At 43.8% G+C, this 70885-nt stretch overlaps 6 protein-coding genes across 8 annotated transcripts in view; 2 read left to right on the top strand and 4 right to left on the bottom strand.

Annotated features, from left to right (window-relative positions):
- Dcr-2 (Endoribonuclease Dcr-2) overlaps positions 1-3838 on the top strand; it is an 8763-nt gene extending 4925 nt beyond the window's left edge. The window contains exons 15-25 of the mRNA XM_089589011.1: positions 42-466; positions 557-690; positions 763-882; positions 942-1238; positions 1340-1555; positions 1622-1822; positions 1899-1980; positions 2061-2281; positions 2426-2597; positions 2681-2756; positions 2844-3838. Of these exons, the coding sequence (XP_089445137.1) occupies positions 42-466; positions 557-690; positions 763-882; positions 942-1238; positions 1340-1555; positions 1622-1822; positions 1899-1980; positions 2061-2281; positions 2426-2597; positions 2681-2756; positions 2844-3003 (2104 nt within the window). The 3' untranslated portion in view covers positions 3004-3838. The remainder of the gene's footprint in view (positions 1-41; positions 467-556; positions 691-762; positions 883-941; positions 1239-1339; positions 1556-1621; positions 1823-1898; positions 1981-2060; positions 2282-2425; positions 2598-2680; positions 2757-2843) is intronic.
- Mfap1 (Microfibril-associated protein 1) lies at positions 3335-5782 on the bottom strand. Of its 3 annotated transcripts, XM_014352501.2 has the most exons (4): positions 5598-5782; positions 5325-5462; positions 3947-5240; positions 3336-3738 (listed from the first exon to the last, which is right to left on the bottom strand). In XM_014352501.2, the coding sequence occupies exons 2-3, from the start codon at positions 5416-5418 to the stop codon at positions 3955-3957; spliced, it is 1380 nt and encodes a 459-aa protein (XP_014207987.2). In that variant the 5' UTR covers positions 5419-5462; positions 5598-5782; the 3' UTR covers positions 3336-3738; positions 3947-3954. The 3 variants fall into 3 exon arrangements, with proteins under 3 accessions (XP_014207996.2, XP_089445138.1, XP_014207987.2); XM_014352510.2 differs by having other exon boundaries at positions 3335-5240; positions 5584-5782; XM_089589012.1 differs by having other exon boundaries at positions 3335-5240.
- A 660-nt stretch (positions 5783-6442) lies between these two features.
- On the bottom strand, positions 6443-8973 carry LOC106638600 (uncharacterized). The gene is made up of 3 exons (XM_089588776.1): positions 8851-8973; positions 7982-8271; positions 6443-7085 (listed from the first exon to the last, which is right to left on the bottom strand). The coding sequence occupies exons 2-3, from the start codon at positions 8233-8235 to the stop codon at positions 6824-6826; spliced, it is 516 nt and encodes a 171-aa protein (XP_089444902.1). The 5' UTR covers positions 8236-8271; positions 8851-8973; the 3' UTR covers positions 6443-6823.
- A 15504-nt stretch (positions 8974-24477) lies between these two features.
- Positions 24478-30837, top strand: LOC106636396 (uncharacterized). The gene is made up of 5 exons (XM_089588847.1): positions 24478-24552; positions 27193-27387; positions 27478-28005; positions 29985-30395; positions 30487-30837. The coding sequence occupies exons 1-5, from the start codon at positions 24478-24480 to the stop codon at positions 30835-30837; spliced, it is 1560 nt and encodes a 519-aa protein (XP_089444973.1).
- Positions 30838-35141: 4304 nt separating this feature from the next.
- LOC106636387 (inactive tyrosine-protein kinase 7) lies at positions 35142-53409 on the bottom strand. Its single transcript, XM_014348778.2, has 11 exons — positions 53331-53409; positions 49197-49559; positions 40483-40606; positions 39981-40414; positions 39597-39893; positions 38193-38560; positions 37905-38106; positions 37544-37816; positions 37007-37198; positions 36316-36932; positions 35142-36235 (listed from the first exon to the last, which is right to left on the bottom strand). The coding sequence occupies exons 1-11, from the start codon at positions 53407-53409 to the stop codon at positions 35759-35761; spliced, it is 3426 nt and encodes a 1141-aa protein (XP_014204264.2). The 3' UTR covers positions 35142-35758.
- A 3500-nt stretch (positions 53410-56909) lies between these two features.
- On the bottom strand, positions 56910-69036 carry otd2 (homeotic protein ocelliless). Its single transcript, XM_089588591.1, has 6 exons — positions 68763-69036; positions 66261-66412; positions 62812-63020; positions 60746-60884; positions 58447-58689; positions 56910-57851 (listed from the first exon to the last, which is right to left on the bottom strand). The coding sequence occupies exons 1-6, from the start codon at positions 69034-69036 to the stop codon at positions 57750-57752; spliced, it is 1119 nt and encodes a 372-aa protein (XP_089444717.1). The 3' UTR covers positions 56910-57749.
- Positions 69037-70885: the final 1849 nt, after the last annotated feature.

Below are 70885 nucleotides of genomic sequence, written 5' to 3'. Positions count from 1 at the left end.
TCAACCTCGTAAAATAGTTACTTACAGAAAATTTCACGCAGGGCGATAAAACCAAATTCAACCCGTAAAAAACGAGCATATGAAACTGAAGATTTTGAAGAGCACATGGTGCCTGAGTTATGTAAAAGATACGAATTTCCATCAGTTTATTGGCTCAAAGCCACAACTCTGCCATCTATTTTACACAGAATCAGTCAATGGCTCATCGCAGAAGAACTGCGGAATGAAATAGCAGCATACATGTACCCGCTTATAGAAAATCCAAGTCCCAACCATAAATGGGAACCATTACAAGTGGACGAAACTTCTAATATATTTGAAAAAAAAGAGAAGCGTTATGATGTTGATGATGATGATGATGGTGATGATGAAGATGATGAGGACGATAATGATGATAAGAATGTAAATGGTAGTGATCGAAATGGTCAAGTGCCAAAGTTAACAAACGTCGAATTGGGATATGCAAGTAATTAATTTTCAATCCCGCATGTTTTTAATTTATAATCACACAATATACATACAAATTTGTTTTTTTTTTTTTTTTTTCAATTAACAGTTATAAATCAAGAAATGGGCTCGACTGGAAAGGAATTACTAGATATTGAAAGATATCCAGAAAATGCCAATATTTTATCTATTGAAGAAGAAAAAAAAATTTTCACGTCTTTGATACAAGACCTTTCTGAAGTAGTAAGTGATTACATACAAAAATTATCCCTAACATACATGTTACATGTTTTTAACGACCTCGAAATAATTTAGCAAATTCAAGAAAAAGCAAAAAAAGAAGCTAACAGAAAACATTTCAATATGCCTGTACCGCCATTGAAAATGCTCAGATCTGTTAATAAACATGGTCCTAGTCCCGTTGACATAATGAAAGTAAGTGTATATTTAATTATGCGGTAAAAAATTTACTTTTCTATTGAAATTTGTTTTAGAGTCTAACGGCCAAAATGAGTAATGATTTTTTTGACTTGGAACGTTCAGAAACTTTGGGTGACTCATTTTTGAAATATGCAGTGTCGCTTTATTTGTTTCAAAACTATCCTAATTTTGGTGAAGGGTCAATGACTTACCTCAAAGGAAAGTTGGTGGGAAACTTAAATCTATATTATTGCGGTGAAAATAAAAAATTGCCAGGGCGCATGAAAATCGAAGACTTTGTACCATCTACCTCACCAATTCCAGCATTTGTTATACCCAATGAAATAAAAAAACGCGTATACGAGGAAGAGGTACATATTTAAAAATTTCTTAGAGCACCTGTTATACAGGAATATCTTTTTTGTGTTTTAACTTATACGTATTGTTAATACAAGCATTGTCTTTGTTAAAGATTGCTAGCAGTGTATTATATGAAATGTCAATTCCCGAAACACAGCAAATTACGGGGTGTATATCAGCTGATACAATTAGAACTATGCATGAAAAAATTGATAAGTGGAAAAAAGCTACTTCTATTTCTGGCATGGAACATTATTTCGGATTTCAAGTAGTGTCTGATAAAACAGTTTCTGACTGTGTTGAGGCTTTAATCGGCACATATTTACTTGTAAGTTTTTCTTATTTAAAATTGAAAAAAAAAAAAAATTATCAGTTTGTCAATAATTGATTACAGAATTTGGGTATACCGGGAGCATTAAAAATTTTAATGTGGTTTAACATCTTACCACAAAACCTTGATGTGGAAAAATATTTGCACCCTACTGTTCCAGATCCCCGTTTGGGTCTTGGAAATGTTAACGAACATCTGCCGTTAGCTGATAAAATAGAAAAAAATCTAGGGTACAAATTTAATAATCGAGCCTTTTTACTTCAGGTAAAGAAAAGCTTTACTATTTTCATGTAAGTTATAAAAATTTTGTGCTCAGATTTTTTTTTTTTTTTTTTTCAAGGCCATGACTCACCCATCTTACATGCAGAACAGAATCACTAGTTCGTATGAAAGGTTGGAATTCCTTGGAGATGCTGTTCTTGGTAAAAATTAAAAAAAATTTTTATACATCCACTGTGGGAGACCCTTGATTGTTTATTATTTTCATTTTTTTTTTTTTTAGATTTTCTTCTGACTGTGCATATTTTCGAAACATGCGGTAATTTATCGCCTGGTGAATTGACGGATTTGAGATCAGCTCTCGTAAATAATATTACGTTTGCCTGCTTGGCAGTTAAATATGAACTCCATGCGTCAATGTTGATGCATGCACCCAAGATGTTCGACCTAATGGATCGTTTTATTCGTTTTCAAGAAGCAAGAAACTACGCTGTTGATGATGAGGTAAATAATGCCCTGTTTAGAAAATTTATTTTTTTAGCGGCAATTTTTTGAACACTTACAAAGCGTGTTGTGTCATAACGGGCGTCTATAAAATTAATCTGGTTTTAATTCCATTATACTTTGATACCTACTTCATACTTGCAGTTGTTGTGGGTACTTTTAGAAGAAGAAGACTGTAATATATCAGAACATGTGGATGTACCAAAAGTCCTGGGGGATATTTTTGAATCTGTGATTGGAGCAATTTTGTTAGACTGCAATATGAATTTAACAGTAGTTTGGCAAGTGATATATCGTTTGATGAAAACAGAAATTGGTAAGATCATGGTGTATACTGTAGATTGCTGCTCAGTATTGACTAAGTAAAGATAATACCTAACAAGGAAACAATTTTTTTAGATTTATTTAGCCAGAACGTTCCGAAGCAACCAATCCGAGTTATATATGAAACAACAGGGGCAAATCCAGTCTTTTCGTGAGTTGATTTAGAATGTTTATTTAATACTTTTTAATTATTTCAATTTTTATGATTTTAAACAATATTGTTTATGTACAACTTTAGGAAAGGTCAAATAATCAAAGGAACGGATGCGATCATGATGACGTTAACTATTATTTCTAATGGAGAAAAGAAACGTTTCCATGGTTTTGGTAGCACAAAAAAGTTGGCTCAATGTGCTGCCGCTAAGCAAGCGCTTAAATATTTGCGATATAGAAAATAATTTTCTATTTAAGCTGGTGCATATTAATGTTATAGAAATAGAAAGGTTTGAAGACTGATCTATTTAATACATGATTGAATAATTTTCTAAGAAAACTTTGTTAACTAATACATTTCGTGCCTATAATGATGTTGATTGAATAACTATCTTCGACGCTTCTCAATAATAAGTCTTTTAAGAAGTGGAAGATATAACATCTTCTGCTTCCACTGCACCCACTCGGAAAAAAAAAAGGAATTGTATTCATAAGCTACCCATAGAATGATTATTAAAATTAGCCTGTGATTGTAACCCAAAAATAAGATATTTATATATTGATATTCTTGGACAACTTATGTTTCACTTTTTTTAACAAATTTGTACATGGTTAATCTATGACTTAAGGCGCGAGTCTAGGCTAACTTTTCAAGGAGTTTATAATATGAATATCTGTCTTCCAAAGATTGACAAAAAGGTTTACTCTGCTTACAAGCAACCAAAAAATAAATTTATTTACGTACATGTAGATGCTTGCAAGCAGCGTGAATATTTTTGTTCACATTACAACTTTTTAAGGCTAAGAATTTATTTTTAAAATATTCAATCAAGAAGCAAAATAATTATTAAATATTTTAACCCACTGACAACGTATCAGTCGGTATACAAAATATACGTCTCGTAACTGAATATTGTTCGGTTAGGGGAGATAGAGATTACTTATACATGTATTGTGAGACATGTTGTCTGTTGATTTTGCTAAAATGAAAAATAGAGAATTATTTCTTAAATAAGTAATTTTGTTGAAATCATGCAAATAAATTTATTCGTCACGTTTCTAATAAAAAAGTTATTTTTTTCTTTTAAACAATCCACACAAATAATAAAAATTCAGAAACCCGTATGAGAAACTGTTTAAATTTATATTTACACTGTGATAAAAAAACGCTTATTATACAAAACTTACTCATAACATTAATTTTCCGCTTTACGTTTTTTCAATGACGGCCGATCAAACACGTGCTTAACACCAGCTGCTGCGTTATTGTGGAACTTCAAATTTTGAGCGGTTTCGGAAATCCAAGGTGAGTCAAAGATTGTGGTATCTTGATCAACCAGATGAGTGTACTTGGTCCTGCCACTACGGCCAAAGTTCTTGACCTGCATCACCTTGGGCAGGATGGTCTTGTCGAAGTGATCCTCAAGCGTAGCGCCAGAGAAGTCTCGCTTGAAAATTGTATCATCCTTATCCAGATAAAAGGCACCGCGATGGTAGTACTTTTGTAGAAATTTATATTTGCCCTTGGCTGCCTTGTTCGTAACGACTTTGGGATTCATGCGAGCCTCTTGTCTGCGCTCTTCTTCAGTCATGTTGCGCAACCTCTCTATCTCCAAGCGTTCCTTCTCCACTGCCTCACGCTCCTCTCGATCACGCTTGTTCCGCTTGAGCTCGCGCAGCTTCCAAGCCTCGTACTCGAGCTCGTCGTTCTCGTCCTCGGTGTTGACGTCGTTAAGATGGCCCTCGTTTTCATATTTGCTCGTGCGTACTTGGTCTTCTTGTCGTATGGATTCCTCGACCATCTTCAGGGTGCACTTCTTTCTTTCCTCGGCAAGCTTTTTAGCTTCTATTTCTGCCAGCTTCTGTTTTTGAGCTTCTTTTTCTTTCTCCATAACGGTGATCCTGTCGCGTTTCCTCACGAACACGGGTTTTAATCTGGGACCCGTTTCTTCTTCAGAATCAGTGTATTCTTCATACTCTGAACTGGATTCGCTACTATCCCCGGACTTTTCATCTTCGTCATCTTCCACGACGAGCTCCTCTTCACCATCTTTGCGCGACAGAACCCTCTGCTTGAGTGCCTCTCTTCTTCTCTCTATTTCCTCATCGGAGAGCTCCTCTTCGTCAGACGACTCAGAGCTGTCGAGTCTGATGCGTTCTTTGGCCGTTTCCTCGGCTTCATCTACTATGAGCACTTCTGGTTCTTGTATACGTCTCCGTCTTTCTATCCGGAGCTCATCATCGTTATCTCGTTCTTGTTCCAATCTTGTGAGACGTCGCAAGCGAGGATCATCTTCGTCCCTATGTTCTTGTTCTTCGATCTCTGGAGGCTCGAGAACTCCTTCGGTCTCGTCGTGGGGACGTCGCTTGTCAAGGAAGTCATCTTCATCTGATTCTTCGTCCGAACTAGCCGTGGGTGCATAATCTGGTCTTTTACCCGATACGTAACGATGCACCTTTACCTTTTTCATAGAAACCTCACCTACAACGTGACAATCAAATTTACAATCGATAATTCAGCATAAAATGTACCTATGAGCATTGTTTATTTCGACGGCTTTTGTACCTTTGTCATTTTTGACTGGAACAGCACCAGCTGTACTCTGGATTCCTGTTGGAGCTGGAGCCAGAGAGCTGTTGGTTACGAAATAGTCCATCATCTTGACGGCTGTGTTTGTGTAACTTTGACTCCTTGGTTAGAACACTATGGTAAAAAATATCGTTACAATTATTTATGTAAGTTGTTGAAACTTTTTTGGCACGTAACTTTTTTTTATACACCATCAAAGAGGTCTTACGAAAAAATAGTAAACATTATGTACTACCTATATCTACTTACGATTAAAAGTTTCTTTTAACTGCTTTGTTTTGGATTATTACAGAATACAAAAATTACGTGTCATACATATGATACAGTAGAATATAAACTACCCAGTCTACCATAATAAACAATAAACATCAGCGACTAACAAGTGTATTAATTTGTTTACCAAGTTGACTATGACTGCATGCGTGTACGCTGTGTACAGTATGACAGTACAATACTAACTCATTATAGTAGGTTTCACGTATATGTATGTGCATTCACTACGTTATCGACAATATTGACACACCAACAGAAGGTACATCGGTCCAACGTCCAACGTCGAATCAACGGCGGATGGTAGTGTAGGTTTCGATGGCTTCTTGTTTTTTTGTCTACCGCTGTGGTGGCGCTGTTGATGCTTTTCAAGAGCTCTAGAGTATAGGGGCAAAATTGAAAAAAAAAAAAAAAAAAAAATCCTGACTTGCGAGCTTGCGCGTGAGGTTTACCACTTGAAGTGAGGTTGAAGCAATAGAGAGGTGTAATTAACTTGATTTTTACCAATTTGACGTTTAGTGAAAATTACAAGAGGATTAATTATCCCTCTGTAAAAACGAAGCCATTGTTCAGTGTTTTCGTATAACAGAGCCACATTGTGTGTGACATTTTGCATTGAATCGCTTCTAATGTGTCTTTTATAGCAAAAAAAAAAAAAAGAAAAAAAATCACATCCAATGAACAATTTATGAATAGTCAAAGTTTGACGAGATATGTAATATTAAAAAACTCTCACGTCATTTCTCTTCAAAATATAATAAGTTTATTGGAACAAACACGTTTTATAAATATGTATGTACTACTTAAACATTTTTCACATCGGATTTTTTTATTAAGTACAAAATAACTTAAGTAATGATTAGAACTGATTAGCACTGCAAAAATGGAAGTACATTTGAATTGTAAACCTCCATTGTCGAATAAATTAAAGAAAAAAAAAGACACACACGAATGTGAGAAAAAAAAAAAAAAAAAACACGCGTGAGTCAGTAGCACTATTTACACTTGTACTTACACGTGGAACAACCAGCTCGTATTATTTTGCATAGGTACTTTTTGGTACAATAATTAATTTTTTACAGTTTAAGATAAATCCACGACACACGCGTACGTTAAACGTATACCCGCATGGAAAAAAGGCAGTAGGTGTAATATGCGTACAAAAAATAAAAATAAAAACACACATCGGGCACTCATTAACACCCTTAGGCTTTGGTTTTCGGACACGGCTGGCGCACGTAAGTTCGAAATCCCTTGTGGGCCTGAACCAAACTGCCGACAATCCGGACTTTGGTATCGTGAAGGACGTCCAGCATCGCTTCCCTCGAGCCCTTGTCCAGAGCCTCGGTGTACCTCTCGAGAAGTGCGAGGTCGATTTCAGTCACGTCGTCCAAATCCTCGGCCGCGCTCAACACCAAATTCACGTCGCACGCCAACGACTCCACACTCGGGTCCTTTTGCATTATCCTAGAAAAAAAAAAAAAATGTCTTCACTCACAAAAATAACCAGCGACTGCAACGTCGCGTATTCATATTTTTTGCGCTTTATTGGGATCAAACGCATATATACATGTACCTATACGGAGGGATATATAACAAGTGATAGCTGCGCGAAAGCAAATCCTTCAGATTCCAGCTTCGGCTAGCGCACAGTGCACATTATAATTTATCAATGCAAATTGAAATTCTACGATAGTTATCCCCACATCCTATTATTTAGAGTATATAATATACGTACGTATGTGGATATATCTAATTTGAAGCAAAGTGAACGGCCCGTGGGCAAGCAGATTAAAAATGCCATACCTAGTGCTGAATTGCTAATGATAGCCATACATATATGTATACATATACATCGCGTCCACCGTGTGAGTCACTATCCACGTACGTGCATTTATATGCGTATGTACATACACTTTGCTCTCTTTCCCCATAATAAAGTGTGTGTACTATACTTATCAACAGAATCCTGTTCCGATATGACGCTGCTTGTTATTATATACTCTGTAAGTATTACGCATTACCGGTAACTTGGGAAAACAGAACCCACATCACATCGGCGCCTTCTTTTGTGTGTAGAATGAACAGAGAAAATTGGAGGAAAAAAAAAGGCGTACGTGTATATATACCCGGGAGATTTTTCTCGCGCGCATAATGCAGTGCCGATTTTTCTCAATACATGCACGCGTTTCTCCGTTAAGAAAAAAAAAAAAATTATATCCGCCCTTCCCTTTCATAACAAAGTCATTCTCACGCGGCACAACGTTTGGGGCAACGCTCGCACCACGCCATATACGCGCGTGTATATACGTGTATATAAATGCCTTCAACGCCACGAGGAACGAAGAGAAAAAAAGACTTGCCGATTTCTCTCGTCGTTGTCGATGTACTCGCAAATCTGCTCGTAAAGCTGCAGGCAGGCGAGATCCGTGCGCCTCCGGCCTTGCTCCAGGTACCTTTTGAATATCGATCTCCCCTTGGTGCTGTCTAGGGCGTGCTGCACGTGATCGGTGATACGATCGAGTTCGGATATACTGATGCCGCTCGTGCATTTGCCGACGCACCCGATGAACTTGTTGGACGAAGACGGTCCAGGGCCTCCTGCGAATCGCTTCATTATTCTTCACTGCGTGTCGATCGCTACACCATGCACCTACGGGTATGATATTACTGTAACGATCCAAAGCATGTGGAGAAAAAAAAAAAAAAAAAATAGACGAGGGAAAAAAAGTTGTTCGGAGATCGCACGCTCTTTTGAAATTCCCGCGCTCGCGCGTAGCAGCTGCAAGCAGACACACGTGTGTATAGGTATACAAGTGACGCGCGCGCGGAGCTTGAGAGAGAGAGAGAGAGAGTAGACCCGGCCTTTGGTATTACACATTGTGGTAAATACACGGTGTACACGTAACAGCGATTACACGCGAGACCAGATACTTATTGAATAAGAATGAAGAACAAAAAAAATATACGAGATAGCAGGCATGTATACAATTGTTCGTGAGAGAGTGTGTGTGCGTGTGATGTGTTTCACTACTGCAGGCGGATGGAAACGAACGCGTTGGCCAACGCTATTTTTAGAGGGGCGACCTCCCCTTGCGATACCGAGAGCCCCACACGCCGCGTTACAATCTTCGCAACTTGTTTCCCTGTATACTTATACTTTTGACGCATGAGTTTAACACAACAATAATGTTACAAATATAATTGTACGTAGACGAAGGTTATACCTTACCTGCTGTATTGGGAGAAACTAAAAGGGACGACCTCCGGCAGAAGAAGAAGAAGAAAAAAAACAAACAATCACAAAGGGAACACTTATCGATTTGTAAGTACTACGGTGCGCTTGTCGCGGACATCCTCGGCCTCTCGGCGCGCACGCCTAACTCTCCCCGACTCCCCAAGTGAGCGAGCATTGTAACGCGAAAGAGAGAAAGAGAGCATCACACACACGTATACTTATCAGTATAGCCGCCGGCGATGATGATGCGGCGCTGTTTTCGCCTCCCCCTGGAAAAGTCTTTTTTCTTTTTTTTCAAAGCATTACAAAAACAAGTCCACGATGTTTACATGTGACTAAGACGTGATAAATAGGTACATCATTGTTCGTGTCGTGCATGTAAGTATACGTGCAAACGATCGTTGATGGGCGTATTATGCTTACCAGTTGGAATAATTATGCTCACACTACGCGCGTTATTATTAATATTTGCAGACTTGCTTCGAATTTCAAGTGCAATTATGAATTCAAAAAATTTTTTTTTCTCCGGGTATAAGGAGTCTTTGGACGGCGTGAGTCTCGACTGGATTTTTTTGAAAATTTAGCCTTACCCGGGGATTCAGCGTCGAGGAAAAAAAAATGTTCGAGCCTTGAAGTCCGATGATATTGTACGTAAGTTATTTTTACCGATCAATACCGATGCGCTCGTCTTGAGGGAAGATCGTTGCCTCGAGATAGAGAAAGAATAATCATCGTACGGTTTCACCGGCCGCGTGATTGTAAGTTCAAGTTTTTTTTTTTTTTTTTCTTCCATACTGCTATTATCTCTTGGGTAAAAAAAACTAGGAAAAAAAAAAAAAACTTGGATGGATTATACCGGGTGAGTTTGGTTTTTAATTGGAACGGTCATCGTGCCTCATCTATTTTGTCCACGTATAATGAAGAAAAAAAAACTTTCGAAATCCATGCACAAAAAAGTTGACCCACCACGTAAAAGTAGTGAAATAATACCCACGAAATATCGATTCGAGGCGCGGGGGTAATCGTTCAGCTCGTCATCTGTACTTATACCGTATAGCGAGGATATAGCCATGGGCACCTCGTAACGGGCGTCAAGCGCAAAGTACAATGACTAGGAGGATAAAAGCATCGATGACTTGTTGTATCCTTTCACGATCTCCATGTCAACTTCTGAGAATCAGCACTCGGTTGTTAATCTCTCGTTCTTGGGTATAGGCAACGCACTCGTGATCACAGGCTATTGGCCACTCGACAGGCGTTACTTACCCAGCCGCTGTTGCTAATACACATGCTATATAGTGACAGGCTCGCTTTTTAGACCAATTATCGGCTCTCAATGTACTTATAGGAGGTGCATATTCATATAACTATCTATTAAAGTGTCATCGACAAACCGATATCACAGAGTATGATTATTCACTCAACTGTTGATATAATTGTACTTACGCGCATAAAACGTTTTGCGTGGCAATGTATCGCGAATCATCGGATTGTGTTGTTTTTAAAATTGCATCGATAAACAAAAATTTTACTTACGAACTGCTTTTTGGGAGTATTTTCCGTGGACACGAAAACCATTTGTTTATCGACAAGTCTTATTGATTTATAATTGATTTCTGAAATACGTGCAAGTGAAACAACGTCACACGAGAAACACCCTTAGTGAAATTCATCGCAGTGTTAATAATTCCGTATACCTGCATATTCGCCCCACGAAATATCGATTGGGAATGAAAAAAAAAAAAAATAATAATAGATAAAAAAAATTGAAGACTGGAACTTTTTGCGACTGAGATGAGGTTGAAAGCATAAGTAAAATTAAAGAAAATTTTACAAATTTGCTCACAATTTGTCAGCTTAGACGAGAGGTCACGTGCACGCATATATCGTATCTCGAAACAAGAAGACAACCGGAACAACAACCCTATCAGCTATACCGCTGTTGTGGTGCAGCATCCGCGCAACCGATACGCAGACGAACGAGGCACACGAGCGCGTCATTTCTCTTTGAGTAAAAAAATGATAATCATCCGTGCACATGTATTGGAAAAAACAACATTATATAAATTATACCCATACCGAGATATAGTTTCAGGTGCAAAGTATCACGGAATTGAAATAATAAATGCTGATGAAAAAAACACCTTGTTGCATGATTATTGTAATTTGTCACCACGTATACATTCTCAATACGTAAAATCTCCCCTCTCGCCTGGCTAAGAGAAAAAAAAAAAAAAAAAAAAAAAACCACCGCTTTCGCGGTCGCCGCGAATCAACCAAAAGCAGCATTTAAGCTCTCGTTAGCCGGCGTTGACTGATTGACTGCGACCGCGGTTGGCCGATAGCCGCGCGCGCGCGCAAAAAGTACACAACCCACATCGTCGAGTTCCCTATATATATATATATATATGCATGCAAAGGCTCGTATTTTTTTTTCTTTTTTGTTCGATTATCGGCTTTGGAAGCGCCGCCGGCACGAGTGCCTATACACACGCGTGTACCGCGGCGTTTTGTTGCAGATAGATAGGTACAGGGGAATCGGGAGAAAGTGGCGACCACCATCACATGCACGGACGGGCATTAACGTGCCAATGTCGAGAGAGCATAGGTACACCGGTATACATATACGTATGAATAAAATAGGTGTAAGAGTATAATATATATATATATACGCGCTACGGTATGTGTATGTATATATACATAACACACGGAGGGAATCGTGTTGCGTAATTGAATGCGCACCGCGAGGAGAGCCACACGTACCTATTACACGGATGGCGCACCGTGTATATATGCAGGGAGAGCTCGGGCAAAGAGGAAATCGGTACGGCTCGAGCGAATGCATCCGGGACAATGGGACCATTGTTGGTTGGTCCCCGCTGTACATGTAGGCTGAGCCGTAAGCGGAGGGAAAGAGAGACGTTTGGACTTTTTAAAGGAAAGAGATAAAAAAAAAAAAAAAAAAAAAAAAAACTCCAGAGAGAACGAACGCGCTCGCGAGTATATGTATGTATATATATATATAACACACGCGCGCAAAGTCACAGCAGTCAGAGCGGCCTTTCCAAACGTAGGTATACCTAGTATCTTTGCACGAGGAGGAGGAGGGTGGATATATATACGCTTAACTGTATACCAATATTCCCCTGTACGTATACGCGCGGTGTAACGTACCCTCTCCACGAGGTCCCCGCCGTCAGCCGCCGTGTGCAGCCGCGGAATATATAAGGCCGCGAGCAGCCCTTTCCCCAAAGACACTCGTTGTTGCGCTCAAGACGATCTGGCCGTTTCCTCGGTATTCTCCAGAGTTTGTAGTTAATTACTTTTTTTTTTTTTTTTTTTTTTTTTTCCACCCTCTCGTCACGCGCTATCCCTGCGGTTTTTTTCGTGCCGATCTGTCATCGAGTATACACCGCCGACACCGAGGAACCCTCTGTTCGCCATCCGACCATCATGTGGCGGCTTCTACTGTTCGCAGGTGAGTTAAGAAATCGGTTACAAAGTGCCTCGTGTGAATAAGCTAGACATAATTATGGTTGACGAACGATATCGACGTTGGGTAACTATCGACAAGACGAGAGGGTTACCGTATAACAAACACCCTCAAGTGAGGGGGGTGGGTGAAGCATCACCATCATCATCATTAATTAGTATCAATTTTTTTTTTTTTTTTCTCACCACTGCCGCTGGAATATCCAAGGCTTCGGATGCAAACTCCCGCACCTATACATAATATTTTGTACGACAGGCGCGTAATCGCGATCGGTTTATCCCCCGGAGTTGCAATGGCCGTACGTATGTACCGGTTACCCGCGATTTTTTATTTTTTCATTAAAAAAAACAACATTTTTTTTTTCTTTTCAGTCGCCCAACTCAGTGTGTGCATTATCAAATTGATCGATAACAGTGCGTGACATAACGACATACAATCGCCGCGGGAACAATTTGAAAGTGCAAAAGATCACCCCCCCCCCGCTCGATAAAACCCTGAGATTGTAACGTATAGATCCGCGGGTGCATGTGTGTGCACGCGTACAAGTATTAAGTATAGTTGTGTGTATACAGGGTAATGTAAGAAGTCAAAGAGTCGCCGGAAAAGAGAAAATCGAGGAAACGCATGACTCGTGCATAGGTATAATATCTACCTCTCCCGACGGGCGCATTTTGATATACACATACAGGTATTATAATAGTGCGTCCACGCGTTGTCCATTATTGTTATTATATACCATCATGATTATTATTGCACGTATATGTATACGGTGCATTGCTCTCCTTACAGGCGCGATTGATCGGCTACACTGTATATATATATATATATATACGTATTCCCATACACTATACAGAGCAGATGTACGTACAGATATAGGGATCGCGTAATGCGTGTTTATGTGTGTGTGTGTGTGTATATATATACATTAACGTGTGCAGGAGCGCATATGACTTTCGCGCTCTCGCGTGTACATAAGCGACGACGCGCCCGCTGTATATATACATTGGGCCTCCGTAATCAAAGCCGATTTCTAATTTCCGACCATGGGGTAGGTGTATATACATACATATAAATACACGTACCTGTGAGTGTGCTCTGTCTCTTTACGTGCAGCACTGAGTATAATATATACGCGTGTGTGTGTGTGTGTGTGTGTGTGTGTGTATTGTGAGCAGTGCATTCCGGCTACGTATATATATATATATATATATATATATACATGCATCTCCGCGTCTCGATCGCTCGTATCTTTTTCCGCGAAACGCTCCTGCTGGTATTTTTTGCCACCGAAACTGCAAACATACTTACACTTAAAATCCTTTAATTCTTTTTTTTTCCACCCCCCACCCCAACCCCCTTTTTAGATCGTGTACACGTTGGTATGAACTTCCTTGTTTGCACAGGCCATTAATGACGCAACGGCCGATTCATTTGCCGCGATTTCGGACACAATACGAGAGCGACACTCGGCGAATCGGAAGATCTACGGCGGTCGCGCAAAAAAGCCCGCGCCTCCAGCGATCCTGTAATATATCATATCGTTTGTAATTTTACAGTTTAGTCGGGTTTTCACGCCACTTATACAGGCCTCTGTGGCGCATAGCTCGGGATTTTCGCGTATACGCATACATACCGATTTTCACATATCGGGTTACGCGTTGGGATGGACCGCTGATTGGGGAGGGAAAAAGAAAAGAAAAAAAAAAATCAGCCCATTGGTACACGCGAAAATTGTTTTACAGCTTGTACTCGTACGGCACACAATATCAATCATCATCAAAAATCTTGAGCCGGGGAAGCTGCGCAAGCGGGAGGCATTTATTATTTATTTCGGCAGAGTATGAAGCATCGGGACAACCGATCTGTACGTGTATACACATCATATATATACAGTTACGCGGCAATCTCGGCTCGATCGTTTCCGGGTTTCGGCCTCGTAGAAGCTGTAAATCAATAATATTATTCATTGTATAAGAGAAAAAGCTACGCGCGGGCAAAACCGCTTCTATTTGTGTGTACACACACACACCTCCGGTTTCTATACACGAGCAGCGAAATAATCCCGGAAAAGTCGAAAATACCTGCGCCGCGGCGGCCGACGAAAAGAAAAAGGCCGCGCTAATTTCGCCACGTTAATTTTAGCGCCGATACGTAATAACGTACACATGCACAGGGGGGGGGGGCTATACGTGCGTTAATGAACTTGTGCATTGCAATTTCACTGGCCGTTCGTGCCTCTGCGTATACGCGCGTGTATATTATGTATATACCCACATACACGGCGCGGAATAAAATTTGCACGTGTAACACACGCGTATGGGGAGAGCGTCTCGTTACGTGCCCATAAAACTGTATACGGTCGAATGGTTGCAGTGACTCTTTTTAATTTTCCCTCGATTTTCATGCCCGTCTATTGGAATTCGCTTTGCACACGTGGATGTGGCGTAAGTCGGGGGGCTCCTTTAAACAAGCCCGAGGAAGGAGAGTGGGTTGATCAACGTCCTGTCGTTGGAGAAACAAAAAAAAAAAAAAAAAAAAAAAGAAAATAGTCGCGGGCTTTTAAGATGGTACGATGGTGATAATTATTTTGCAAAAGTTGGCCAACCGAGTGTACACGGGGTTTCCATGACCAATATAACTTTTGTTTGGCTGCACACCTTTTTTAGTTCAATACTATGTATACATGTATACACACTCGTGGTATCGAAATTGCATTTAATAGTGTACCAACTCGTGATCGTAAAACGCGTGTTTATTTTGAAACGAAAGTTTTTTTTTTTAATACCGTGGAATTATAGCAGCCATTATATATCGTCCGGCGGGCGACAGGGAACCGACCTTAAAATTTATAGGTTCGTTCCTAAAATTTATTATACATATATAGTAGAATACCCACGGCCCCCCTTGGATGAAAAAACTTGTGAAATCGGTTTTAGCTAATTTTGCAAAACTTTTTTTTCTTTTTTAATCATCCAAAGCCACGCAATACACTGCACTGCAAGTAATTGTATTCGCGTCAATCAAAGATACCTACTTTTTGTAATCCAAAATAATTATATAGATTATTACAGCTCAGTGGTGTACAAAGTGTATTGGCGCGCGTTGAAATCGCTGGAGCAGAGGAAAAAAAAAAAAAAAAATCGAAGGGATCGGCTGAAATAACACAATTAACACTGTGTCACAACCGATCGTAAAGTACCGTATAATATCGTCAAAGGATCCCGCGCTCCGGTCAATCTTCTCCTTCATATTATATTGTAATAATAATAATAGAAGATAATTAACAAAACATCGTACACAGCTGAAACGCGCAATGAGCCGTAATATTTCTCCCGGGAGAGAGGGGACGGGGTAACCTTGGCCGGCCGATTTTGCATCACTGCAACGCACTCCGCGAATCACGGTTTCCCTTCTTTCCGGCTCTTTCGCACATGTACACACACACGCGTCGTCGGGCGTAGAGGAAATTTCGTCACTCGTCCGATTTTAATCCGGCATCATGTGTGTTCCACGCCGGGTGTATGAAAAAAAAAAAATGCGCGTCGCGTGCACCTATACACACTCGAGGCCCAGGCCAACCCCTTCGGCGTATACATATCTAGAATTACAAGTTTTCCAATGGAATTCCAAACGATTGCCGTTTTTTTTTTTTTTTCTCCACCGGACCCATACGGAGCGCGTAAACACACAACCGAGGGCGTACACGCGGTAAATTGGAAGGAAAAAATACGTATACCGCAGGTAATACGGAGAAACGGCGTATACGTCGAGCCGGTGGACGGACGGGAGCGAGATAAGCCGGCCAAATAGAAAAAAAAAAAAAAAAAAAAAACTTGTCCCGAGATAATTAAATGAACTAAACAAATTCGCGCTGCAATTATGATAAACAGGCAAACAAACCAGCGAAAAAAAATGGCTCGCGATGGTTACGAAAGACCCGCCATGTGAGAAAAAACACGCAGAGTAGTTTTTTTTTTTTTTTTTCTTCACTCGCGCGTACATTTCACGTATATAAATATATACTTATATACAAGCGTGGCGCTTTGGAGAACGAAAAAGTGTAAGAAGGGAATCGACAATGAAGCGGCAGCGCAAAAGTATAATGATTGAGTTCCGCGATGACATGTAACGCGAGAGTATGGGAAAGGCGCATGTATATATTACACATGATGCGCACAGTATATCATACTCACACGCAAACCCATCGGAGACGAGCGTCTCCCTTTCTCGTACAACGTAATAGGTATACGTGCAGGGGTGTGCATATACGTATACATATATATATGTAACGTAACGATCACGAGAAAATCGTTTGGACGCGGCGAGCGGTGGCAAAACCTAATGTCTATACAGGTACCCATACTCCGTTCAATTAAATTTATCGACGAGAGTCTCTTCTTTATTCCCTGGGGAGGAGGATCGTATTTGAATTGGCGAGCAAAGTAACAACCAAACTTGTTTTTTTTTTTTTTTCCGTCCTCCCCCTCGAGGTCGCGTGCTCGTACATCTATTAATGACGCTAAACAAATACATACATCACAAATAATATTATTCATGTACCAGATTTTATACACTTGTTGCCACGGGAAAGAAAGAAATAAATAAATAAATATGTAATATACTCAGAGAATGCAACCATCGTCTGTGAAACCCGTGGTGCACCTATACTTGCTCGATCTGAAAACTCATGTGTATATTCCTCCCTTCACTAAGTATACCCTATAATATACATTATGTATACCTTTAAACTATACGCACGATATATAAATAAATAAATAAATAAATAAATAAACAAATGCTACCACGTATTATATTGAACGTGTATGAAAGGTTTACACTCTTCGTTCTATCAGCGTACCTCCTGTAACTTATTAAATATCCATTACATTATACTTACCGATGTAAGTAGGCATACGTGTGTGCAAAACGAAGGCGCGAGTAGGTACTTACGTCTTTAAGCTTCTTCGTATGCATGGACAAGCACAGTTGTACACATACCTTTTACATGTACATCGAAAGCAAAGCCGAATGATGGTGGAGGTGCAGCTAATGATCGGTTGCACGCGGCTATCCGCGAATAACGCGCAACACGTAACATTATACATGTATTCAATGCATCTGTCTATACGTATACATGGTACTTCTGTAACCTGCCGATGTCTATACCTGTGTGCCTAATATATAGAGAGCGAGAGCTAATAATACACGTTACAGCCACCTTGTACATGCACCATCTTCCTCGTGTAATATATATGTATATGTATATACACACGTTGAGATGTTAATATACCATGACGATCAGATCTTGCGGCTGAAACGTGTGTATGACACGCGTGTATATAAGGAGCGCGTGAGTTTGTGCAAATCCGCGATGGATGGATCGATTTGACGGATGGATGGATTCGCGCGATGCGCGTTGCACGCGAGGCGCGACGCTGTATATATATAACGCGCGAAACGCATGCACCGGGTATATATAAGGTAATACTTATTTCATCGAGCGATACGATCGGTTCGATCGGTTAACCGCTCACACAGCTGCGTATACACGCCATTACAAAGCCACACGTACACCGTATATAATACTCACCTTTTTAAATCAATCGAGCCGATCTTTCAGTCACGCGTCAACTTATTAAATTTACAATACTCACGTACAATGTACATGCTCTTATAATATATTATACCGTCACCTGTATGGGTATATATATCATGTTACACACGCGTGTATTATTGTAGATGATATTAATGATAATCAATTTAAATTTTGTCTTATTGTAACGAGATCGGTATGCTCTAGTTTCGCCGCGATCGGCAAGAGATCGTCACGAGTAGGTATGGGTGGATGTCAAAGTTTCCATTTTCGAGTAAAATGATGGGGTGATAAAAAAAAAGGAAAAAAGCGTCCCTCCAATCTGTACATGCAACACACACACACACACGAGTGGGTCCACGTTTAGCACCCGAGGGCTCGAGGCGGCGGCAAACGCAAAATTCCGAGCTCTCGCTCTCGCGAAACGTCCTTGCGCGCAAAAAAACCACCTCCTTCTCAAGTTTGCTCCACAAATCCCCCCCCCCCTACACATATCTATATCCAACTGCATCGGTATATACATGCGCGTATAGTCGACGTAACAGCTGGAGGGCGGACACATACGCACGGCCTCCCCGGGAAAGTTTCCTAGCTCCACTTTGTCCCTCTCTCTTGCTCTTTTTTTCTTTTCTTTTTTGCTTGCGTGCGCGTTACGGAGAGCACAAGTTAGTGTGTCCGCGTTGCATGCAAGGATCGCGGGGAAAGTCGCGGATCGCGTATCCGCTACACACGTACTTTATACGCGCGCACAAACACGTGGCAAAGTTAACCAACTGTAACAGCCTCCCAATAAGTTTTGCGCGCGCGTTGTACCTAGTACCCATAGGCTCTTTCCCACGAGCCGGCTACATATACAACCGCGAGAGAGATGTTTGGCGCGATATATCGAGGTATGAGAGGGACGAGATCGGCGTCTGTATAACCATCGAGTGCAACGGCCTTGCCGATCAATGAATGTATACTTTATACACGCGCACAATCCGATACGCACAACGATTTTACTGGATGGTAATACCTATAGACGAATCGATTGTATACGTATAATAATACATTATGTTTAATGATGTATGATGATAATGGCGTTTTTGTTGATTGTGACCGGTAGCTCTCGTGGCGACGGCCGCCTGCGAGGAAGGGACGACGGCTACCGTAACCGCGGAGGGTAAGCAGGAGGAGGAGGAGATCGTCAAGGGAGAGGACGGGAAGAGCCAAGCCAAAAGATCGCCTGTCTCGGCCATCGGGAGTTACGGTCACGCCCCTCAGGGCCAATACGGACCGGATCCCCAGGAGGTAAGCCGTGCATTATCACTATTATACATTATACACCCATACTTACCGATTTTACTAAAAGATACAAGTACATGTATACAATATACACACGAGCCAGCTGTGTGGCTTATACATATAAAATTACAATCGCCCGCTTAACGATAAAACGTGCGGGGGATGACGAAAAAATCGCAACCTTGAGTCCATTTATATATGTATAGACGTTTCGAGAGGGAGAGAGGTGAAAATTTATAAGGGGGTATACGTGTTGATAGTGAGCACCTATATATACCCTGTATAGGTGTATCCAACAACAGTTGCTGGGGTATATAAGTATGTGCTAAAAATAAGATTTTAATTTATGACCGAGTCCGGAGCTGCTTAGAGAGAGAGAGAGAGTCTTAAATCGCCGACTCGCGGGCGCTCTAGTACACCCCCGTATATAACATAATACCTTTAGGTATACATTATATATATACGTGTGCGCTCGTGAACGCAATCAAGGTCAATCTGCCACTGTTGCCCCGTACGCCTATATAAACGTATACGCGCGTGTACATATTATATTATATGCATGTACATGCATGTACATGTGGGTCGTGCCATATACTTTTACCTTATTGACAAACCTCTCTTGGCTCGAAATACAAGTAGGTAGTTATATATATATTAACACATATATGTATTATACCTATACATGTAGCACAGCGGCAGTAAAGAGCTCCCGTATAACTCTTATCCCGGGGAATCAGAAAATTACTCAACAATGGGTTTATTATCTCGAGTGATAGTCTTGCGTCACGTGTATATACCCCATGGGTAGGTATGGTGCAGGGTATATTATACATATTATATATACGCCGTAAAGGCTCATATTATGGTGTCGAAAAAAAAATATTGCATATATTACACACACATCTGCGGTGTATATCTCCCTTTTTTCCTTTTCGACCAGCGTAAACAACAGCTCTCCCGGTGTATTATAATACATTTGCTTCTCAGCCTATTATCCGGGTGAATTTCGGCATCTTTTGCGCACCATTTCGATTGACGATCGATTTTAACCCGTTCACTCGCTGCACGCATGTGTATAAGTACGTACTTGTACACATGCACGCAGTTTTCAGATCGAGATAAAGCAAGTCGAATTTTTAATAAATATATTCGCGTTGCGTGTTTGTACCAAAATACCACAATACGTATAAGTGTAGGTGTATGCGAATCGGTATTACACGCGTCCAGTATCCAGTATAATTATAACGGACACAACCGGATGTAGGTAATGGTATCGCGGAACAAAACTAGAAAATAAAGCATTTTTATATCGTCGATCAGTTTTTTTTATTCTTCTTGTCCCTTCCATCACGTTGAAATCAAATAGATAATTTTTTTCATTGACACGTGCACATACGTGTTCCTACACATACGCATTACAGTTTTCGCAATTGTTTGCTCCATCAATACAACAAGTTTTGCGTCGTATACGCAAACATATACATACAAATGCTTAATACTACTTATATACGTGTACCTATGGATTAAAAATCGGTACTTTAAAGAAGAAGGGGTGATGGACCACATCCTTGTAACTACATCCTTGGAGCCCGTATTGTGAAAATGCGCACTTGGGTGTATGTACAAACATCACTGGCCATGGAAGCATATATTATTATGGTATAAATATTGGTACATTTCGAGTATCCGCGTCGCGCGAGAGGAAAACAACACGTAATACCAGGTCATAATTATATATACATGTATGCATGTGTACAATATAATATATATGTATTATATAATCTCCATTATCAGAATAATTGCAATGAGAAACGAGAGCGAGAGAGAAGAGTGCAGTATAGGGCGGGACGGGGAATGAGGGAGAAAAGAGAGCGCCGATTCCGCCTCCTTTCGAAAATCTGATTTCATTGATTTTCCAGCTCGATCCAGAGAATAAGTGAACAGCCGCGACTCATTTCTCACGCCTCTGTGTATTCGTTATAAGTATATATATATATATATATATATATATATATACAATGTATACATACAACACGTATAGGTACACCACATACCTATTATACGTATACACGTAAAAAATTTTGAAACGCGCAATTATATATTTATATAGGTTATACGTATTGTAAATTATAAGCAATCACACAGCACCACGCAATATACGTGTGTATAACAGGTATATTGTATACACGATCGACAAGGAATTAGGATATCATTTGAGGACAGTATACTTATGAGGTACGCCTATGTTGATTTTATGGTGGTTACGGGGAAGTCTGTAGCGTGTCGGGGGCGCGTGATGCAGGGAGAGGCAAAAATTTAAACGATAAGTACGAGTGATTGGGTCTCTATCGGTATATTATACCTCTGCTGCCTATTATGTGCTATATATAGGTACATCGAAAATAGCGTGTACGACCTTCCAATGTAACAAAGCCCGGCGTATCAACAGCTCCACGGATTATATATATATATGCATAGGTACTACTGTACCCCCATAGAGAGAGAGAGAGAGATTTATCTCGTATTTGGATCATTAAAACGTAAGGTACGCCGGGGCGGACCTAGAAAACTGGTGGTGCTGATAATAGCACTGGCCATCACGTATACTCGCGTCACGCTATACACCTATATATATATATATATATGTATACGCTCTTGTCCGCATTCGCAGCTGCACCACGACGACGCTCATTTATTTTAAATTCAAAGGCACGCTGGTGTTGTTATTAGGTGTATATATATATATATATATATATATATATATATATATATTTACCATTATTATATACTTACTTACCTTTCTCTCTGCTCTACTTCACTCTACTCTCTCTCTCTCTCGCTCTCTATCATTTTTAAGGATTATTGTCGAAATTTTTGTCGCGCGCAACTCGCGCCTGTCGTGTTTTCCTATGTATATATACACCCGTTTTAGGTCCGACTCGCGTTGATTGAGCAAACTTGTAATATAGGTAGTACCTACATATTATACGCGCAGATCGAGTCAATTACATCCATCCAATGTGTTATTAACAAATAAGCGTACGCAGTACCTATATACGTACATACATCTCCACCCATTTTAAATCACGCGTGCTCATAATATCTATATATAAAATAGTTGAAAGTATATTGTACGTGTACGATGTAATATACAATATCGGAATCAAAGAATTGAAACGCCTTCGTATATGCAACGAGGCCTCTTTATAGGTCCGACGTCTGTAGTATATGATTTTCATTCACGTGCGTGTACGCAGAGAGCCGAGAAAAATCAACGATACTCGATACACCTAAACCGAACGAAATTACGAAAAACCAACCGAGTGTAGCTCTCGAGGCTCCATTACATGTATATGTATATAGGTAGGTACACATATAATGTCACTTTATGACGGGCATAAAGTTTCGGTCTCTCGAACTGGTTAATTTATATAATTCCGCTTTTATTCAAACCACCTCACCATACGATATATTATATGCACGCGTAAACGTTTCTAGTGGAAAAAGTGTATTAATTTTTGATGAAAAAAAAAAAAAAAAAGAAATAGTGAAATTTCAAAGGTGACAAGATCCGGCTAGTCGAGCCTATAAACTGTATACCTATTTGAGAAGAAAAAGCATCGTCTCTCGATATCTTTTTACGATTTACTTTATACGTGTGCTCCATACACGTGCATGTTGTTGCGTATACAGTAGAAGAAGCCGAGACCCATCGGTGGCAAGATTTCGCTCTCATTGTGCATTATGAATATTCAGAGGAGCTCATTAAAATTCCAGCCGCTGCGCTTTCCTTCCTCTCCCTTCCTCGTGCGAAAATGTTACTCTTGTGTACATACACACGCACTTGTGCAACAAACGGCCACACGAGAACGAGAGGGAACCCAAATAATGCACACCCGCGATGTCCATTGTGACGTCATATTTGGATTTTTTTCGAGTACAATGTACGTTTTACCTACACACATAAGTAATATACAATGTGGAAAACCGAAAGTCATCGTCGTCCCTATATATATACGTGGCTCTGACTCGCTTCCTTTGCCCGGTTATTATAAAACGCGCGACTCGGAACTCTCCGCGGGAGCCTCGAAAGTGAAAATGTACGGTACATGTATACATGTACAGCGCGAAATAAGGGAAGCGATTAAAAAACGGAAAATAAATGCAACCAAGGTAATTATAACAAAAAATACTTGCACGCGCATATATAATATAAGTTTATTTCTCTCTTTCTCTCTCTCTCTCTCTCTCGGCCGATGCGAAAGTGTCGTTTTGGTTTTGATCGCGGATATACCATTGGACTTTCTCTATTAGAACGCGTTTCGTTTGATTACGTGCCATACATTGGGACGATTTTTATCCGCATGCACACGTATATGTATAATAATTTCTTTTTTTTTGTTTTTTTGTTTTTTTTCTCGAATAAACCGCGCTCGCGTGTGCATGTACACGCGTAATTTTTAAGGTTCTCGCGTTCCCATAAAACAGCACCCAAGTATACGTACATACACGGAGTAGGCGGCACACGGTAAATAAATAATCAAAAAAATATCGGATTTTCCTAATAATTGGGTGATTGTATATTAGCAGGAAATTTCACGCTCGGCTGCCTATACGGTGTACCTACATTGTAGCTTGTTACGCGTTCGTATATTACACTTGTATTGTATACATACGTATAGGAGGTGGTGCACGTCATATACAATCGTTTAATGAAATCGCATGAAATATTAAAACGCTTATGCGTGTGTGTAATGTACACTTTGCGTGAAAATCCATGTAATGCCCATTATATACCTGTACACGTGTGTACAATCAGCGCGTATTGCGTCATTTTGGATTTACAATAACACAACACACCTATATATTATATACGGCAAAGTTATCCGTACACATATTTTTGGAAGAAAAACTGCGATAGCTTTCACAATTTATGATTACAGCTCGTTGAAAAGGGTAATGAAGACTACTTAGGGTAAAAAAAAAGAACGAAAATAAATCTGAAACAAAACACACTCTACCCCCCCCCCCACCACCGCGCGCGTTCAGAGAAAAGCTCCGGGCCCGTCGCCGTTCCGCGTTATCGAAAATCAGTCAAAAGGTACACGGGGCCCCGAAACGTATAGCAAAGAAAAAAAAAAAAAAAAAAAAAAAGCCGTACCTATATGCTAATTGAATCGCACAACCAAAATCTCCCCCATCCCGCGAACACGCAAACAAACACGGGGCACTTTCGCGCGAAAAACCGATAATGCACCCGCGCACCGCTAGTACAAATCCACGAGGTGTCGGGGTGAAAAAGGTGGGGGCGGTACCGGGCAATATGGTGGAGTTTCCACGCGGTGAAACCGCACACGCGCGCGCGTGTGTGTGTATATGGACAAAAAGAAGGAGCGAACGAGACGGACCAGGGGAGAAACTCCTATTGCGTTGCGTAAGGCGCAAAAGTGCATTTCTCAGAGAGCGTGCAACGTGTGTGTGTGTATAATATATAGTGGCCTTTCGCGATTTCGCGGCGCGATCTCTCGGCGCTTCCCTCTCCCGCTCGCGCGAGCGCACCCGACCGAGACACCCGAGAGCGCCTCTTGCGTGCAATATATTTATATATAGACACGCGCACGCGTGCTGAAACACTTTATGTGCATTGTGTACACACGATCTCTCGATTAGTATATGAGGAAACAAAAAAGTGGACGACAGGTCTCTCTTCCGCTTGGTTTGAAAAAAAACAAAAAAAAAAGGCTCCTTACGTGTATATAGGTAGGGGATGCACGGTATGCGCGGGTGACAATCAAAAAAGGCTCCGTCTGTCTGCCAGTCCGTCTGCGATTTCATATTCTAATTTATTCGTCCGTACAAGCATGCGAGTGGTCGTTCTCACGTGCATACATGCATCCAAGCTTGCATTATTGTGCCGATTAGAGAGAGGAGGAGGAGGGGGAAAAAAAAAAACAATGAGAGGATTTATGGAAATTGACAAGAACAGCGACGGTAACGGCACCACAAATGTATATACATAGAGAGACGAACATAGACGTTGCAAGTATACCTTTGGTAATTTGAGCCTCACGGCTTCGATTTCGTCTCTCTGGAGTTTTTTTGCTCTTCGAGCGAGCGAGACAGAAGAGCGTTTTGTTACTTTTCTTCGTTCCCGGTACAACATGCAATGCAACCTTAAATAATAGCCTCCCCCTCCGTTTGATGGTATACTTGCATTGCGCAATTCTCCACTTTCAGCTGCTGTATATTTATATACACGTATAGTAGCTGCGAGAGGCAACGAGGCGAATTTTTCGTCAATTTTCGACCCAACGCAGATTGTGGGATTCTATCGGGGGAAAAACGCTATTAATTTTCTACCAATTGCATATGAAACTGGACGCGTCCGCGAAGGGTGTAATGATAATGTAGTGTAGGTATATAATATATATGTGTGTGCATGTATAGGAAGGGATTTCGAAAAATCGCTACCGCTACTATTACCCGTGATTGCCTTCGAAAATTGCGATTTAATAGCCATCGTACACCGCGGGAAGATAACGCAGTCCCAACCCCCCCGTGCGCAAAACAAAAAGGCTGAAAACGACGTGTTTATGTATTACACATCGCAACGAGTCCTTAAACGTATTACATGCAGGCACATATGTATATATATATATCCTTCCAATAACCCGGTGAACTATTAATCGGTTTAACGTAAAAAGTCATTAATCATCATCGTTGCCTCGCGGACAAAGCACTTTATAACCTGCACGTGTATACCTATATGTACACCCAACAAACTACACGCGGTGTATCGGAAAATAGGCTGGCCGATATTGCCTTGGGGCGCCCAAAGATAAAAAAAAAAAAAAAAATCAGATCGGTGAATGGATGTTGTATACCTATGGATGTATAGCCTCTACGGTGTGTATCGGCGTTCAAAATTACCGGTTGTGCGCGCCACCGTTAAACTCCCCCCCCCCCATACACCCCGTTTTCCTCTCTATGTCCGTAGCGATAGAGAAACCCCGATAAATCCAACATTATCATAATTTGTATTACTTAATTCGCGTAATTAGCTCCGGACTGAATTATCGCTGTTTTTGCACTTTTCGTGCCTTGAACCTTCACTGTGGGCACATATACTTATGTATACCTATACACATAGATTGCTGATGAGAAACCTTTTTGCAAACTATTGTATCGTGCGCTCTCTCGGATATGTATACATGTATCTGTATCGCGGAAAATAGAGTTGGATTTTGCTGGAAAATAAATCACGTCGGAGCGTACATTGTGATTGGAGCATATACCTATACGCTGTACAAAAAAAAAAAAAAAAAAAAAAAAAAAAAAAAACTAAAATAGGGGAGGGGAGTAGAACACGCGTCGATAAGAGCTTTTCCATGGAAAGGCATTCGACAACAATAAAACATCCGTGTATCAAAGAATCCGCGCTCTGTGTACCTGTATATGTATATGTAAGTCCATATGCATAGTACGTTTAGTTTGTATTATACCCTTTCAACAACACACAATATAAATTTTCCCATGTTATTTCGTACAACTTCCATACAGCCTATTTCTCAATTTTTCCATATACATCTGCGAGGACGCCTGGTTTTTTTTTTCTTTTTATTTTCTATATTTTTCCATTATTTTTTTTTTTTTTTTTCGAATTTTAATGCGCTCGGGCTCTCTTTAAAATTATGCGAAAATTCTCCTTGCTCAACTCTCCCTATGTATATATTCACGTAAACGAATAAATATTGGTTTGTGAAACACAAACACACACACCGTTCACCGCCCATGGCAACAAGTATATTTACACATTTTTGCAAAAATCCACTAGCAAGTTTCGTCACGCGTATGATTAACACGATTTACAACACCGTTAATCCCTCCCCGGCTCGATTACCATTATAATCGGTAATGGGTGCAAAAATAACATTCATCGAAACGATTGAAAAAAAAAATTGCACAGCTCGCCCCGGAGTACCTGGCACTGCTGCAACAGTACTTGGAGCACCAGCAGCAACAGCAGCAACAGCCTCAGCACCACCAGCACCTCCATCTCCACCAAGCCCAGCCCGGCCCGTCGAGAGCTCGGCTTAACGTACTGATCGAGCAGGAGTTGGCCCGCCTCGCCGACAGACCCGTTGCCCACAAGCACCCCCAGGTAACAAAAAAACCCTTTATCAAAGAGATAAAAAAAAAAAAAAAAAAAAAAACGAATTAATATTTTGCTTTCTTCAATGTGCTTATACAGCTGTACGACCCGGCACAAGCCATCCCGCTCGAGGTAGAGCAGTACCACGTGGAGACGAGTCCTAGGAGGCCGCTACAGCCAGCCCCACCACCACCACCACAGCACCTCTACTACCCGGTAGAGGAGCAGGTGGCCGTGACGCCCCAGATCCACCACCAGCCGCAGCACGTGACCCCGGTCCCGGTCCACCATCACCAGCAGCCAGCCCAGGCCCAGCATCAAGTCGAGGTCCCACAGCCCCAACAGCAGCAGTTGCGCTACCACCAGGCCATCCCTATACAGTACGGGTACGAGGACGAACAGCAGATCCGGGAGCAACAGCAGAGCCCCGAGTCGATTGTGCGGGCTCAGGCGCAGGCAGAGGCCCAGGCGCTGGCCTTCCAAAAGGTAGCCCAGGCGGCCCACATGAAGCACCAGGACTCGGCCCTCGAGCAGATACGCGTCGCCAACGAGAAGTACCGACAGCAGAGCGCCCTCGAGCAGATCCGGCAGGGCGAGGCAGTCAGCGAGGCTGGTCGACAGGAGCGCGTGAGTTTTTTTTTTTTTTTTTCGACCGAGAGTACACCCTTGCGACGTACGAAGACCCTCGAGGGTGGGTTAAAGTGTCGCGGACCGGGAGGCCAATTAGGAGGGTAGAAGCCGGATATGTGCGCGAGTCGAGTGGTGCACGCAACAGTACATATATATAGTATGTACGACCCGCGAGATGGAGTAGGGAAAAGAAAAGAAAAAAATGGCTCCCCAAGTACCTTTTTTTTTTCCCTCCCCCTTCGAGTGGCTGATGCCGTGCGTTGCGATCTTCATATCAATTGCCTTCAATGCGCGAGCGTGCACACTTTTTTCGCTCCTTCCTGTACTTTTGTCAAGTGTGTTGTGATACCCATACGCGTATAAGTATTATACGGTCGTCAAGTGCGCGCACTTTTTCGCCCGAAAAAGCGTCGACGTGGGTTTTACTTTTCGAAAGGGGATTTTTCTACTCCCCATTTGCGCGCAATTTTTTTTTTTTTCTCTCTCTCCACGTACCTACTTGATGACTGTTCACCGGCTTGAGACTTTTTTTTTTTTTTTTTTTTAATTTTTATCTACTGTTTACTTTTACGAGAATCACTTAACGTATGAATAAAATTTCCTACGTACGCCGTACAACAACTCAATTACCGCTACGTTCGAGAGGGAGAGAAAAAAAAAAAAAATTTAGCGTATACTCGCTTGCATACCTCTCTCAATGTAAAATACACGCGCGCGTGGTATCATATTATCTACTTGTACATTCCCGGATACGGATTTGTCGTCGTATACGTAACATATACGCACTCGCTTTATTTTTCCACGTGCCGATGCCGTAAATATTTCTCGAGATGATAATTTTCTACAATCATCGGAGCGAACGGTTATACCTGTCCCCGCTAAGCATATTTTCCCTGTCACGTGTACGTAACGAGCAACAAACAACAGAAACCCCCCATGGGCAAGCGATATTATAATGTCCGTAGGTGTACACAGTCAGATCGAAATTTACAGCTACCGCTGGTAATGCACCCGTGTCTATATATACATACTTGCACTTGCAATAGTTATAATGCACCCACAGCTACAGCTCGCGAGCTGGTGTAAAAATAAAATATCTCACGAACTGCCGCTACTTACTTACTGCTACGCTGGATTTTAATTTCGAGTGTCATAATCCGACTCTCCTCGAATCTCGCTGCTTATAATATATGTATTCATAGTGGGTAAGGCTTCGTTGATCAGCCTTTTTCTTCGAGCTCGCCAAATTACCCAAATTACGGTACTTGGGTATGTATATTACATCCTATACCTGCGATGACAATAAAAAATGAAAAAAAAATAAACGATGAATTCGGGGAACAGTAGCCGAGTGCAAGTTTCGAGTGTCGGTGCAGGTAACTATTTTCTTTCGTTTTTCTTTCCCCGTCGTGGCGACATTAACATAATACGACGATGACCACGTGCACCATGTATAACTCGAAGATCGTAAATTACGGACCATAACGGCACTCAGCTCTCAACTGTACCTTTTTCTGGCGCATGTAGAACATTACTCGTACATATATATACTTACATTTTTCCGAAACGAGAAAGTGAGCGCGCCAGCTTTATAATATACATAAAGTAGTCGTATGTGAGTAAATAAATACGAGCCCAAGTAGCAGTATATACTATACTGCCTGCAACCTCGCTCCTTATCACCGTATAATTATACCGATGGAAGTTTGTTTTAACGCGCGCTTACGTGACACGAGCGATTTCAGCTGCATCAGTGTCCAACCCTCCCCCGGTGGGATTAAAAGGCGCTGCCGGAAATAATATCAACGAAACACGTGTATAATGTGCGGGGTTTTTTTTTTTTTTTTTTTTTTTTTTTTTTCAATTTCGCACCACCTCAGCTGAAACAAGTTGAATTTCGCAATTAATATAGCTCATAACCGGAACCTGTATATTTATATGTACGTGGATCAAAAATAACAGTGCGTGTAATGCAGGTGAGACCCAAGGACCCGGAGGGCGCGTACAAGGCCCACCTGAAGGCCCAAGCGACGGCCCTGGTGGCGGAGCAGCGTCGCGCCCAGGAGGCCTCCGAGTACAAGGCCCACGCCGAGGCGATCCTCAAACTGCAGGCCCAGCAGCGGGCCCACCTCAGGGCCCAAGAGGAGGCCCACAAGTACGCCCTGAACTTCGAGAAGAACCAGCAGCGCGCCCAAGCCCACGCCCAGGCGGTGGCCAACGCCCAGGCCCTGGCGTTGTACAAGGCGCGCCAGCAGTCCCTGGCCAAGGCCCAGACGGAGGCCAAACAGGCCGCCAGGGCCCAAGCCGAGGCCCGCAGGATCGACCCCGACAGCGCCCCTGTGGTCCAGTACTTGCTACCCAACAAGGTCGCCCTGCCAGCACCCGAGGTTCGTTTTCACTCGTCGCCCTCCCCCCTCCCCCCCGCTCCTTATTTGTAATTTCTCACTGATGGTTTGTTGGTCGATCCTTGGTCCCCAGGTGTACCTGCCCAAGGCGGCAGAGGCCCTCCGAGCCCAGGCGGCTCAAGAGAAGCGCCTGAAGAAGCCCCAGCAGCCCATCAAGCACATACTCTTGGAAGAGATCGAGCCGCAGTTGTTGCGCCGGGAGCCCGCGGGCAAGCCCGAGGAGCAGCAGGTGGCCTTCCTCGTCGACGCGGGCTACTACAGAAAGCCCCAGCAGCCTCAGCGTCCGTTGCTCAGGCAGCCCGAGTACCAGGGTATCGAGGAGGTCACGGGCAGGCCGCAGCACTACCCCCAGCAGTACCACCAGCAGATCGAGAGCGAGAAACTCGCCTTGCTCGTACCGGTTGAGCACCAATCGGGCCCTTGAGCGCGAGCACCTCCAACCTAACGATTTCATATATGTATAATATACGTGTACGTCGTGGTGGAGACCGAGGGATATGGGGGCTGATCGAGTCAGATCAGCTTTGTCTCGTATTTCCAATGTTACCAATATGATGTATCACTTTGCAACGTATTCCGCAGCTTTACGTGTATACACTCGTATACGCATACATACATACGTATAAATTATAATATCTTTACCCACACAACTACTCCTATTACTTTGTGTATGTTATCAATGTTGTCATTATTCTTCGTCTCTCCTTCCGGGCGCAGCTCGGCCCTTTTTCTCGTGGTTCGCCGTAAACACGACCCGAGGAGTTTTTTTTTTTTTTTTTTTTTTTTTTTTTTACTTTCCTATGTATTCGCGAGTATACTAATATTGTTGCGTCTTTAGCGTTGGCGCGTGTTTCGTTTTTTTACACCATCCATCGTGCGCCACGCCGGCTTGGATAAGTTTGCTTTCGGAAGGAAGGACGGATATCAACTTTTTGTTTGTTTTTTTTTTTTTTTTTTTTTCACTTGATATGGGGTGTCCCGCTTTTTGTTTGAACTTTTGAATGAAAATGTGGCTCTGATGCAAAATCACGGAGCCTTTACGTCGCGCTGCAATGCTTTTGAACGCTCTGTTTGGGGGTGAAAACAGAGTTTGACTCCAAAGTTACCAAGAGCCCTTGCAACGCGACGTAAACTCCACAGTAAGATCCTCGAGGGTTTTTATTTATTTATTTTTTTTTTTGAACAAAAAATTACCATGTAAATTACACCCAAAGACGAATCAAGCTTACGGCGGGAAACACGATACACACACGACAATCACATTTGTATACTTGTATTTAAATACATATGATATTATTTACACGGCCCATAGTGCAATTTTATATGTATTCGAATACGCGTCCTTGAGCATATTATATACATACATTTTTTTTCAACTCCACCTAGTTAGCCGTTTCCTAATATCCGAGTTTAATTTTTTTTGTTTAAATGTAATCTCACGCAAGTATATAACGACTCGAACGCGAGAAAACAAAAAGAGACAGAGAGCATTTCTTACACATCATCGCTTCCTCTTTTTTTTTTTTTTCATGCGTAATTTGTAAATATATGAGATGTTCGATCCTCATCCAACGAATGTCAACGATGCTGCAATTTCAACGAGATCTAGATAAAAAAAGCTGAAGAGTAACTTTTTTTTTTTTTTTTTTATAGACACGCACATACTTATATATGAATTTTTTATACGTGGGTTCACACGGAGCTGAGAAAGAGGGTCGCTTGCGTCGATTATAAGACGAGGTCCACGTGGGCCCGAGAGTGCGTAAATGTACATATTAGAAAGTTAAAATAAATAATGTATAAATGCATTTTTTTGAAGAAAAAAAAAAAAAAAAAAAAAAAAAAAAAAAAAAAAAGTACACGTATTTGAGATTTTTCAACCCTCCCCCCCATCCGTGATCCCACAATTATTGCCGTGGCGCAGCAAAACTCCGATGGGATAATCACGTAATCGCAGAAGCATCTCCACGAAGAACATCAGCGCATAATGGCACGGTACACCCGCGTGTAATGGCAGTCCCAGACGAAGGGATTTTTCGTTCGATCGAAAATTAGAATGATTCCGGGTCGCGCTGCGGCAACGGAGGGAGAAAGAGAATAACAAGTGTTACGCAACGGAACGAAAGTTTAGACTTGTGCACTCTCGCCGAGTGTCTCTTATTGCAATACCTCTTATTATATACCTGTATACATGCAAACCCCACTCGGGCGAACTTCTAATACTTTCGCTGCACCGCTCCACGTCTCTCTCTCTCTCTCTCTCGCTTTTGCTCGCCATGTGCATGTGTACGTGCACAACTTTACCGCCACTCCTTTTTCTCTCCATGTGCGCGCTATCCGCGTGCAATTTTCTTTCTCCCGTGCGAACGTCCTTGACTGGAAAGCTGCGCCGTCTGTGCGGATTTAATATGTGCTCGCGTACGGATTATATGCCTTCATACGAGATATCAATTTTCCCCCCCCCCCCCCCCCCCGGATAACGGCTCCTGTGAATTTTTTACTGTTCGGGACACCCTTTTTTCTTTTCTTTTCTTCCCTCCCGAAAAAGGCGCACTCGAGACGCGTCGTTGTTGTCGACAGTCACTCTTTTATATATTTTTTGTTTGATTAAAAAAAAAGAAGAAAAAAGAAAAGGGTAGATATATTACTTTTTCAATCGATGAGCTGTCCTTTTGCCGTCTGGAGCACTTGGAAGTCGTCGTTGTGCAATAAATATCGGCAGCCGTAACTTTGTTTTTTTTTTTCCTTCTCCCCCTTGGGCTATTCTTCGTGTTTTAATGCACAATGGTGTGCCTTTCCTTTCCTTTTTTTTTTTTTTTTTTCTATATGTCGTTGAATGCAGGATGTAATACGAGGAAAGCTGCCTCTGCCCTTTCGTTACGCTTTTGTTTGAGATTGATGGCTTCTCGGTCGCATTTCGTGTACCTTCGAACGTAATCTATTCACTATACGAGGATAATTGGTCAATTGACACGAATCGATGCTTTTGTTTTTCTTTTTTATTGTTCATTTATTTATTTAATCATTAACAAGTGTACTTTCACTTGTTTATTCTTATGGCCTACCGTCTTAAACTAGATGACAAATGAAAATTAAAATCTACCGGCACACGCGCACAATTTTGTTGCCTCTTCTCACTATGTAGCGTTACACTATGTTATGGAAAATAAAAGTCATTACAGAGATTTTACAATATAATGTATATTTACAAGTTATTTGATAAGAATAAAAAAAAAGCATCATCCTCTTGCTGCAGTCTTTGCTCTTTGTGAAAAGTGGCATGGAAGCGAGTGACGCTCTCGAAGAGAGCTGCTGTAATTTTTTTTTTTTTTTTTCGGCCGTACGTACATGAAAGTCTATACGTGTACACATTAGCATAAGTATATGAGTTGCCGTTGACTAGAGAGAAATATAAAAAAAGAAAAAACATTCACATGCATTGCGGGGAAAAGGGAAAAATAATCTCGGTCGGCCTTGCCAATTTCGTGACGTGCGCGGGGGAGAGGGACGATATAAGTATATATATAAGGCCAACGTGCAATCGTGCAGCTTGTATACATAGCAAGAGATTGCGCTGTGAATTTCATTTCATTATTTCATCTAAGGCCTTGAGTTTTGTTTTACTTTTGCTCCTTGCATCCACGCGTGTGTGTACTCAACGATATCCAGCCACCAGATTTTTATGGGGCCCATACATTCGACAGGATCCGGGGGAGTGAGGAGATCTACTTTACAATCTAATATCATACGTGTGTACAAAACTGGGGTACTTTTGTCCTCGACACAACTAGAGCACATTATACGCGCAAGTACGTATTTATACAATTTACTCGCTTAAATGCAAAAATTAAAGTCATCATCTCTTATGATATTCATATACATATATTATCGAGTTTCGTTGTTTCAAAACGAAATAAGCATGTACTTGCATTATTATTAAAATTCTTATGTATATATATTTATATTTATTACTCATACTCACAACGCTCTTCGTCTTACTTTGTCTTCGGCCAATATTGTACTTGTACTTCATTAAATACCTACATGTATGTATACCTAATTACTCTCCTCTTGTCGCGGTATCAAAAACTACTTTTTATCGATCAATATGATTGTATGCTGATCATTACGTGTACGCGGGGTTTATTTCGTACATTGTCAAGTAAGTATATATGCTGAACCCGGATCGCAAAAGTTCAATGAACCCGCAGAGTCCTGTTCCTGTTGTTTGATGTGTTGACGTATATTTTTTAATATTTTCATCGTCTGTATGTATAATAATAATAATAATATATTACATAATGCTCGGACATAATATTGTCATATATCAAAATACAAATATATATTTATCGAAAGCTTCGTTGGTCGGTCGTGTGTTTTTTACCACTTCCGGTTATGATGATACGCAGTCACATATTATTTGTCACACGTGGCAGCTCATCAAATTTTTTTTATCGCGAATATTTTTCGTTACACTTTAATTAATTTGGCAGCATGATTTTTGTACAACACGTTACGTCAATGTTTCGCGGGTATCAATGATTCACATGCTATCAATGCACACCCGGAAAGTGCGTGAATGCGTACACACCCACGCACTAGTTTCTATATATGCATGGGTTGGTCGAAGCTTTTGCGGGAGAGATTGAAGCTTTGATCAATGACTGCACGCGAGTGTTTATTTTGCTAATGGACGCGGTACATCGAGTATAGGTACCGCATGCACGTACATTATACGTATAGACGCGGCGCGAGCAACGCTGGGCTGCGGCTGCTGTTTATCTGTCTCTCTCATCTCTATCCGAAAGGTCGGGACCTTGTACTTTCATTCTTGTTTGTAAATGCTACATGTGATCACAGCGTTAGACAGGGAAATGTTGGGTCCACGATTTTTTTGTTTTTGTTTTTGTTTTTTTTTTTTGTTACTTTAGAAAGCGAACGTTGCAAGGACTTTTTGGGATCCCGACAAGTCAACCAGTTACGAGTGGTGTTTTAAAACACAATGCATTTCGCAACGTCATCTACATTCGACTCAACTTTTTTTTTTGTTTAAATACAAAAATATGTTTACTCCGCCTCGATTGGTCGCCCGTACAAAATCAACTTCCCACCGATTCATGATAGTCAAACGTCGGGGGTACCTTTTGCACATTAAAGTAATTAAAATTCGCCGTCACCGTAGCCAATATACACAAGGCGTTAAAAAAAAAGGAAAAAAAATCATCATCCGCCTCGACGGTGGCTACACCGTTATTATCAAGATGTGTAGCAATCAGGGTGTAAATATACCAGGTGGGACAGCGAAGCAGCAGCATCCACGGAAAAATCGAACAGGGTCGGCGCGCTCAGACCTGGGAGCAGTCGACGACGATGTCCTGCAGCTTGGCGACCACCTGGTCGAAGGTCGGCCTCTCTCTCGGATCGTAGGACCAGCACTCGGTCTGTAGCTCCTGCATGGCAGTGGGTGCCGCCTTGTGGGCCGTCCAGCTGAGCGTCTGGCTCTTGATCTGGGCGAGGACCGCGTCGTCGTTGAGTTTCTTGAAGGGCAGCTCTCCCTGGTGAAAGATCTCCCAGACGAGGCACGCGTACGAGTAGACGTCGCTCTTGCTCGAGTACTCGTCCTCGAAGACCGCCTCCTTCGGCATCCACCTGAGCGGTATCACTTGGTTCTTGTGTCTCGTGTACTCCTGCTGGAACGGCTCCTTCGACATGCACGACAGCGACAGCTTGAGGTTGAGGTTGCTCGAGATCAGGCAATTACGCGCGGCCACGTCCTTATGCACCAGCCGATGGTCCGATATGTGCTTCAGTCCTCGAGCGGCCTGGACCATTTCAAGAGACATTGCATTTTTTTTTTTCCTCATACAACGTGACGTAACGTAACAAAGTAAAAAACGCATACCTGATTGGCCAGGGAAACAATCTGGGCGACGGTGAGCTGGGGCGCCCGCGGCTTTCCAGCCTCGGTGAGCTCCTTCGTGGACTTTGAGGCGAGCAAAAACTGCTTGAGGTCACCCCAGTCGGTGTACTCGATGACCATGTAGTCGGGCTCCTCGTCCCGGCACAGTCCGACCAGTCTCGTGATGTTCTCGTGATTGAGCTTGTACAGCAAGTCGAGGTGGCGCTTAAACTCTTGCAGGATGCTCTCGTCCTTGGTATTGTTCAGAGTCTTGACCATGACGATGATCTCCCTGCTGCCGGAGGAGCTCGACGACTCGTCGTCGTTGGCCGGCCGGTGTAAGAACTTGGTAGAGAAGATCTCGCCAAACTCGCCCCTGCCGAGCGGCTTGAGCTCCGCCAGTTGGGACCGGCTGATCGCTAGCTTGTCGTAGCTCGACTTTGAGCGCTTCGAGTGATTGCTGGCCTGGCTGTAGGCCGTGTCGGTACCGTCGCTCCTGTGCGACTCCCGGTTCTCACGCCTCTTGCCGCCGCTCGACGTGCTGTTGGCCTGCAGCTTGACGCCGCTCGTCTCGCGCAGCTCGCACTGTTCCTCCTGTACCTCACCGGTCTCGCCTTTTTCTGCCCAACGCAGGGATACAATTTTTTTGATCTGCGCTCGCTTAATCGAGCAAATAATGTATACACACACTTACCCTGTCCATCGACTTGTTCCTGCAGGTCTCGTTGCTTCCTCCGGCGCCTCCGGTAGCGGCAGTAGAGCATCAGCCCGATCACGAGCATCATGTACGCGGTGGCCACCCCGAGAGTTATTATCACCGTCTTGGTCATCATCGAGCCGTCGTCCGTTATGTCGAGCTCCATGTCCGAGCGGTATCCCTCCACAGCTGAGGAAAGAAATACAGAAAACGCGTTGTAACTTTGCCCTACACTTGTAATGAATTATTGATGATGGATGAGGGAGCCAACGAGGGGTACATATAATAGCATTTGAAACACAATGCAAAGAGGAAAGCCTGAACTCGTGGAGAAAAGGGGGGGGGGGACAGGCGATTCAAAAGCCCGACTCAATTTAGCGTGAAAATACACGGCAGAGGGGTACAATAACAACGTGTATTTACATCTGTATAAGGTGATGGGCGTTGAAACGTCACTTTGCATTTATTGGTATTACCTATATAATACCTGTGCAACCAGAAAGAAACAAACCAGTTGTATGTGTATATGTATACCTCTGACGGTGAGGTGCATCTCGGTGCGCTTGAAGCCACCGCTGTTCCCGGCCGTGCACCCGTACTTGCCCTCGTCGGTGAGGTAAACCTCCTTGATGAAGAGGCTGCCGTTGTCGACGAGCACGAATCTATCCCCGTTCAAGTTGTTCATGCGCGAGTCCTTGTCCCAGTGAATGGCGGGCTTGGGGTCCCCCTCGGCGGCGCAGTGCAGCATGACCGCCGAGCCCTCGTTCGCCGTCAAATTTTCCGGCCTCACGGTAAATTTGGGCGCAACTGCCGAAGCGTGCGAACAAGAGGATACAATCTCCGATACCTCTCTTGTTTTTTTTTTTTTTTGGGCATTTTTCATTAATATACTCACTGAACACGTCGATTTTGATGGTATGGTTGATTTGGCCCTGATTCGAGGACGCCACGCAAGTGTAGTAGCCCTTGTCGACCTCCTGCACGCCGTTGAAGTGCAGCGTGCCGTTGGCCTCGTGCACGTGTTTGGGAAAGTGATCGGTGCCGTTTTTGTGCCATTTGAAGCTCAATGGACTCGAACCCTGGGCCTTGCACGACACCTGCGAACACACAACACATTACACATACGTATTTAAATTTCCATGTGCAACGAAAAAAAAAAAAAAAAAAAAAAAAAAAAAAACACCTTGGTATTGGAGTTGAGCTCGAAGCGCTTGTCAACGGGCTTGGGGGTGAACTTGAGTGTCTCCCTGACGCTCAGATTGGCGGGCTGCGACCTCAGAGGCGGTTGTCCCCTGGTGATTACCTCGCACGCGTAATTCCCGGCGTCGCTGAGCTGGACGTTCTTGAATACGAGGGTGGCGTTGCCGGGCTGTTCGTGCAGCCTGTACCGCGCGGGTCCCCCGGCCCCGGTCTCCCTGAGGGGCTCGCCGTCCTTGAGCCACCTGGTCTGGCTGATAGGCGGCTCCATGCCTCTGTACGAGCAGCTCAGTTGCGCCGGCTGGTCCTCCATCGCGACCACCGAACGGGGCGGGCTCACGAGCTTGGCCGGGTCTGTATATATGTAACACACGCACGGAGACGCTATAATTATTCAACCCTCCGGCAAATGGACACACACACACTCTCTGTATGCATGTGCATACGGGAGGGAGTTTATTTACCCGCGTTGCGATTGAAATGCGAGGGAATATATACGTAGTATGGCCGTGGGGGTGGGCGATGGAATTTTTAAGGCCCCTGGACGAGCGTTTGCGCGTATGTTGTGTGTACCCACTTGTATTACATGTGCGCGATCGCGTGTGGCGAGTTTGTAATACGGAGTGGCTGTTTACCGTGCAGAGGTCGCGGGGAAAAAAAAAAAAAATTGTTGTATACCTGGAGAGTCGTCCGGCTTTGGAATATAACGCGTGTGCTCCCCTATCGTTTGTACATATACATGCACGTACGCGAGCGGGCAAATAAATACGCGAATGTTGCGAATGCCACTGGATGAGGTGGAGGGAGGATACGAGGTTGTGCACCTGTACTACTATATAGTCGCGTTTTGTGAATTCCTCTTTGCAAGGGGGAAAATGAAATGAAAACTGGTTGGACAACGGCTCGAACAAACAAATAAAATACACGCGTGATTGCAACTTGGAGCGTACGTGTATTTTTTTACGCGCACGTTTGGCAATCGAAATAGTTCACTTAGTTTACAAATATATATATAACTATGCTGTTTTCGAAACAATTTTCACACGGTTATCAATTGACGAAATCTCTGAGAACATCTACAATTTGTTTGTTTCGACATTATTAGTGATGATGATAAATATGGTATAGCTATACACATGACTCAACTGTATAAAAATCTCTTAATGTTTAATAAAGGGGGTGCGGGGGGTGGTAAGAAAAATATTATATTCAGCTAGTACTATTTCAAAAGCGTAACCGTACAATTGTAAAATATATTGCAAGAAATGAGAAGAATCAGGGGTATGAACGTATCGTGAACACGAAAAAAAAATTTGGGACTCCTATATGGTCGTTGCATGATTGTTACAAACCAAACGAAGATGAAAAATTGAATGACACGTATACTCACACGAGACGACGACCTGCACCGCCATGCGCGTCGTTCCCGCCAAGTTCTCCGCGACGCAAGTGTAGTTGCCCTGATCCGCCGGCCGGCGCGCCTTCGCCACGATCAGCGTGCCATCCTGCACGCGCACCGGCCCGGCGTCGCTGATTATACGCCCCTGGGGATCCCTCCAGTACAACTTTGGTGGCGGCAGTCCCGCCGGGGCGAGGCAGCTCACCTGCAACTCCTGGTTCTCGCCCACCACCGCCACCTGGTCCGGCAACGCCGGCTCGAAAGACGCCACGGACAGGTTCTTTATGTCTTTTAGGACGCATGGGTGCAACTTTTAGCGATGGAGACGCGAGCTTTGAAACCTATACATGTATAAAGGGGCAAAAGAAAACTCACAAGCGATCTGCAGCTCGGCGGCGTAGCTCTGGACGGTGTCGCCCTTGATGCCGTGGCACGAGTAGAAGCCCCGGTCCCGGTCCTCGGGCTGTACGACGAGGAGGGTGCCGTTGTCGAGTATGGTCCTCTCGTCGTCCGACTCGAGGGGGCCCCTGTCCTCGTGGAACCACTGGATGGCGTCGGCGTTGTCGTAGGCGCAGCCAAAGCTGGCCGTCTCGCCCCGGCGGACTATCGTTTTTTGCGGCACCACCCGGATGGTCGCCGTCTCGTTGCTCGGCACCACCAGGGGAAAACTATGGGCCATAGGGGACGCCCCCGCCGCGTTGCGCCCCATGCACCGGTACACCCCGTTGTCCTCCGGACTGGCCTCGTTTATCACCAGCTGGTGGTGCTTCAGCTTCACCCTGTCGCTCGGCACTATCCTCTTGGTGTTCCTGCGACCCGTCCAATTTACACTAAATTCCCATTGGGTTCTCCCAAACGTGACTGCCGAACCACTTACCTGAACCACTCGTACTTGAGCTCACCGGAGCCGTCGACCTGACACCTCAGCTCGACCTTGCCCCCCGGCTGGATCAGCGGGGTTGGTTTGGGCTGCTGCAGCTGCACGCTCGCCTCGCTGATCCCTGCAATTGAACGGCTATGTATAATCACATGCGCCCGAGTTATGCAGGTATAAGTATAGCCCAAGGATGGATGCGAAAGGAGAAAAAAGAAGAGAGGAGTTGTCGGGGATGTCTTTTTCAATTTCTCCGCTGTCTGGCTCGACTTGACGACGCACGCCCGCATTCCTATACGAAATGTTACGCGGAGGCTCGTAAAAGCGCGTAAATAATTTACATTTATATTGAAACGCGCGCGCTCGATTTCCTCGTATTTGACTTGTGCGCTCCTCTCACGCTTTTACGATTCAATCATTCGAGAAATTTTTTTTTTTTCTTCTTCAATGTAACCGGAAACGTGGGACCGTTTGATCGCTCCAAGGGGGGTATATATACCCTATACCTTAGGTGTCGATGAGCACGATTATCGAGTAAAAAGAGCAACCTCCCCACACGTGCAGGAGAGAGAAAAATTCGAGTTCAATGCTTTACGGCCACGGGATCCAGAGAGATGCTCGTACGCGAGTACCATATACAGTTGGGGGAGGAGACACGTCACGTGTTACAGACGCAGAAAGGCCCCTCGAGCGATAGGCATCGCTTCCTTTTAATAACTCCACGAAAATTGAACGACCGCGGTACCCACGAGCGGATGCTGGGGAGCAAGATAAGATAGAGAGAAAAAAAAAGGGGCGATCGAAGGTATAACATATCGGTATACATCTCCGCCCGCCCCTTTGGCAGGGCAATCAAGTGCATCTCGGATTTGTACGGTTCAGAGATTACCAAAAGAAGAGTAAGTATTATCTCGTGTTTTATTGCAAGTGCCTACGCGCGTGCGTGTCCCCAAAGGGCATGTATCGGCTTTTCGACGCTTTCCATCCTCGGTCTCAGACACCGCACAATAACCCATCGTTGCGACAGCGCATCCATACAAAATTACCCGAGAGAGAGAGGAAGGGTAGAATAATGCGCCCCGGCTAATTAAACTTCTCGTGGATGGTAATATGAGCACCCGCGAGCGATAGATCGCGCGCGAGAGTGTATATGTACCACATATACATATACATGTATATAATATATGCATACTAACAAAAGTCGAAACTACTCAGGAGAGAGTCATACAATGCGTGCGTGAGCGAGAGATACAGAGTTAAAAAAAAAAAAAAAAAAAAAAAAAAAAAACCATTTGAGATGATAATATAATGCGTAAGTGTATATACGTATCTTTTTATTTTTTAAACTCGACCTCGGGGGATTCCCCCCCCCCTCTCTTCCTGCTTGATTATTATTCGACTGTTTTGTTTTATCTCGCGAGGCATGAGACTCTCGGGCTCGATCCAAATGAACGGACCAATTGTGCCCTCCTTCATTCTCGCAGCTACGTTAATTAATGGCTTGTCATCATTTCGTATACCTATACCACCGTGATTGTCGCCTTTTGTGTTTCTATACTGTTTAACGTTCTTAATTCGTTTGATTTTCAATTTAATTAAAACCTGTATGATAATGACAGTACAAACGTAAGTTTCTCATATAGGTATGATACGCATGAGTACACGCTTCGTTGGATCAACCAGAGACAACCACCCAGTATAGACAACAAATAGTCGTGGACGAAAAAAAAAAAAAGAAATAAATAAAATAAAAGATGAGCCACAAAAAATGGGAGGGGGGCCTTTGTATATGTACAAGTGACAAAAAAAAAAAAAAAAAAAAAGATGCCATCGCATCCAAACGCAGTAGGCATATACCTAACTCCGGTGCTCGGGTGTCTTTGTGCATAACATATATGCAACGTACAAGGCAAGATTTTTGCGTCCGCGAAAGGGGGACGAGAGGTGTATAGCTGGACCACTTTGTTTGTGCACGCGTTAAAAGACGGAGATCTCATGTATGTATATATTTATACTTATTTGTGTGTACATACACCCACCCCCTCGCTCTGCGTAGGGTAGGGTATTGTACACACATATATATATATATATACACATGCAACAAGGCATATGTATCAGGTACACCTCGGATAAGTAGAGCACACACACGCCCCGTGCATCGTTGTACAACTGCGGTGGTGTTATATATAGGTATACGTGGCAGAGAGAGGGCTGGGGAGGGCGCGAATATAAAGTGGCACGTAGGGCTTAAGTAAGAGAGGTCCACTGGCAAAAGGAAGCGCGATCGCACATATACAGAAGCTCTCTCTCGAGCGAGTAAAAAGCTTCGCGGGCGCTTAAAGATCAAAGGAAGTGCCGCCGCCGGTACAACATGTACAGTGGCACTGCACTGACTGCAAACAGCCCGTCGTAACGTTTACACGGGCGCACGCACCCACACATACGCACTGGTAAACACATCGCACTTGTCATACATGCACGTATATATATATATACACATATATTGTGTGTCGCCGTCATTGTTCTTATTATTATTCATACCTCGTCATCATCTTCTTTCGTACACACCGTACCCCTGGTGATGCCTCCTACATGTGTCACACTCTTATGCTTTATTTCCCTCGTCGCGTTAGCCCGGCCATTTTCGCGCGTTTTTGCACGCATTATCATCCCACCCCCCCGCCCCCTGCTACTCCAATCCATTATACTCGGGTATTTTCACCCGTTGCTGCGGAGGGAGCAGATGAGCGAACCTCAAACGTATTATATACATTAAAGGGTCGTCATTGATGCGGACTCGCGCCTTTTTCCAATCCTCAAATAACCCCCTTGACTACCCCCCCCCCCTCCAAACTCTTCTAACCATATCCCATCCGCCACCCTGTGACTGTATGTATGTGTGTATACCCTTAAACGACATAATAAAGCGAGAAAGTCATCCACCCCCCACCCCACCACCGCCGCAGTGTAGAGTTACCGAGTCGTTCGTTTGTTGGGCTGTATCAAAGGGATATGGGCACCCGTTGCCCCCCCCTCCCCTCGATAAACCAACCCCCTCTCCTCTTATCAAACGTCTCATGGTGCCTCGGATATACTTATAAATCAATCAACGAAATCTCTTTTTTTTTTTTTTCCTTTCGACTAAAGACCCGAGGCGCTCGTAGGGGTGGTGGGGCGAATCTGAGCCAGTCATGCTCAAGGTCGCTCCGATACATGTACTTTTTTTTTTTTTTTTTTTTTTTTTTCTGCTCTCTCTATATCTGCTCAAACACTCGCCGATTGGTAGTGACGAATCGCTGACGAGTCGGAATAATGGGTCTCCCCCCCCCTAACCGTCGACTACGACTACGACAAAGGGGGTGGGTGGGGGCTGCTCTCTGTGTGTATCACGGTAATCTTGACGTTTCCATCAGCACCCCCTTGCGTAACTCAATTTATCGCTCCGTGTGTGTATATATATATATATATACCTACTCTGATTCGGGCGAGTGGGCGCAGTGTGCGGCCAGCCGATGAGAACTCGTAAGTTTATATAGCTCCCTCCCCCCCCCCCAACCGCTCCTTAATGGCTCTGATTTTTTCGATGCCTCTGTTGTACATACAACTTCCTCCCTCCTACCCTCCCGCGCTCTTTTGGGAGGGAAGAATCAAAAGACACCACGTGCACCTACACACACACACACACATATATGTGTAAGTGGGGGTGGGGGGGTTGTGTCTCCTTTCATTTTCTCGCGAGTGCACCCCGGTACTTATTGTACACACACACACACACACACACAGAGAGCGTTGCCATGGGAATATTATATATCCATGGAAGGGCTGCTGCTACCGTTGGACCCGGTATTCGAGAGAAAGGGGGGCCGCGCTGAGAAAGGTCGATGCAAACGCACCATAAACTTTTATGACTCTACGGCCATCACGTATACATGTATACACAGCTGGGATGATAATAACGCTCTCTCTCTCTCTTCTTACCCCTGCGGGGCCCGCCCGATCCGCTACGGTGTGTACGTATATATATGTATATACTTTCTCCGTTATCGCGACTCCAAGAAAAAGGAGGACCATAACCAGGGAAGGCAGTATTATGTTCATCTCCCTCTCTCTCTGTCCCTGTCCTAAACGCGCTTCTGGTTGCGTGTGTATACGTATGGGTGGGGGGGGGGGGGTTGGGGGCGTAAAGAGGAAATAAGTATAAAAAGAAACGAGCTCGGGGAAAAATAAGAGGAAAAATGTATACGCATAAAAAAGAAAGGAAAGGAGGAAGAAAAGAGAAAAAAAAACACATACGCAGCACGTATAAAGCGTGTGCGTCGTAAATATAATCGTGCGTGGACGAGGAAATCTCGACGAGAGGGAGGAGGGAAAGCAGTAGGAATAAAAGTAGAGAGAGAGAGAGTAAAGTAACGAGACCGTTGATCAAGTATAAGATCGTAAGCGCGCCGTTGATGCCGGTTCGCCGATGCAGCAGTCACTCGCGTCTCTGACCCTCTGCGTGTACTTATACTCCTGATGCTTTTTCCCCGCTCACATATACATTTATACACATAAATATAAACGTAGTTATACGTATATACATAAACACAATAACGAACGCGCGGCACGACGTCGTAAAAAAGGGGGCTAATACCGCGCACGGCTCTGCATATACAGTGATACATGTATATACACCATAGCACGCACGCACACGTGTTTATAAAATACGTATATAACGAAAGGAGCATGTATATAAGACCCAGGGGTGGTGCAGGGGCTGATGCACCGCACGCCTGCATGGATTTCAACTCCCTCTCATCTGCGGCCCGTAAGTACCTATACGTGTATATATATGGGTACACACTCCGCGTGCAGTTCGGTTGGACGCGCACTGCCGAGAGCCGAGTTGAATTTTATTTTATTTTTTCTTCTTGTTTTCGCCACGTCCGTGACATTATGTACATAAATATACGTAACAATAAACGTACCTTATACTTGCAGTAGCTCTCGGTTTATGTTTCTTTTTTATTTTCACTTTAATTTCTCCCGTAATAATCAAAATCCCGGAAAAAAAAAAGAGTCCAACTCAACGCACCCACCCTCTCCATGGCACATATGCGTTAAAGCACAACACAATGCTGTGCAATTTATACTGAATTATTATTATTATTATTATTATTACACAAGGGGGAGAAGAAGAGAGTGAAAGAAAGAAAGAAAGGAAGGTTTTAACTCAAAAACTGTATATATGGCTCTCCCGTGGTGTTGGTAATAGCCGGTACTTATGCACATTAATACGTTATATTTTTATCACATGCGGCACACAATAGTACACAATGCAGCGCGTACGACCAATGCGAGGGATCGCGTTGCTACTATTGTTATTGTTATTATAATTTTTGCCCGAATGAAATATGGAGAACTGCATCAGCATAGCATTAAACGTGTATACGTGTAAGTGGTATAACGTGGTATATAGCTATATAAAGCGCGAAGGGGAGTCTTGCATATTGCGCTCCTCCACGTGACGTTTTACGTATCGGTTTACGGTTGAATGTGCAATAGACATCACCATTGGCTGTATATTATATGGTTGACTGCTCGTCTTTTTCAGCAGCAGCGACGTATATACCTACGTATATATTACATTTAAAGAAAAGGCACGATTTCTCATCCCTGTAAGTATATATGTATATCTTGTGTGTAACATGTGTGCAAGTACACCCTATACGAACGAGGAAAGAAGCATCACTGTAATAATCATCACTCCGACTGCTGCACCCTTACGTCGCGGCCAATGTCGAATTTTCAACTTCCTTTCCTTCCTTTACACCCTCTCTTGCTTGAATTTTGTGCAGCCCCGCAGTCACCGCTGCACTCAACGGCGCCCACCCCGTCTGCAGTGCATTGCAGCCACCTCCCCCTTTCCCACCAACCCACCGCGTACTCATCTTTCTTTCTTTCTTTTACATGTTGTAAGTATACGCACACATATACACCACGCAAGCAAGAAAGCATATAGCTTATGTATATTTATACGCTCAGACAAAAGGGGGGGTGGGAGAAGAAAAAAACATGCATCCCACGAATAACAAGGTATGTATACACACCAACTCGCATCAGATGAAAATCTGTCCGTGCAGGTTTTTCGAATGAAATAAGTACACGCCGAGCCGTGGTATATCACTCCCGTGCGCAAACAAGTCAGAGTTTTCAGCTCGCTTCTCCCTGCTTTCCCTCTAAGCCAACTTACCGCGACCGCCATTCGAGCTTTTATACAAAAAAAAAAAAACAAGGAAAAAAAAAAAAAACCTCCTCGCTCTCCCAACTTTTTTATAACAAGCTTAATTAGCAGAGAGCTGCCACCGCGCACCAGCTCTCATCCGCGTACAGTTGCTCTCTCTCTCTCTCTCCATGTGTCTGGTGTATATATAATAGAGTTGGATGCTGCACGCGCCAACTTTTCCAGGCTTATCGAGGACGGGGGTATACTTTTAATGACGTGAATTTTTTCCTTTTTTTCTTCATTTGTTTATTTTTTAATAAGCTACGGCTTGGGAAGTTTTTCACGGGGAAGGACGACGGGAGGAAAAAAGATTTTCGTCCGCGTCAGCCAACGCTTGCGGGGGAGGAGCCGTGCACGATGTATATTATATATACTGGAGCGCGCGAAACGAACGTATATATCTACATAGTGGCTATTTCGGCGTCGCAGTGTGTGTGTGTGTGTGTATACATGGACGACGCACACACAAAGGTACTGTGTATATACATACACGTTGTATATATTTGATGAAAAAGTTATGCGTCAGCAGCGGGAAATCGGAAGCAGCCGAGCGAGGGTTGTACTTAATTTGAGGAAATATAATGCGGGGGTTGTCGAGTAATTTTAGGTCGGTGCCGTGCGTTTAGAACATACTCTTGATTGAATTTTGTTGGTTTTCCACCTCTTTCGGGAAGTTCTTTTCTTTTAATCACGCTGTGCACACTGACCTGTATAAATATATGTTTAAAAAAAAAAAAAAAAAAAAAAAAAAAGAAAATAGAGAAGAAAAGTAAAACTCTTCCCGAAAAGCTCGTTCATTGATTGTATACACGCCAAGGGAAACTCTCCCCGATGTTTTCTGACTCACTGATCCGATTGAATGTACAGGATATATATATTATATACCCGAGGAGCACAGAAGCCGAAGTAACGCCGGCACAACCGATCATCCCGATTACGCTTGTTATCCTCAACTTGCGTTACCTCAACCAAACAGGATTTACTTTGCTTTTCTCATTACCCCACCAATTTTTATAAGACTTGCACTTTGTTTTGTTTCGTTTATCGATTACGATATCCGTAAACAAGAAACATTTTTCACCTCCTCTGCATATATACATAGTAGGAAACAAAATTTTGTTTTTTTCATCATTAAAACAAATTAACTTTGTCCGAGAGGCGCACAAACTCCGGAATAACACGGCGATAATGAGAATGTCAAAAGTCACTCTTCTCATGAATTTTTGGCTCTCCTACAAAGCCAAGGAATTCAAAGTAAGGTGCTCCGATAAAACATTCATAAGCCGCTCCGTCAGAAATATACAGGGAGACGAGAGTCGAATGAAATTCTTGCTTGATTAAAGCAAGACATCCACGTAATATTGAAATATACAAAAAAAAGAAAAAAACTACAACGTTTCAAGGTCCAAATACTTGCAGGCGCGATCGCGGTGATTCGCAGGCAGAGAGTAAAAAAAAAAAAAAAAAAAAAAAAAAAAGGAAGAGCGGGAGAAAATCCAACGCGCCCCGCTCCAGACTTTCATCAGGGCAGCCGAACCCCTCTCTTGTGTCCCATCAGTGCGCCGTAATACGCAGTCACGCGCGAGCTGCGAAATTTCCATCGATGGATGTAATCCCTTCGTTCGCCCTGACTGTGGGGGAAAAGCTTGCAATAATTGATTAAAAAAAAAAAAAAAAAATTGTTTCTTAAAAGTAAAGCCACAGCGAGCATACATTACACGCGAAGGGTATAGGCGTGAAAAATGATTGAGTTGAAGGAGGACGAAAGCGAAAAAAAATAACGCGCGCGAGCGAGTTTATTGCAATTACGCGGAGTATATATATACTTTCGGGGTGGAAAGTATATACACTTGTACTATATATGTATATAAATGCACGTAGGGTGAAAAAGGGGGTGTACACTCGAACGAGAGGCTCGGCTCGCGATAATAATTACGACGCGATCCTAAACATATAATGACGCAGAGAGGACTCGCTTGATGTGAATTTCCCTAACGAACCTTACGCTCGTACATAACTGCATGTATATACACGTGTATGTATAAGTTTCCAGTTTCGTGTCTCCTTGTATACCTACATATATGCAGGAGTACGCGTATAATGTGTATATACACGTGTTTGCACGGACTCGCACGAATAATTAATCGGTGCGCTTAATTAAAGGACCGAGTACTGCACACGCCGAAGCACACACAGAGAGGGTGTGAAAACATAATATTATGGGTGATTTCGGTAATGACCGAGCTCTGCCATTGGATTGAATTATTTTCTTTTTTTTTTTTTCTCCATCCAGTTTTAATTACACATGTATACACGTGCACGAACGTGAAAATATTTTAATCACCCCCCCCCCTCCAAACGGATATTTGTTTTATATGCAATTTAGCCATCATCCTTATATGTAAAAAAAAAAAAAAAAAAAAAAAAAAAAAAAAAAGGAGCGTCAACTCACACTGCACGTCTATCTTGGCGGGTGAGCTCTCGATGACGTCGTCGCCGGCGTCCTCGTCCTCGGCGGGCCTCGTGGCCACGCAGACAAAGTTACCACTGTCGAGTAGCCGATCGACCCTCGTGATGACGAGGTCGCCCTCGGGAACCACGTGCCTCCGGGGACTCGGGGCGAGGGTCTGCTTCTCGGGCTCCATTTTCCAGGCGTAGGTGACAAGGCCCCGCGGCTCGGCTTTGCAGCGCAACGTCACCGGCAGGCCCTCCACCACCGTGTGATCGCTCGGGCTCACCGTGAAGTACAGCCTGCCCGGCTGCTGCAGCTCGGCTTGCTCGCGACGCCGGTGCGAGCTCGCCGTTTGACAGCAACCTTAAAACAACAAAAAGAAAAAACTATCTCATACAATGGAATACAAAATGTACAGGCGCTCTTTCCTTTTCATTTGGCAAAGTGCGCCATGTAACCTGCAGCCAAATAGTTGTCGAGGGGGCGTCGATGTGTGGGTGTATGGTATATACATATACGTATACAAAAGTGTCCATTGTCGGGGATGTGCGCATGAAAAAAAAACAAGGAGGACTTGAAATGACGAAAGCTCGGATGGATTTCCCCGAGGCGCAGGGCTGGGAAAACAAGAGGTTTCGGAAGCCATGGGGGACACGGATACACAAGCATGTACGTATACAGAAAGCAACAGCACGCGTGTGTACATATACACAATACATTTATATCGCAGCTTCCCGACGACTTCGTTAGAGAGAGGATAGCGTCAAGCGATAAACATTTCCTGCGCGGGGGTGGAGAACATAAGAGATAGAGATAACGACGGATGGGAAGGGGGAGGGGGGTGGAGGAGCTTCCATGTACACAATGAGTTGCGTATGGCAGACGTAACGCGGGCGGTACTCCAATATGCAGAGGAGCGCGGTCCTGTGGGGATTAACCTCGTTTCTTGATTTTTTTTTTTTTTCTTTCTTTCTTTCCTCCTCGGCATACGTATAGCTTCGCGTAAAAATCTCTTTTCCTCTCGTTTCCAAGAGGACAAAGGGGCAACTCGAAGCAAGCGAGCAACAGCCACCCGTTGGCGAGCGTTCCATTATTTTCCGCGCACTTGCACACGCACGCGTGTATACATCTACATGCTGGCTCGCTGGAAACGAGAGAATCGACACGGGTGGCTATACGCGCCTGGATGAGTGTAGGGTTAAAACAAAAAACAAGGGGGCTGGCTTTCTCTCTAAACAACCCCCTCCCACAATAACCCAAGACCTGGCGTTCACCGTCTCTATATGTGTCTTTACAACTTAAATTTGGGCGCGAGGGAGCGGAAGTGTATTGGTAAGCTTTTTTTTTTTTTTTCTTTTTTTTTATTCATTAGGAGCTTCTACGAGGTCTAAATGCTTTCTGAACCCTATATACTTAATCCAAGAATCTCTGTAGTGTGTATTTAAGCAGTCAAATTAACTTATATGCAACTGGCTGTATGAGTATTACTCAAGTCGAACAACATTACCTATAGTGGAGAGGAAAAAAAAAAAAAGAAAAAAACATTGCAGACAAGCTATATATACGGCACATGTGAAGTATCCTGTCGCAAATTTAACGTGATTCACCGAAAATTGTTCGTGAAATCGAGAATCATGGCTAAAAAATATATATTTTCTCCACTTCATCGGAAACCTCACATATATATATAGAGGACATATGATAAAAAATAAAATAGCTATAGGGTAGCTCAGTGGTTACACAGCCCGAGTGAATACCATAATTATATTTATACAAAAGTCTGGGAAAATTAGCCCAAGGGTTTCCGATTCCCAGCATGTTATAAAAATACCCGTGCGTTGAAGGACAAAGTCGGCAATTTACGCGCGTGTGTATATTCCCTTGCAGGAGAGAATCTCTACCGAGGATCAGTAAGTAAGGTATAAGGATTGTAAATGTCAAGGAGCACTTGTCTGAAGGACATACATCCACACGTATGCATTATGTTGTATGTATACAATGGAAGCACCTACAATATTCGGCTCGAGCTATCATTACAGAATAAATATACATGAATAAGAAGAAGAAGAGCTGTTGTAGGGGGAACTGGAAAAAAAACCACTCCTATCTCTCTCTCGAGAGCGTTGAAAGAGGGATTTAGGTGATGTATGATGATTACTGCGGGGGTCCTTGAATTTGCATCATCGACTGATTGGTGCATGGGTAATACTATATATATACATATATAGGTACTGTGAAATACATTGTATAGGTAATGGCACTGACAATTAAACGCAGAAGCTCCGACGTTTATCAAAATCAATGCGAGGAGGGTGAAATAGTGCACCTACATACGGGTAATAGGCAAAAACGTTCTAACTTAGAAAGAAAAGAAAAGGGAGGACTATTTGGCTTTGAGGTGTTGAAGTAAATACGAGTGATTAATTTGTTTCGAGGATGCCGATGCAGTCTATTGATGGTACGATAAATCCTAGTTCCACCCCCTGTATGTATTTCCCCCAAAGATACAAATCAACCCCTTGTGATTTTTTTCCCCTTTATCTTACCGAACGATGAATATTTACACTTGTACACGGGCAGGTGAATGAAAAATGAGCGAGTGTAGATAAATGGATCCATATGATGAGGTATTTCATTTTTGCGCAAAAAACCATGGCAAGCAACTCGATATCTTCCCGCTATCTCTTTCTCGTTGAATCCTCGTGAGACAAAAAAAAAAATCCGCTGCTATCCCCATATCGGCATCCTCGCCTCCTCCGTATTTTCTTCGGTCTGCACTTTCATATAACCGTGCTCCTTTCACGCGAAAAAGAGAGAGAGTGAAGGTAATCCTCCCCATTGCCGCCTCCGCGCCAACCCTTTTTTCTTTCCTCCTTCTTTTTTTTTTTTTTTTTTCGTTCCCTCGCCAGGCTGGAAGTCGGTATTACGCCTTTACGCGTACCTCAAACTCTCGGCTGGCGCTGCAAAGTCTGCGGGAAACCGGCCTTTTTCTCTTTCACCCTGTGTATAATATACATATAACATCTCATCCTCATAGTACCTTCGACTTCTGCGGGAGCTGCAAGATCGAGATATCTAATTTTCAGTTCTGCCAAAAGTAGCCATCCCTCTACAGTTATTGAGGGTAGTAGAAAGAGCTGGTGCGGATTTATATTCGAAAACATCTCTGTGTCTAATAACTCTGTTCCCAGAGAGATCACTGTGTGCGTATCGTGTGTAATTGTAAAAATTTTACTCGGCTCTCTCGGAAAAATAAAAAAAGGCAATTCCTTAGACCTTAAGAAATATTCTAACGTGTGCAGGTGTGCAGAAATACCTACTGTGTGAAAAGACGCGACGTATACCACGTAGGTGCGTGCAGTGAAACGTATAAGGTTGAGTAGGAAGTTATTTGCCCGGTTTCTTTACCCTTTCATTCTCGTCTACACGCTTCCGGAGGTTTTGCTTGCACGTAAATACACATGTACCAACCAACCAACCAACCACCATACATACGCGTATACACACATAATATATATATACGTGTACGGCAACGCATACATACCTACACACGGGGGATGGGGATATTGGGGATCGAGCGCGCGAGAGCTGTGTGCGCGAGGTAACTTTATATCTTTACTTACTATATAGGTTCTCCTTCTTGCCGAGTAGGGTATATGTATAATACCTATTGCTATACAAAATGCAGCTGGAATATACACACTATACGTAGGTATATATTACATGCACGAATATTATAACCACAGCTCCCCATATACCTATGTGCATGCATGGGATGCGTGTACATGCGATAATAGTAGTTGTGCTGTAACATGTTTTACGGCTGCATGCATGAGAGAAGCAGAGAGTGCGGATGAGCTGTATATAGGGAGACCGAAAGACGGATAGACAGGCAGAGAACGAAAGAGCGCGTCATCCTGCGAGAAGGAGGAGAGCACATTTATACCGAGAGCGCCTATTCTATTGTACATATACATATATTATGTTGTGGGTACTTTTTTTAAATTAGCTGGAATAATTAGCAGGATATTTTTTTACTTTACTTATTCTCTCTCTTTTGTCCATCTATATGATTTGTGTACGCGTGATTTAAATAAAACAAGAAACAACGAGGGTGCGTATTTATGTACTCACAGCTGAGGAGTAAGAAGAATCCGAGTGCAGGTAGGACGAGGCGCCCGCCGAAGGAGTGATCGTCCCGACGGCTCGCCATCCTGATTCTCATCTGATCAGCCGGCACTTTACTTTTTCTCAACTTTTTTTTTCACACGAGTACAAGTATATATATATATATATATATTTTTTTTATCCACTACCGCTGTGCGTGTTGGCTCGTAATGCCTTCTTCTGATGCATGGGTCTATATGTCTTTCTCTCTGCCGGCGTCTCTTTATTTCGATCTCTCGTTGCATATACACCGGAAACTATGTACCACAGCAGTTTGTTGATTTATTCGGTAAGAACATAAAAAAAGCAAGATAAAACACTTGCCCCCCCCCCCCTTGGGCTACAAAAAGTTAAACGCCAAAATTTTTGAAAGAGCAGAGGCTTGACAACTTGCGTGGAGGGGAAAATAAAAAAGAAACCCTGCACGCACAATGCAAGATGTGTCGATTAGAACAAAAACAACAGACCGGTGCTCCGCTGTGATATCGGACGCAGACTCCGAAAGATGCGTGTACAATGTGCACAGGAGATTTTGGAGCAACAACGGCTGCTCGCTCGGCTATGCGTGTACACACACTGTACACACAACACTCGGGGGAGAAGAAGCCACCGCGGGTCTCTGCTCTCCCTCGCGGCTTCTCTCTCTCTCTCTCTCTCCGTGCCGCCGTTTAGCTTCGCTCCGTACTTTACTCCACTCTCTCTTCCTACCGGAAACAGCGCCGGCGCGTATATTTCTCCCTCGGGACCCCCGAGAAAAACACGTTTGAATACTTTGAATATACACGCGCGCAAGCCGCGACATATTTGAAAAAAGCCGACGCGCGCGCTTCGATAACACGCATATCTTTTGTTGGCATTCCCGGCAAAGCTCTGCTGGTAAAGCAGTTTAGGATTCACTCGATTTACCGGCGAGCGTCAAAGGAGTGCGTCGCGTTACCGACAGCCGGCTTCGCAAGGGGGGTAAATTTTAGACACGACCGCTAGATCTGCCAGAGTCGTTGGAAATCCCGATCGCCGAGGTTGTTGGCGGAGGACACCAACCGCGCGAGAGGAGATTGGAAGGAGGAGGAGTTGACCTGAAAGCTCGTGTCCGCGAGAATTGATATATACCCGTTTATATGGAAAGAGGCGAAAAAACACACGCGATATAAAACGAGCCGAGAGCCTGACGGACGACGACGACGCACACACTGTGGAGGCTGAAAGGAGACGGTGAGTAGAAGGAGGCGGTGCGGAGGGAAAAAAAAAAATCTCGGAATATTTTTAGCATCCTCCAAATCTTAATCACGTCACACCTCGGTGAGAGAGGGCTATCTCTCGTTCTCTCTGCGTGGCCCCGGAGTGCGTGGAACACGGTAGCGGCATAACATTATCGCCCGCCCAGGGGGGGAGACGGGGATTATTTTTTTTAAGCAGCTATGAAATATGAAATTTTACCTGCGATATTTCAGGATCAGAGTCCTGGGCGCATTATTGCCCTGCCTCGCCGCTCCGCTGCGTTTAGCTCCCGCTCGCTTGCTCCTGATTTTTTTTTTTAACGCTTTGTTAGCAATCCATATACGTGAGCGCACACGGTAGCCCAGATCTGTATTATTATAAAATACCACACTTTTATCACCCACATGTATATCTACGAGCAATGGGAATGAGTATTATTATCGTTTTACTGTACTGTTATCGCTTATTTTTCAAAGATGGTTTTTTACGTCAGTTATCGATTGTCCCAGTTTTATATTTATTGGCTTTGAATGATCATTGACGAGTGCATGTTTTATCGCTTCCTGGTATGGCTCGTTATATTTAGGGTTAAGGAGAAACAGCCGTGGCTGCAGTAGCAGTAACATTCCTTTTTGGCAAACTTATTTTAAATTTAAATTTTTCAAATTTATCTGCATCCCATTGTGTCATGGTGAGGTATATAAAAATGGTTCTAACCTCTATAGTTTGCTATTGGATCAAATGGGGTGGGGCTCGGGCATACATACGTGTACATGTACAATACACACGCACGCGAGTTCCGAAAGCGGCGCCATTTTGTGATACCTGACCCGCTTTGATAATTCGGCGCTTCTTTTAGTCTCGGCGAATTCGGTTCTGGTTTTTTTTTTTTGTGTCTCGCGATGGAATTATTCGGTTGAACAACTAATGTTTTTTGCTTACTTAATCACGCGTATCGAGTGAGAAAAACTGTTTTTTTTAAGGTGATAATGATTATTTCAAATTATCCGTTTTGAAGTACGTCGAAATACCAATTAATGTTCAAAGAAAAACAAATTGATAACAAATCTTTATTTTATTTTTTTTTCCACACACTGATTTATCCGTTGACGTTCAAACCGTGCAGATTAATTGGAACGAAATAGTTGTATTTATGAGCTAAAAGCCAGACATTTATTTCTTATAATCCCTGAGAACGAAAAAAAAAAAAAAATAAATAAATAAACAAAAACACGATTGATTGATTGGTGAACTTTTTTCCTTTCACGAATGTTTTTCAAAAAAAATTTTTTTCAGCCATTGTTGTGCCGGTACGAAGAAAAATCCTAAACGTGTAGGTATGTATAGGAAGATTGTCGGGGTACGATATCAAACACACAGAATAAATAAATCATAGTCCGCTCATTTGAATCAATAATTCTTATATTTATTATGACACGTAATTCAATTCAGCTTCTCGCCGGATCCAGTATCGCTTGATGATTAATATTACTGATATTTTTTGTTTCGTTTGCTTCTTTTACGTATAATTTTTTTTTTTTTTTTCCTTGTTTTTTTTTTTGTCCTTATCTCGCAAAATCACAATCTAAACAGTCACGTTTCACTTACAACTCTAAAAGATCTCGGTACTGAATGACCATCGCCTGTATAATTGCGTGTGTGTGTATATATGTATATGCATATTTATACGCTTTATGTATAATCCGTTTTCTCCTCTTCGATTCATATGCACATAGTCTTTTTCAAACATCATCACCTATACCGCAATTTATATATATATATATGTAAGTATATATCTAAACTAAAGCTCGCAATCGCTCAAATTCTGTATACTCGACGCACACAAACATACAAATAGTTATGAAGAAACAAAAACGCGTAGTTCCCTCGCGCGCACTTTCGGCAAACTCATTTCAGCGGGAGGAAAAACACCTTAAAATTCACGCAGACGCACTCCCCCCCGACCGTCAAGTTTTTCCCTGAAAATCATCTTCATCATACCCAATATACAACGCATACAATAGGTACGCGTATATAAATACGTCAACATGTACACCTACTTGGAGACCCGCGCTCGCGATTGTATAACATGTGGAGATCCATCACACTTTGGCCGCGAGTACAGGAGAAGTGCGCCAGTCTCTGATTGCCAATTGATAATCATTGATATGTCGATCGAGAGGTTTATAGCTTTTCCATTTTTGTATGTCTTTAGCGACGTTCGCGAGGGGCGGGGAAGGGCGGGTGTTTTTCGATGTACCCCAATTTAACGAATCTCGCCTTGGGTATCGTTATCATTACTATTATTGTGAGGGGTTTTTTTTTAATTTAATTTTTTTTTTTTTTTGTTACTTTTACTATTACATAATAATTATTTTAATAACGTAGCACTACATATTTACAAGTTTGCCCTTCGATGTGTCGTGTCTGTGTTTCAATAAATGTCCACCGTCGTCGACTATATACCTACATGTATCATCTATCTATATATATGTATATTTATTTATTAAAATTTGACTTACACTTTTTTTGTTTTTCACTTGAATGATCGTATTTGCAGTTTATCCGTAGATTTTATGTACACGAAATTCGCTTATACAGATCCTGTATCGTTACAGTATGACGCATCGCCCAACTATTTACATGGCCATTTTCCCTTCTCGATCATATTATAATATGCTATACGCGTTGGGTACACACATACGTATATTATATATAAACCGACGGCTTCTGTGCTGCGGCGAGGAGCAGAGTATCGCTCCTTTTTTTTTTTTTCATTTCTTCCCAATTCGACGCGTCCTCTCCCCGAAACTCGTCGGCATAATAACGTAGCCCCAAAGCTGCTTCTTCTTCTCCTTCTCTCCTCCCAACTAATCTTCTTCCTTTTTTTTTCTTCGTAGGTATTTTCGTCACTCGCGGTGGGCTGATGGATAAAAAAAAAAATTATAATGACTAGTCGCAGATACAGATCGGCCGCCGCGCTCGCTTACAATATCGCGAGGAGTCGACGACGACGCTTCTTCGTTGCACGTACAACTGTGCAGCCGGACCACGATAGCATGCAGCCGTAGTGGTAGTGTCGTGGTGATAAACAAAAACAAAAAAAATAAAATAAAATAAAAACCGACGCGAAAGAGGATGATTGTAATTGTTGGGCGCGGCAGCTTATCACTTGCGCTCGCCCCAGCCCGCGCTGTTGTAGAACCACGAGGCGCTCTCGTCCCTCGTCCTCGGCCAGGCGTTGTCCAAACCGTTGGCGCCCACGCTCTCCTGAAACCACCAAAGCGAGCATATTTACACGTCCATCCGTTGCAATTTATTTGCCCTTATAATATATACTCTGGGGTGGGGGAAAAAAATGGGAAAAGTTAAAAAAAATGTTAAAAATTGAGCGATAAGGATCTGAAATCCGCTCGGGATTAGGTGTATAGGTATATACATATGTATATACACGGGCACTTGAACCCTCGGCAGTGAGTTGTTCACAGGCGAAATAATACGTGTACAGTCGGGGGCTTATCCAGCTTAAAAAAGAAGAATTATATAAACACGCGCAACTATACCATATATATATATTATACGCACCCAGCGCCACGACAAAAGGAACGTATATTAATTTGTGGTCCAAGGATGAATGATTAAATATAAGTATGTATACAACGATATAACAATTACGAAGGAAACGAAAGATAAATATTTACGAGACTGTTTTTTTGAGTGGGAATTGAGCTTCTTCGGAGATCCAACGTTTAGCCCCACTGATACCACTATTCGGTAGGCATTTCCGAGGAAAATTCGAAAGAAAAAAAAAAAAAAAAAAAAAAAAAAAAAAGTATCGTGCTTGCAGCGAAAAGAAAAAACCAACCACGACGTTGAGCTGGTGGCCCGAGGGCGACAGGTAGTCCATGTTGCTGTAGTAGGACGTGTAGTTCTGGTAGCACTGCTGTTGGCTGCTGGTGGTCGCCCAGGCGGCAAGTCGCTGATGCTCGGCGTTGAAGCCCGCGGAGATAGGGACCCCGCCGTTGGCCCCCGCTGCACCGCTCTCCGTCACCGCTGGACTCCAGATGCTGCTGCTGCTGCCGCCGCTGCTGTACACCGTGCCTCCCAGCTGCTTGACGTGCCCAGAAACCCAACACACAGGTAAGTTCACACACACACACACATATACATGTACATGTAGATAATATAAAAGTATAACGGAAGGGGGAAAAATGTACATTGAAAAGAAATGTGCCATAACCGCGCGTCTAATTCGGATCACGATCGCCCGCTTGTTTACTTTGCGCGACGCACACACACGCGCACCTTTTTATGCATATGTACAACATTTTCAATGCACGCGCTGATGAGAATACATTACTTGTATACGCACACGTCGGTGGTGTCGTCTCGCCATACATCACACGTATAATGGAAGGGGAAGCCCCTTTTCGTCGATGCATGCGTGTCCGTGTGTACTTTGCTCGCCCTTTGTATACGTAACTGCGGATGCCCTTTGCCTGTCGTCGTCGTCGTCCCCCTTTGCTCGGTGCACGCGCGCGCGAGTGTGCAATGTATATGACGGTGTGTGTACAAGGAAGCGAGAAATTGTACTCGGGAGGAAGAGGAGGAGCTGCCCAAAGATTTTTCGGGGGGGGGGAGACGGAAGAAAACGTACAGGTATTTGCACTTGGTTCAATGGAACGCGGGGAGCGAGTCACATTAGTCACCTATACGTTCGGGGCGTTGTTTGGTTAACGTATTAAGATTTTGGGCGTGATATAGGTACATTTTTTTTTCTTTTCTCTTCTCCCTCTGGTGCGGGATCGAATCGGTGGGTTTTCTTTTTTTTTTTTTTTTTTTTTTTTATCGCAGAGCAAAGGTGCGTAGTATTGATTCCCGCGTTTGGTGAAAATTGTGACGGATCGAATCGAGGCAAACACATTTTTTCACAAAAGATCACGCGAACCTTTAAGAAATCGCTATAGGATGGTGCGGACAAAAGATTTTCTTTCGGCGTCGAAAACGCGTGATAATACATTATCATATCGGCTCTGGTTTTGCGAGCTCGCGTATGCATATACGTCTATATAGGTATACCAAAGCAAATGAGAGAAGGAAAAACCGGTTATCCCCTCCTCCTTGCCGATCGCCCGGCTTTTTGTACAACTCCTAGCGTTCAATTTTTTTTAGCCCTGCCGTGCCCACGATTTTATGCCACCCTAAATAAAAATTTTCTACTTCTCTCGATCTTTGAAAAAAAAAAGGACCACGTTATTTCTTTATTGATACACAACTCAGCTGATCCCAAACGCCCATGTCGTATATAGTGGGTTGTATAATGAGGACACAGTAGCCGCGCGTGCGTGTGAATTTAGCAAAAATTCTTCGCGTGCTTCCGAGAAAGGCATCGCGCGCATTATCATTTCTGTTCATTTCGTCTTGGATTTCGATGCCCTCCCCATATTATAATATACGCTATGAGGATTAGCACACAACTCGATAATTTTAATGTGATCTCCCGCAGCGGAGAAATGAGACAATCAACACAAGATCTCTGTACAGAATGTATTACTTTGGGGTGAAAATAAAAAGAAAAAAAATAAAAAGAAAAAATCTTTCTCTTGCCGCGTTATTTTTCCAAACAAATTCCCAACTCGTACTCGATTGATCCCCGTCGAAAGCACATATATATCGCACACGGTACATCCACACTCGAGAGAAAAAAGATGCACAACCGAGAGAAACGAAAACAATAACAAATATCAAGTCCTGGCATTTGTAAGGCGAGTACCTATATAAATGCACACGCGCACATGTTTGTAGGTATACTTTACATGTACATATAGTAGGTATAAAAACGAGGGAAGGAGGATGAGAAGACACACACACACACGTGAATCGGTGCTGTCCCGGCATCGAAAATCGATGAATAACAAGCAAGCCATGAGAAAGCAATACACTAGAGGCACCTTGTACACTTATACGCCGGGCAAACGCGTCCCCCGCACCCTCTCGCCCGAGAGAGTGTCGATTACGAAAATATTTTGAGTAGCGCGTCGGGCTCTCGCGCCTATACACACCCCATGCACGCACGCGTCAGAGACAATATATCCATTGGCGGTAGGGGGGCAAATATTATACATATATGCATATACACAATTAGGCAACATTGGATTACTTACGCTGGGTGGCGTCGTGCTCGCCGCCAAGAGGAGGCTGCTGGTCGTCGCGGCGCCACCGCCCCCCGGCTTGTACTGATGGGGCGAGTCCCGCAGGAGGGCCGCCGGCGAGTTCGCCGCCGAGCCGGCCGTGCCTGCGCTTCTGCAACAAACCAACGATAAAACACAACCTTAACAACGATAAAATCAACGTGCCCCAGGGTGGAAATGCAGGCTCGGCTGGTTTTGCACAATGCCATTATTATTATTACAGAGCTTCGAAGCCCCGTCTCCCCGTGATTGTCGACACTTTTGTGAGGAGTAAGCTGTTCGGGGAGCAGGTAAGGGGGGGGGGAAAGAGTATTTTTTCTCCAAATATTCGCTCGGGTCGCGTTAAACACGCTTTACTCAATGTATACTCGCTCGTTTGTCACTCACTCCGATGTCCCGCATTGTGTATTTTTGGGTGTCACCGCGTTTTCTTTTCCTGATTTCTAGGGTGTATACAGAGTGTACATAATATTATTGTCATCAGAGGTACAGTATATAGGTAGTAGACGCAACGACGAGTCTAACAACTTGCCGATATTGTCATTCGGTGGTATATGTATTGTATACGCGTATGACATTTTTGACGCCTCATTGGGTCACTGATTTATTTTCTTTCGATGATGACGAGTAGATTATGTTTCGAGGAAACTTCGAGTGATATTTAATGACAAAACCGCGATACGTGTAGAATAGTTTTTTTTTTTTTTTTTTGCACAAGTGCAAGTGTAAAAAAGGGGTGTAACGATCAGCCGCTCCGACGGTGCATGAATGTTTGAAAAGAAGGTAATCCCGTGGGGGCCGTTTTCACGGATCGTTGAGAGAGCAAATGTGCATCGCCATCGAAAACGCAGGCCGCGCGTCGTTTTACTTTAAAATCGACGCGTGCGAGTGCATACCTTGCCAAGTTGGTACGTGTATATAGCATGTATCGCTCGGTCAAGTGACTTTAAATTTTCACGGCTGATGACGGGGGATTTGCGCCTTTAGCTCGAGAGATCGTTATACCCGAAGGAATAATAAACCCTCGGAAATTTCGGTTCAATGTAATATTGATAAGCTCGTTAGCTCGACGTAATCGCTCGCGGGATAATCTTTTTGTTCTCCGACGCGACTTTTAAGCGGCGGGAGCGATCAACCGGCCGAGGAATTTTTGTACTATGTGTTTTGTAAGTTACGCTCATTCAAGGTAACTTGTTTTTTTCTTTCTTTTTTTTTTTTCAGTTTTCATTGGTTACTTTTATTTATATTTTTTATTTGAACAAAAAAAAAAAAGTACCACACCAATCTGCGGTTCAATTCAATTTGTTGCGTCATTTAATAAAAATACTTTTCAAACGACCGTGTCTCGTAGTTCTGTGTGTATATTTATAAAAAAAAAAGCTTGGGAGCATAGCAATAATCTGTGAGATTTTACACCCTCACGCATTTTTTTCGTTCGTTATTCGTACGCGTTGTATTGATAAAAAAATAACAATTTATAAAAACCATTCGTGGCGCACACAAGCTCTAGCGTTTTACAGTATTGGATGAAAATAAATAATACCATTTCCAATCAATTGGAAGCTTTCGCGTACTTTTTTCATCGCTGATTTGGTGAGTTGTTATTTTTTAAAATTAATTTCAATATATCAACATGCATGAAACGTTTGATATATAAACACTCGTGATAGTACGATTTTATATTACAATTGCATAGACTGTCATATAAAAATATATTTGATATTAACCATCGGACAACGGATAATAGTACATGACCAATCGCAAATTCGCGCTAAATAAGAAAAAAAAAAAAAAATGTTCTTCCAAGTCCCACCGACGTGGAGCAGATAACGTGAGTACTCGAAGCAACAATCCATCCCTCTTTAAAAAAATCTCACCCCTGGAGCAGAGCGAAAAACAATAGCGTCTCGCGCCCTATAAGTTACTGCTCTGTGGATGCACTGCAAGTATGCGATGCAACCCGAGGAGTAAAAGAAAGAAAAAAAAAAAAAAAAAAAAAATCTGTATACACATGTATATATGTAAAGACACGGCCTTACAGTGGGGTGGTGGCGGGCGCGGTAGCCAGGCCTGCCGTCGGCGCCGTTGCTATCGAGGGACTCTTGCCGGGCGGTGGGTTCCCGCTCTGCGCCGGGCTGCTCGTGCACACCTTGTTCTTAACCCTCGGCGACTTGTCCTGCTGCTGCTGCTGCTGTTGCTGCTGCTTTTGCTGCTGCCTGCACTTTGCCCGGCGATTTTTAAACCAAACCTGCGAAAATACCGATGATGTGTATACACATATTCTCGACCATTGGAGCGAAAATGAAAAAAAATAAAATAAAAAAAAATAAAAAAAAATAGAAATGCTAGTGTATATATGTTGTACAGAGGAAGCGTACGAGTAACGGAGCGCACTGGCATCATCGATTCTTCAATTTAGCGAGGGCAAAGAAGAGGAGGAGGTGGCGGGCGCGTAGGAGAGCGAGAGAAGCCCCGCGCGATCAATGTTAGGCGGCTGGCAGCCCGATATGCAAGCTTGGGTTTCTCTCCTCTAAGGATTTTCTGGGGAACTCCGTCGCCGTCGCCGTCTACGTCGCTTTTTTTTACCCGTTATATACCTGTACGTGCATTTTTCAACAGATAGGCAAATATACACACGACACCCCCGCACTCTACGTCGTGCCTGGCGTTCTTTCACTCCGAATTTCTCGTGTTTCACTCGCCACTGATTTTTCTCAGCGCAACATTCCCTCGTCCACGTATAGCTCTGGCCCTGACTGTTTTTTTTTTTTTTTTTTTTTCCACCCTCTCTCCGTTGCACACGTATTGCACGACTATACAACGTCCCACACGGTAAAAGAGTGCATTTCTTGTTCCCTCCCGCCATAGGCGAGAAATCGAGGGCGAAACGAGTAAAGGAGAGCATATATATATGTACGAGCATGTTGTAAAGAAAACGTGCGCGAGACTATGCCGAGGCCGTACACACGCGTATACACGACAAAGGGACCCCAGGTGTTCGGGAGCTGTTGATTATGCCGGGGCACGAGTTTGACTTTTTGACGCGCGCGTGTCTCCTACGCCGCCGATTTTTTTTTTTTTTTTCATACCGATCGCTCCCGTCCCCCTTCACGCACACGGTCACGTTGGAAAACTAATGGCCATATATACACATGGGGGGGAGGGAAACTCGTGGGTTTTTTCAGGCGAAAACAAAAGAAACAAAAAAAAAGTTACGCGTCTCGGCATCTTTGAAGCACACGCATGAAAATCGGACCGATCGACCCAACATCCGGTCCACACGTATACGTAAGATCGACACGCGGTAATTACCCGCCGGGGGATGCGACCGGTGATGATTCGTCATCATGGAGCGCTCGCCCATACACCTATAGGTATGCCTACTTATCTCCGTGGGCCAATCGAATTCGCATCTGTCAGCCACGAGAAATATACAGCTTGTTTGCGTCCCGACGGTCCGTCTTTCCCTGTATAATCCGCGCGTCCCCCGTAAGGCGACGTCCTCTTGACGTCCGTTTCGAAAGGGAGTCCATCATTTTCGGGGGGGGGGGGGCGTACCTATAGGTACCTCGTGTATATACACACACACACTGTGCCCGGCGTGCATCGAGGAGGAGAGATCTGCCGGGATCCGGAAAGAGAGGCGCTGGAAGAGAATGGGGGGACACACACTCTAAATTCCACAGGCCGAGACGGGAGGAACCGATGCTGCGGGGATTTGGGCGCTGACTCCTATTATGCGCCTCGGAGACGTGCTGATGCGCCGGGGTGGAGGAAAAAAAAAGAAAAAAAAAAAAAAGGGAGGAGTGTCAAAATACACAACGACTCACTTGCTCCGATAGGCATCGATTCCCTTCCTGAATTTCCTCCCCCCCCCCCCGAACCGTGTGCGTGACAGAAAAGTCGCTCTTATGTCCTGTATCGTGCCAATCGGGCGACAGAATAAATTTCATCCCCCTCTCCCTCTGCCTCGGTTAGATGACCGAGCCTTGCATTTCCGTACTCATATGGTGTACAAACGGCTATAGGCGCGAAAAGCAGAGAGGAACATCGTGCGGGGTGAGCGACTCTCCGTACCATTCGATCCATGCTCGATTTTTTTGTTTTTTTCCATTCGTTTCCAATGGCGCGCAAAATATTAGTAAAACTTTCGAGGTGCGGTACAAGTCAAGAGTATAGGTATACACACACTCGTATACGTCACAGGTATAATATGTATATATATATATTATCGTCGCGTCGTGTAAATTTTCGAGCCTACGAGGGCCGACTCGGGGAAGCACATAAAAATCGTCTTAGCCGAGTTAGTTGTGGTCGATAATCTACACCCATAGGCGCACAATGGCAACGCTTAACGACACAATTGACCGAAGTAAAACTCGTTGATATATTGGACCATTGGCATTATAATGGTGGGTACAAGCATCACCGATTACCAGTGAGCTTCTGCATATAATACTTACATAGAGAGACACCCATTAAACGATGGAAGAGTCGCGTGTCGTGGAGGGAGAGTGTTCGTACGTAAGCCTTTGGCCGTCGTCGAATCGTCCGACACGAGCCGACAGGGAGCTCTATTCGTGTACCCTCGATAACAATAATCTATATATGTATGAGTGAAAAAGGAAAAGAGCAGAAGGGAGGTATCGGCAAGCGCCGGCGTAACATATAATATGTATATAGGCACGGGGAGAGAAAACGGAAATACGAGCGCGTAGGTGCAGGGGGTACGTTATAAGCCATACCCCTACTCGTTAGAAGTGCCGTGTACGGGAGAGTAAAGGAATGGAAAGGGGGCGGGGGACAAAAAGAAAAAGAAAAGAAAAGGAACCAGGTAAAAGCCAGAAGTGTCACTGTTGACACGGGCCTCTGGCGGCCCCTGCCGCTATTGAAAGGACCTTTTCTCGCGCGCCAAGGGTAATTACGTGGAGCGAGCAGGGGCGTGTGCGCGCAACATCACACACCCCCGTGTGCATAGACCCCGAGACATCCGGCCTTCGTTTGGCACATAACATATATATACACAAAGTATTATACTATAACCACACCAATCAACATTTTTCCCTAACAAGGGCGCATATAAGGTATGCGAGATATGTCATCCCTCGAGAAACATTGAATCGAAATACCCGAGATACCATCCTTCGAGCGATGGAATTCCCAAGAGTATAGGTATATATGTGTGTGACTTTGTCCGGGCGAGAAGAAGAGCGCGCGCGTGCTGACAAATTGAAGCCGTCTAATTCGTCGATAATGGTGGGAGCCGGGTGGGTATAATACAGTAGAAATAAATGAAAAGCCCCGCTAAGATATACGCCAACCTTTGGACGCTCGTATATATATCATGTATAAATATATGTATATATATTAACGGTACAGCGCGCATATAGGGCTTCATGCCTCCCTCGCGCCCTCGCTCTTCCTCCTCTCTGTGTACGTACCATCCCTGGTGATGTATGTTTGCTCCGAGTTTGTGTGTATGTCTCACCTGTACGCGCGACTCGGGCAAATTGATCTTCAAGGCCACCTCCTCGCGCATGAAGATGTCCGGGTACCTCGTCTTTCCGAACAGGCTCTCGAGTATGTCGAGCTGGGCCCGGGTGAAGGTCGTCCTTTCCCTGCGCTGCTTGCGTGGATTACCTAAGCGCAATTGTTAAAAGTATACGATAAAAAAAACTAGTATATATATATAAGTATGTACATCTTTTTTTTTTTTTCATTCTAATTACATGTATGCATGCGATGTAAAATATACCACGCGATATCAATCCGCACGTGGGTCACAGGGGTATCATGTAAACTACCGTGAGTCGATGAGTTTTTCAATCTGCCGGTGGTGCGTGTCTTTTATTCTTCCGGCCATCGGACGAGCGCCACCAAAGCGTACATAATATATATATATATGTATATAGGTGAGCCTCGTTAGCCGGATTAGCCAAAACAATCCCTCCGCCCGAACAATCCGCAGCTCCGTTTTCATCCTCAAACTTCTTCCATTCCCTCCTCCTATACTGTTTGTCTAACTGTACCTCTTCCTTTACCCTCCCCCCCCCTCTTACCTTATTTTTTTCGCATTCCTAGGAAAATAACCCGGCGCTCCGCTCTTTTATCTGCATATATTATGTATATGTATATACGTACGTACAAATACACCGACTGTTGTCGCCCGACGAATCTTCAAAACGTCCCGTGAGCCTCTCGTCGCCCTTTTCTTCTCGGCCCTTCCGCGAAAACTTTTGCGAAAGACCGAGCTATATATATATATAATATAGCTGTGATGCACAGCAACAGTTGTACTTGTATACCGGCGGTGGGGTGCGTTTAAAATATTTTTCGGGTGTTTTTGACGAAACGTCCCAAAGACGATGTCATCGGGGGCCCCGAAGCGTTTACGAATTTTTTCGGTCGACCCGGTCGGGGTGTGTTTGACGCGCGACGGATGGACGGTAATACGTATAATAGTATATATTAAGGTGTATACAGGCAGATAAGCGACGAGTTTTCTTTCTCTCTCCGAGGCTCCGGAGATTATCATGGGTATAAGTGTATGGTATACTGTTTTACGAGATTTCAAATGCACAAACGCGTTGAACGCTAATGGCTGCGATTGTTTGTGCTTGGGATTTGGCTGTTGAACCCACATGATATATGGCGGAGGGCACTTTTTGAAAATTACCAGTAAAGTCAAGTATGTGCTTTGTTTGAAGAAACGATTGTGTATATACCTATGTACATGCAATGACAATTAGAGATAAATATATGTGCGTGCATTTTTTTGTTTTGTTTTTTTTTTGTTTATTTATAAAGCTTCCTTTCACTTAAACTAAAGGATTTTCAAATAAAGTAACACGTGTATTATTAGTTTGGAATGAACATTTGATGATTATTATTCAACTTTTTCTTTTTAAATACAGTGCTGTTCTTTGCTGCAGGTGTTACTTTATCACATTTACTGGGAATAAAGCCACGGACTTGGGCGCGAATCAAAACAAAGACAATCGCCCGTACAAATTCAATGTTTATCTTTTCTTACGCTCGTTCATTCCATCGTTTTCCAATGTGATTTACGAAAAAGAATATATTGCGATTCCGCGCTTTACCTCTTATACTTGTGGTCATTATAATGTTATCTCTATGTTTTTGAGCATATATTTTCAGATGAAATACAATTTTTATTGTTTGCCGTGTCCCGAGGAGCATGAATTTTAATTAACGATTTTTCATACGCAACTCATCGACTTTAGGCGTTTATATTAGCTATTCCAACGCTACATCCTAAAATACCTAAAAAAAAGTAAAGAAAGAAATGTACGATTTCTTTTCGAGACGCAATATTCGCTAAAAACTCGTCACGCGGCGCGTCCATTGTTCCTCCTCCGCACAACGGGCCGCGCAGCAGAGTACTCTCGACACAACCGATACGAATTAAAATCCCCCCGGGGCCCCTTGGCTCGCCACGAGCGCAGAAAAAGGGGGTGCGCGCAAAAATACACACAAATAAACGCGATCTCTCGTCGACGAACAAACCTAATCCATAGAGCCGTATAAGAAGAAAAGGGGGGGGGGGAGGGGAAAAAAAGTGCGCAGCCCAACCGGAGCGGACCGTATATGTATATGGGTACATGGCAGCAGGGCTCTTCCGGCTCACTACACCTAAATATCGCAAAAGCAATATAACGCGAATCAAGCGAGGCTGGGGTAAGTGTACTTGGGCGCACTTTCGCGCGAGGATCGTCTTTGTCGCGCTCCAACATTCATTTCGGCTTGTATATATAGGAGAGCGAGCCTATGTACGGGTGCAACGCACTTGCTCGTTGATTGCTCGGTAAGGCGTGACGCAAAATTTTAATATATCCAGCACATGTCCCATCCACCCACGCGCTACATGCATCTTACAAATCAATACATTCATCGCATGCATACCATGTAAATATATATAGATTTCTATATGTGAAAAAGTAGATACAGTATATGTATTGTTTTTACTCACAGTAGTAGGAGTCACCGGCGGGTGCGCAGCCGGGGTAACCGATGCTCGAGTGTAGGGCCTCGATGGGCGGCATACCGAGGGCACTGACGGCGTACGGGCTCGACTTGAGCGGCCCGTAATGCCCAGCGCCGGCCGGTCCGAAGCCCGCGGGCCCGAATATGTCGCTCGCCGAGCTGCTCGAGGCTGCCGCGGCGGCCGCTGCCAGGCCCCCCAACTCGGTTGCCGCGCCAGCGCCTCCGCCGCCCCCGCCGCAGCCCAGGCTGTTCGGCCACATGGGCCGCGCGCCTATACTGCCCCCCTGCAGCTCAACCTGCGAACAATCGACACACAAGACTCATCGATTATTGTACCCATGTATAGCCTAATTTTAGAGGACCGACTGTCCAAATGGTATACGTCCCAATGGCGATGTATATACATGTGATTTCCAGCCGATGCGCGATGAAATTTCAGAATCTTTAGCCGCGCAAGAAGTAAGGGCAAGGGGGGGCAAAATGGGCCTCCGAAAGTATAACGAAGGGGCTAGTCGTGTGCACCTTGGGCGGATTATCGGGCACATCCGCTCGACCATTTATAGCCGTATCGTCTTACCCCGCTCGGAACATCGGCCGGGCACATGTTCAGGGGGTATATATCGGTGGGTGGGGGGAGAGAGAAGCAATAACCGGAGCTCCAGCCGAGCGGTAAAGAGAGCCACTTTTGGGGTGGACCGGGCGCACTTTTGGTGGTCGCGAGGGGATCGAGTATAGTATATATGTACGGCTGATCGAGGGCCCTAGAATGAGCAAAGTCGCGGACGGAGGGCACTGCAAACACGCCGTACTTTGTCTTGGGCGCGTATACAGCCGGTTCACCACCTCGACGACGACGATGACTCTTTCGTCTTTCAAATCCTCCCCATTATGTTGCTGGGTGCGCCGCGCACACAGGGAGGAATTCCATTTGATAAACAACAAGTGGCGGCGGCAGTGCAGGGTATAACATGTATACATGTAGGTACGAGAGTCCCGGCGAATTGGAGCGCGACCGCATTGTTTCCGCCGAGTGTGTTTGCACGGGCGCGCGCGCGCGCCCTGCCGCGCATTGTCTTGTCGAGGGCCCCCGAGACCCCGGGGGAGAAAAACGAGAGCCGGAGCGGTTCTTCCTCCTCCTCCATGTATTTCTTCAGCTTCTGTTGTACTCCGATCTCTCTTCGCTTTTTCCGCTTCCCCGCGCACTGGGTACCTATACACCGCAGATAAAAATCCCCTCCGATCTCTTCCTCGGCCGCGGGTACACACCCACCCCTACGTATATGTATACCCTTCGCGGGGTCAGGTATACGTTCCTCTTCTTCTTCTTCTTCTTTCCCTTCCCATGGAGGCTTTTCCGGCCGAAAACCTCCGAGTCGTCATCGATGCCAATACGCGCGCACACTCGCCTTGTCGCTGCTCCATCGAGCGTAAGAGCCCTCTTATATTTTTTTTTCTCCCGCTTCGGTGTGTATCGTCATTGTCTTTTGCCTCGGCCCGTAGCTTCTCTCTCCCCCCCCACCCTCCAGCTCATTTTTTTTATATTTGCTTATGTCCCCCTGCCCCCTGTCTTTGGGTAGGAGGAAAAAACAACGTTTGGTCCTCGTTCGACTTACCCAGAGTCCTCCTGGCGGCCCGTCCCGCTGTCATAGGTGCTCCGCGTTATCCCCACGGGCGTGTCCCTCTCCGTGATACTGTATGCCGCTCGCGCAATTTTTTCCAAGCATCAACGAAAACCCACACCACTTATCGGCAACGATGACATCCAACAATCACAATATGAACGGTGATGCCACTGTTTACAATTTGTGTGTGTATTATATTGGGGGGTGTATTGGTATATTTTACTTCAACCCCCCCGTTGGGACGCGCAACGAGTTTAATCTCGGGTCCTACCCTCACTTTGTTTCTTCCTGTTTTTCCTCGATATTCCTCTTCTCGATCACCGTCACTCACTCACCGGCCGATTGGTTAATGCATATGCATGTGGTTATTATGCGTAAACACAAATGTAGGGGATGGGGTGAAAAGAACAAGAACAACAACAACAACAACAAAAACAGCACGCGCGAGTAAATATATAACAACAATTAGTGGCAACAAACGCCGGGG

This window comes from Copidosoma floridanum, unplaced genomic scaffold (assembly GCF_036245765.1).
Source record: "Copidosoma floridanum isolate Cflo_tuat_1 unplaced genomic scaffold, Cflo_Japanese_pri ptg000007l, whole genome shotgun sequence".
NCBI classification, from domain to species: domain Eukaryota; kingdom Metazoa; phylum Arthropoda; class Insecta; order Hymenoptera; family Encyrtidae; genus Copidosoma; species Copidosoma floridanum.
The sequence above is the reverse complement of the archived record's forward strand: the minus strand, read 5'-3'. Positions and strand labels throughout refer to the sequence as shown.

What these genes read in the sequence shown, in the direction of transcription:
- Mfap1 (XM_014352510.2), bottom strand. Translation starts at nt 5,418, where the DNA reads ATGATGGACTATTTCGTAACCAACAGCTCTCTGGCTCCAGCTCCAACA. An exon ending in TCCAGTCAAAAATGACAAAG is followed by an intron (nt 5,241 to 5,324) that starts GTACAAAAGCCG and finishes GTCACGTTGTAG; the next exon opens with GTGAGGTTTCTATGAAAAAG.
- LOC106638600 (XM_089588776.1), bottom strand. Translation starts at nt 8,235, where the DNA reads ATGAAGCGATTCGCAGGAGGCCCTGGACCGTCTTCGTCCAACAAGTTC. An exon ending in GACAACGACGAGAGAAATCG is followed by an intron (nt 7,086 to 7,981) that starts GCAAGTCTTTTT and finishes TTTTTTTTCTAG; the next exon opens with GATAATGCAAAAGGACCCGA.
- LOC106636396 (XM_089588847.1), top strand. Translation starts at nt 24,478, where the DNA reads ATGCACCCGCGCACCGCTAGTACAAATCCACGAGGTGTCGGGGTGAAA. An exon ending in AGGCTGGTCGACAGGAGCGC is followed by an intron (nt 28,006 to 29,984) that starts GTGAGTTTTTTT and finishes CGTGTAATGCAG; the next exon opens with GTGAGACCCAAGGACCCGGA. An exon ending in TCGCCCTGCCAGCACCCGAG is followed by an intron (nt 30,396 to 30,486) that starts GTTCGTTTTCAC and finishes CTTGGTCCCCAG; the next exon opens with GTGTACCTGCCCAAGGCGGC.
- LOC106636387 (XM_014348778.2), bottom strand. Translation starts at nt 53,409, where the DNA reads ATGGCGAGCCGTCGGGACGATCACTCCTTCGGCGGGCGCCTCGTCCTA. An exon ending in CGCCGAGCTGCAGATCGCTT is followed by an intron (nt 39,894 to 39,980) that starts GTGAGTTTTCTT and finishes GCGTCCTAAAAG; the next exon opens with ACATAAAGAACCTGTCCGTG. An exon ending in GGAACAAGTCGATGGACAGG is followed by an intron (nt 36,933 to 37,006) that starts GTAAGTGTGTGT and finishes TGCGTTGGGCAG; the next exon opens with AAAAAGGCGAGACCGGTGAG.
- otd2 (XM_089588591.1), bottom strand. Translation starts at nt 69,036, where the DNA reads ATGTGGCCGAACAGCCTGGGCTGCGGCGGGGGCGGCGGAGGCGCTGGC. An exon ending in GCGCCCGCCACCACCCCACT is followed by an intron (nt 60,885 to 62,811) that starts GTAAGGCCGTGT and finishes GGTTTGTTGCAG; the next exon opens with AAGCGCAGGCACGGCCGGCT. An exon ending in GCCACCAGCTCAACGTCGTG is followed by an intron (nt 57,852 to 58,446) that starts GTTGGTTTTTTC and finishes TGGTGGTTTCAG; the next exon opens with GAGAGCGTGGGCGCCAACGG.